At 41.4% G+C, this 60,948-nt stretch overlaps 2 protein-coding genes across 19 annotated transcripts in view; both read left to right on the top strand.

Moving 5' to 3' along the window:
- The first annotated feature begins 403 nt into the window (after positions 1–403).
- LOC136835280 (putative nuclease HARBI1) lies at positions 404–28,247 on the top strand. 18 transcript variants are annotated; one of them, XM_067098585.1, is made up of 11 exons: positions 404–452; positions 1,769–2,394; positions 3,598–5,515; positions 21,922–22,463; positions 22,708–22,838; positions 23,292–23,833; positions 24,077–24,209; positions 24,657–25,182; positions 25,438–25,570; positions 26,022–26,382; positions 27,562–28,247. In XM_067098585.1, the coding sequence occupies exons 2-3, from the start codon at positions 1,849–1,851 to the stop codon at positions 3,895–3,897; spliced, it is 846 nt and encodes a 281-aa protein (XP_066954686.1). In that variant the 5' UTR covers positions 404–452; positions 1,769–1,848; the 3' UTR covers positions 3,898–5,515; positions 21,922–22,463; positions 22,708–22,838; positions 23,292–23,833; positions 24,077–24,209; positions 24,657–25,182; positions 25,438–25,570; positions 26,022–26,382; positions 27,562–28,247. The 18 variants fall into 18 exon arrangements, 12 of the variants coding, with proteins under 12 accessions (XP_066954686.1, XP_066954680.1, XP_066954687.1 ...); XM_067098579.1 differs by lacking the exon at positions 3,598–5,515 and adding an exon at positions 9,519–10,112 and having other exon boundaries at positions 416–452; positions 24,657–25,194; XM_067098586.1 differs by having other exon boundaries at positions 423–478.
- A 6,245-nt stretch (positions 28,248–34,492) lies between these two features.
- Positions 34,493–60,948, top strand: part of FIG4 (polyphosphoinositide phosphatase FIG4) — a 147,008-nt gene continuing 120,552 nt past the window's right edge. Inside the window, 3 exon segments of the mRNA XM_067099669.1 lie at positions 34,493–34,636; positions 41,564–41,678; positions 47,609–47,755. Coding sequence (XP_066955770.1) covers positions 41,601–41,678; positions 47,609–47,755 — 225 coding nt within the window. The 5' untranslated portion in view covers positions 34,493–34,636; positions 41,564–41,600.

Below are 60,948 nucleotides of genomic sequence, written 5' to 3'. Positions count from 1 at the left end.
AATAAATGAAAGAATACTGGGGAGGATAAAGAAAGAGAAAATAAAGAAAAATAGAGTGAAAACTGAAAGGGGGAGGTCTACAGGGAACGGAAACTGAAATGAGATAGAAAAAGTGAAAAATTTTGAAATATGAGTTAACAACACTGAAAATTAATCAAGGTATTTGGCAACTTCTCCTCGTGTCGGAAGACGTTTGCGCGCTGCCAAGCTTAACTATAACGTCAACATTTAAAGCTCTTTCCGTAAGCCACGCAATCCCACGGTGGACTTTAAACGCCCAATTATCTTTTTGCTCTGTCTTATGGCTTTTATTCCATCTTCTTTGCGTTTTTTTGGCAATTTTATTAGTTTTATTTACGCATCATATATAAATCTGGCACATTGTATGATAAGCAGTCGGAGGCCGGCAGCCGGCTACCAGTAGCTGAGCAGCGGCGCTGCGGCAGCCAGAGGTTGAAGCGTTATAGCAGTTGTTTTGGTCTGGAAAACTACGTATACGTACATGTGTTGACCGCATTTATTGCTCTGTTTTCAAGCTTGTTCGTGCGTGTATTTTGTGTATTATTGATTCAATAGTATTCATAATGCCACGGAAAAAGGCTAGTTATTATAAGAGGCTGGAAGTCGCTGCAAAAGGGACACAGAGCTTTGTCGATACTTGTAAAAGACGACGAGATATTGAGGTTGGGCAACCACCTGTCGGTGTTGGCGAGTGTGTTGAAGTGGATCGTTCAAAAACACCCGCTGAAAAAAGAAAATCTACTTTCGAGAAACAAAAAATGTCAGTGAACGTAGACGTATCATTGTGTATGAGGATTCTATCCATAATTTAGTAAGTAAATTGATATGTAAAGAATGTTATAGTGATAAGGTGAATATAAAATTAGTTGGGCATCAAATTGCTGTATGTGATAAATGTGGTTATATATATAAAGAGGAAACACGTGTAAAAGAGAAGGGTTTGTAAGAGACCCGTCTCACCGACCGCCGTCGCTTTCGGAGCACACGTGTGTTCGTCATCCTTCGGAGGGAGACTCCGAGGGACCCAAACAAAGAGAAAAACAAAAGCATCCCATTTTCTCTCACTCAAGGAACGCAACTTCTAACTTAAAATATTTCCGTCTGTTTCTCCCTAACCATTGTTGTGTTGATATATGTACAATCACCACTACTTGCATTGCCATGCAAGCATTCTAATCATGTTCTCATAATGTTCCACCGAATCTTCTGTATCGAACTGTATGTATGTTTCTGTTTGTGAAGACGTCAAACGTCTCGCTATTTCACATATATTAGGCTACTGCATTGTATTCATTAATCTGTCTCGAATCTCGTGCAGTTGACCATATGTAGAATTTCCTGGCCTTTCCATTGATATATATATATATATATATATATATATATATATATATATATATATATATATATATATATATATATATATATATGTTTTATCACTGTACGTTTATTATGTCTCACAATCGCCATCTGTTTGTCTGCCGACAAACACAGATGCCCAAAACATTACCTCTGTTTTGCTGTCTGTGTAGATGCTACTTTTCAGGGGCCCATACACGTTCAAAAAAAGCGTCAAAATTTTGCATCAAAATTTTGATGCAAAATTTGAGTGTGTGTAGGACGTTTTGATGTCAAAAAAAAGATTTGAAGCAAAATTTTGATTGATCAAATCCGTTTGATATTTTTTGACGAGTTGTCAAATTTTTTATGGTGTGTGGGCTCCTGTCAAAATTTTGATCAAACTTTTTAGTTCGCAGGTGACTGACGAGGAGATAGGATCGCCATGTCTGTGAAGAAGGAGGCCGAAAAGAAATTTTTGATTGAAGTTTTATGCCTCTATTACACGTATCCGGTTTCCTACGGCCAACCTGGCCTACAGCGAGTTATTACACGTATTTGAACAGCCACCTGGCAAGTGGGTCAGTGTGGCACTGTTTGTGGTGGACGAGTGACATGTCTTCTCTCGACGACAATCTCGTTGCTATTGCTCTAGCGTGCTGTTTGAAGGTGAAAACAAGAAAAAGGAAGATTTGGTCCAAACAATGGCTGCTTAAACGACAAAAATACTCTCATGTTAACTTAATGAAGGAACTAGCAATAGAAAAAGATGACTGGTTTAACTACATGCGAATGGATCATGACACATATTTGGAACTCTTAAGTCAGGTATCACCTTTAATAGAAAAAAAGGACACTTGCATGAGAGAAGCAATTAGTCCACATGAGCGTCTTTCAGCCACTTTGAGATTTCTTGCTACAGGAAGAACATATAGCGATCTAAAGTTTACAACAATTATATCGCAGCCTTCTCTCAGTGCAATAATCCCAGAAACATGTGCAGCAATCTACAAATGTTTAGGCCCAAAATATCTGAAGGTAAGTTTTTTTTGCACAAATAACTATAGTTTCTCGTTTTAGTACGAAACATTCATACCAGGTTAATTGAAAAAAATAAAGAATTTTCAAACTTTATTCCAGAGTATCCAAGGTTCATAAATGTACATGTGTACCTACATTACATTTGGAGAATATCATATGTCTCATGATTGTAATCTGCACTTGGAGTGCTAGATAGAGATGGAGCTTGGTAATGACTTGGGCTTGGAGTAGGTACAGGAGTGCTAGATAGAGATGGAGCTTGGTAATGACTTGGGCTTAGAGTAGGTACAGGAGTGCTAGATAGAGATGGAGCTTGGTAATGACTTGGGCTTGGAGTAGGCTAGGTACAGGAGTGCTAGATAGAGATGGAGCTTGGTAATAACTTGGGCTTGGAGTAGGTACAGAAGTGCTAGATAGAGAAGGAGCATGGTTTTGGGCAGTTTGTGAATAGGCCGTCAATGTGCCCATTTCACCCTCGAAGATAGCGTCATTTATTAGCTTTTTAACAACCGGATACATCCCCAGGTTTGCTAAGTGCAAGCTTTGTAACCTTTTAGCCACATACATACCAAACACATCATATTCCGAATTTGGAGGTGCTTCCATCCTTTTTGCTACAAGGTCCAAAACGTGATCAGCTTTGCCTTGTACCGATCTGCGCCTTTTTGGTGGTGCCGGTAGGACTGATGTAGTATTCCCTGAAGGCAGTAGCGATGAATCATCCTCATGTTGGGTTTCCCTCTCTTCAGTAAGATCAGCCCTTTGTTGGCCGAACCGGTTGAGCTTCAGACTGTCACTCGATGGGCCGGAGTTCAATTCCCACAGCCGGCTGATGAAGAGTTAGAGGAATTTATTTCTGGTGATAGAAATTCATTTCTCGCTATAAAATTCCACAATAAGCTGTAAAGTAACCAATTGGTTCTTAGCCACGTAATATAAGTCTAAAGCCAGCCCTAGGAGAGCTGTTAATCAGCTCATAAAACTGTATACTTAACTTTCAGTAAGATCGTCTTCTTGAGATTGCTGAAAAAAAAACAAAATAATTAGTAACATAAACATGGAAAATCTGTTTTGAAAGAAAGAAATAGTAGTTCTAAAATTCTATAAGTAAAATAGGTATTTATTTAAATAACTTCCAGTTCATTCTACCATAGTCTATAAACCTTACATGTTAAATAATTCTCTATTACTATTTTTCAGTTTCCATCAACACAGCATGAGTGGGAAGAAATCGCAAAGGAGTTTGAGAGTCTGGAATTTTCCACACTGTGTGGAGCTGTGGATGGCAAACATGTCAAGATTGTGCCACCTCCAGAATCAGGATCATTCTACTACAATTACAAGGGTTTCCATAGTATGGTACTAATGGGCATTGCCAATGCAAAGTATGAATTTATTCTTTGTGATTTCGGCATCAATGGACGAATTTCAGACGGAGGGGTAATAAACAGGACCACTTTTATGACAAATTGTGCAAAAGGACATTTAAATCTTCCATAAGAAAATAAAATTGAAGGTTCTGAAAAAGTATTACCTTATGTGTTTATAGGCGATGAAGCTTTGCTATGAGAACTGACTTTTTAAGACCCTTTAGTCAAAAGGACTTATCATATGAGAGAAGGATCTTTAATTATCGCCTGAGCAGGGCTTGCAGAATTATCGAAAACGTGTTTGGAATTTTGGTTTTGCGCTTTCGTATCTTTCAAACTGCTATAAATTTATTGCCAAGAAATACTAAAAATGTAGTATTGGCTTTGTTGTGCACTTCATAATTTTTACGTGCAAAATGTATCGAGGTATTCTATCCCAGATGAGTCTGATGAACAAGCTGAAGATAATATGAGTCAAGTAGAGCAATCACTAGCAGGCTTGCAAAGAGGGACTATGAGAAATACCTCCAATGCTGCTAAGAAAGTGCGATATACATTCATGAATTACTTCAATAAAAAGGAAAAGTTGCATGGCAGGACAATGTATAATATTCTTAGTTTGCTTTTCTACTGAATGGTAATGAGTTATCCAAATATTTAAATAAAGAAATAGTGTGAATTATTCAACCGAATATTTGTAAGCTATCTTTTGTTTGTAAATAAAATGACATGATTATATATACATACCTCTTCATGGATTTCCTGTGTATTAAAGCTCATGTTTGAAATAGATTGTTCACATTCCACATTTTGGTCTTTGATGAAATGCATCAGATGAAAATATGAGAGTTTTGGCGTATAAATGGAGTCTGAACCGCTCCCCGAACTTTTAGATGCTTGCACTTTTTTAAGCTCATTATTGTATGAGCTCCTCAAGTTGTTTATTTTCTTAACGACGGTATCTTTATTAGCACTAGGATCAATTTCTTGAAGTTTATTTACTAATTTACCATATGCTGCATTTCTCACTTCTCTGTTTGAATAATCCTTAGATTTAATGAACCACAAACATGGCTCATTTCAATAAATTTCTATGAAGTCACTCAAGAAATCACTGGCGCAAGAGCTTGCCATGGTGGCGACTTTCCACTGTCAGGTGCAGCCACAGACTGATGTCATACCATACGGTGAGCAATTACACGCTACGTCCTCAGTCCTGACGTACGACGGCCGTACGGCCAACTTTAGTACTGGCGAAAGTTCATCCGGCCGGCCGTGGGTGAGCGTTCATACGGCCGATTTGCTATCACACGCTCTGGTTTGAACATATGCTAGTGTCGCGACTGACGGCGCCGTAGGAAACCGGATACGTGTAATAGGGGCTTTAGGAGTGTATCAGACCTTGCCAGCCTTGTGGAGAATTAAGTCGGATGATTATAGCAATCGTGCTAAGAAAGCCGAAGCCTATGACATTCTACTGCAGAAATATCGTGAGCATTTTACTTCCGCCACATTAGAAGATCTGAAGAAAAAAATAAATAATCTACAAACAAATTTTCGCAATGAACTTTGAAAAATGGACAAAAGTGGCAAATCAGGTGCCGGAACTGAAGACCTGTGCGAGGCATGGGCGTGGTTCATGGAGGCTATGATGTTCTTGAGAGACCAGGAGACTCCTGCCAAGTCGAGAAAGCACCTTGTCCAATAGCGATGAAACGACACAAAGCGATAAACAAGGAACAATTCAGGTTAGTTTTATGATATGTTTTTCTTTGACAATTAGGACTTATTCTGTAATATTGCAAACATTTACCAACACAAACATATTTTCTTCAATAAAATGATATCTTTTAGCCTAATTTTTTAGAGATGTCAAAGTTCATATTTGCCAATGCAGCTAATATCATGAAAGATATTATGTTAATTTATGCAAAATTTTACACTGTCACGTGAAGTAGTATAGATTATATGAAGCGTAAATATCCAATGTATAAATTTAGCAAATGCAATAATTTAACACAATATTGACTAGGCTATCGAGTGTGTTTATATTTGGGATGATAATTATTTTTAGTGTGGTAAAATCCCATTTTTACAGTTACCTTATCTTTTACACAATATTACACTGTTTGGAAAGGGAAAAACCACAATATATTTACACTATATTTAATAAAAGTATTGTTGATAAATCATGTGTTTAGACTATTTATATTTTTGCTAAGTTTAACTACTTACTAATCATCTTGATAACCGATACATCGATAAAGAAAACCCTTATTGTAGATAACCTATAATTATAATAGAAAAAACTATATTAAATAAATGCATACGGTCTGTTGGCGACTTCATTTGCGTTCCCGAATTTGTGAGAGTCCAGCGTATCAGGCACGCACTAGCTGGCCAGAGTCAGTCCTACAATTCTGTTTGCACGAAATCATTCACTAATTCTTGGCATCTTGCCAAGGAACACGCCCTTCTCTGCAGAAGTATTGGCGGTAAGAATCACACCAGCGTATTTCTTCTCCAATGTGTCTACTTCTACACATCTCCAGACCTTCCAGCTGATGTTGGCCTCCTCGCCAGTCCCCCGGTTGTACATTGTAATTTGCATCTTCCCAGTCCACATTTCCACCCCTCAAATAGCGTTTTGATTTCTTATGAGGAAATTGTGCATGCCAGCCGCTATCGTCGTGGCTTTTTCAGGTTCCAGCTGTATAGTGTTTGGTTACACCAAACCTGGCGGACAGTATCCCAAAAGCATTTTCTGATATGCGCCTCTCGCCCTGCCTCCGCGATAATTGAACACTCGCTGGTCATGATCTAACTTGCTCCGCATAGTTTCAGAAGATTTTCTGACATTGCAAAGGCATCATCAGACAAAAACGCAAGCATATTTCTTCCGTTATGAACGATGGGCTCTGGTTCTGGGAGGTTCAAAGCGGCTTCTTCAAGGCCGTCGAATTCAGTTACAGATATTACTCCTCCATCGGAAACGCCACATTTACGCCTAGAACGCCTGCCATAATGAATTCATAATTGGTATTGTGACACCCATGAGTGCGATGCTGAAGAACTTTTTTATAGTTGAAGTAGAATGATCCAGACTTGACTGGTTTTTATCGGGATGTGCTTTCCGTCTATAGCACCTAAACAGTTAGGAAAATGCCAGGCCGACTTGAAGGCGTCACTCGTCATAATCCATTCTTCTGGTGTTTCCAGCATCTGAAAAAGAAATTAAGGGTTGTTACTGAAAACTGACAATAATTGTGATTTCACTACCAAATGGCGTTTAACCCTTAAAGGCATTCGTTATTTTTAGCACCTTGCAAAGCATTTGATACGTCTGACAGACTCCTTTTTTGGAAAATTAAAAAAAAATGGTTGTAATACTTTTTAATGATTTTTATGGGCATGAACAGAATGGGCAGCTGCTCTACTTTCATTTTAAGCACTAACTTAAGTAATTTTGCAAAAAAGGAATAATAGTAAAATTGACCAGAGAAATTAACCAAAAACTGATTATTTTTTAATAAAACTTAAGAAAAAATTTATTATCATTCTACTAATAAGAATTAAGAAAAAATATTTTATGAGGCTCTTCTCTTGTCCCTTGGCCATGTTCTGTAGTTGCCACACTCTTCTGGCTCTGGCGGGTCACCTCTGGAAGACTGTGAAAAAGGGTAATTTTTATGTTACAAAAAACATGAATATACTCACTATGCAATTTTTTTTATGACTTTGTCAACTTTCTTTGACATTAAACTATGATTTTCAGGCCTTAATTATATGTAGTGACACTTTATGATAAAATTATGACTATAGTATGAGCCACGATGTTTAGTTTTCTATTACTTACCTACTTTGACTCACAATCAGGACACAGGGAGATAGCACTGGCTGAGACACACAGCGAGGTCACACTTGTGCAGTGGCGTGTCTTACATGCGTTTCTTTGCTGGGCACTTCTTACAATAGGATGGCGTAAAGCGGCTTTCTGCAATTACCACCTTTTGACTACGATCCTGAGTTATTTCGCAGACAGTATTCATGATGTTCCTTTGGGAGATTGGTAGAGTGGGAGCGCTTTGCCTTTGTTGTGCCCAGGGTTTTACGAATGCTTTTGCAACTGCTTGCATGATTTTTCTTCTGTTGAGAGAGGCAGTTGTGTTCTCAGAGTAAATGACCCATGCGTTGATGCCACCTATGTTTATCATGCCATAAAATATGCAGATTTGCCATCGCTGTGTACTTCTCCCACATGAATATATGGCACACATCTCATCCAGGGCGTCAACGCCACCTTTTGTTGAATTATAAAATTCAATAACCTCTGGTTTCCCCGAGTTCCCTAGTGATGGTAATGTGTGCATGGATGATAGCAGCAACACATTCTTCTTTTTCTTTTTTGATGATGTAGCCACGTAAGACACATGAATCATGTTGTCTGTGAATAGGAATGCACTTGACTCCTCTTCACGGCAAGAAACATCTTTCATTTCACCAGGCACTTCTTTCTTATTTGCCCTGACCGTCCCAACATAAGCCATCCCACAGTTCTGAAACAGGTCCTCCACGTAAATTAGTACAACTTGTATAAAATTAGTTACACTTGCATAGTATTTCATGCGTCTGATGGACTACTTATGCAAATTAGTACAAGTTGTATAGCATTTGATGTATCTGATACACTCCTCAATTATTTGCATAGCATTTCATGCCTCTAATGGACTGCATATGCGAATTAGTACAACTTGCATAGCATTTGATGCGTCTACTACACTCCTCAATTAGTTAGACTTGCATAGCATTTCATGCGTCTCATGGACTACCACGGCAAATAACACCGAGCCTGGGAAGAGGACCAGCTGCGCCATACCTTCCTTTACAAGACCCAGTGGTGCGCTGAGCATAGCTGGGTTGAAGAGCCTGTATAAGTATGTGGTCTCTGGCGCCGACATTTTTCCACTCCCACTGATCCTGTCAGGGGGTAGGTCTGCTTTTAAGGGTTAAGCAAATGAAACTAAATTTTAATAATTTTTGGGGGATACGTTGGGAATTAGGGATTTTGGGTGGGAGAGGTCAGTGATGGTCTCATGGGGGGGTTACCCCCAATGTCAGTCGGTCACAAATTTGGTAATCAGTCGGTCCAGAAATTCATAAAATTGCGCGTTTTTTAATAAATTATTTAATTTTTAAAAATAAAATTTATATTTTTTAAAAAAAGTGTAATATCAAAAAAATATTTTGACCAACTCCACAAATTTTTTGCCCAAGTTGGTCCAAAAATTCATGAAATCCTGCATTTTTTCCTAAAATCAAATAAGTTTCTTCAAAAAAAGTCCAATTTTTGGACCAACTATTATGAAATTTTGGACCAAGTGAGACTTGGTCAAAATATTTGTACTAGTTGGTCCTGCATGTATATCCTGAGTATGCACTTAATTATCACCCACGCCGACGATAGTCGTGGCTTGGATAATGTTTTTGTCGTCTCTGTATGTCTGGGTGTCTGTCTGGATGTCTGTTAAGCATAACTCAAGAAATATTAAGCCAATCAAGTTCAAACTTTACACAGTGGTAGGACTTGGGAAGTTCTGGAAATGTCTGTAAATTCAGGTCATGAGGCCAAAGGTCAAGGTCACAGAAGGACAAAGTGTAGAAAAACGTTATATGATAGGGTGGCTATGAGGTGTGGATTTGTACTCGCAAGAGTAATTTTTTCTATTTGAGTTTTTTTTTATTCTGTTCCAGGATGGAGATGACTCAGGAGACGGTACTAAAGAAAGAGAAAGCGAGAACTGTGAGGGGTCACTTCCAGCGATTACACGCCCACTGACCATGCCGAAGAAGCAGTCATCCTCCAGTCCGTCCGTATCTCTCGGCAGAAAATGCAAGCCAGTCACGGAGGCCGAGAAAGCGGAACTCCTGTCATTGGCAAAAGCACGGTTAAATGAGCCGGAGGACCAGTACCTGAGCCAAGCAAAGACATGGGCGCATGAACTGAAATGTTTGGATGCCACACAAGAGCTGTTTGCGAAGAAAGCCATAAACGACATATTGTTTGAAGCTCGATGCAGCACGCTGCACAGAAATTCGGTGCAAATCAATGGCAACACCACAACCCCATCCAGCAGTCGATGCAGTACCCCAAGTTCAGTCTGACTCTGCACCTTCTTTCATGAACAATTAACAGGGCGGACATTTCTCGCAAGTGGCAACTGAATCCCCTAATATCGGAAGCAACCTGTCCGAGTATTTTGGTAACTTCAGTCCTACCGATTGACGCTTACAAGTGTTGGACTGTCAAGATTGATATATCTTGTTCATGGACAAGTTTAACAGATAGTACGTGTTCTCAATTGATTTTCATTTTCATTGCTTTGGTATAATAATAAAGTTTCACAAACAGTACATGCTTTTAAGTTATTTACAACCTTTCTTACCTTTATAGTCTGCTGACGCTTCAGACAAAGGATGATGGACTCGCAGGTATCAATAACCAACTTTCCAATCGCTTGCGGAGATCTTGCTGTCAGAAATTTCAAGTCTTCAAAGGAATTTCCAGACGCCAGGTACCTGAGTGTGATGGACAAGCGTTCACTTGGTGATATGGATGAACGCATGACAGTGTTTTCTTTCCTTATCAATGGCTCGACAAGGCCGAGTAACTCATCGAACGATGGTGCATCCATTCGAAGGAAGTTACGGAAGTCCTCTGGTTCGTTAACACGTAATTCTTGGAGGAGCTTGACGTGTCCGTAGGTTTCCCGTTTTAAAAACCAGTCTTTTGACCATTTCCGACGTTTACCAGGAGGTTTATCAGAGTCCAATGGCAACACTAGTGCTATGGCCACTGATGCATCCATGTCGAAGATTTTGACGATACTGAATTTTGATGGGAAAAACGCCTAAACGTGTGTGGGCAATTATGCATCAAAATTTTGTATCAAAGTTACATGTCAAAATTTTGATGCAAAATTTTGACGCTCTTTTTGAACGTGTATGGCCACCTTTCGGCTCGCACAGGCCAATAACATCTTCGAAGATTCTGTACATTCATGCAGTAAGGAACTACCAATAAACCAGTCAAAACCCAGCCAGTATGTCACTGTATCCCGTCCTTACAGGTTTTCATCCATGTACGACTCTTATTGTGTGGTGTTTTATGCTTCTTGGCATTGGATATGATGGAGTCGAGAGAGTGATTTCTGCTTTGAACTTGAGGCACTTTACACATCCAACATACGTCAAGTATGCGAAATACATAACTAGGTGTGCCATTGAAAAAAAAAAAAAGAATTTTAGAGGAAAGTAGAGAGGCTGTGAGGAAACATTTTGGTAAAGAGCCAGGTGAAGTTGTTGAAGTAGATGTCATGTTTGACGGGTCATGGCATAGACGAGGCCATAGGTCAAACTATGGTATAGGAGCAGTGATAGAGGTGGACACTGGCCTTATTTTAGATTATCATACCCTTAGCAAATGTATAAAATGTAGCCAAAGGGAAAGAATGTTAGTGGAAAGGGAAATGACACAGTCAGTATATACAGTGGTTGGATAAACATTACTCCTCACCAGAGACTTGTAACATAAATTTTGAGGGGTCAGCCAGTGGTGCCATGGAGCCTGAAAGTGTTGTGACATTGTGGGGACGGTCAGAAGAACATTTGATGCAATACAGAACCTTCATTACTGACAGTGATAGCTCGGCATTCAAAGCAGTGTCTGAAATGAGAGACGGAAGAGGATCATATGGTGAAGGAAAACCAGTTGTTCCAGGACAGTCTTCCAGTTTTGGGCAATGTGCTTCGGCCTCTCCACAGCTCCTCAAGTTTTTATTCGAGTTCTCGCCCCCCAGGCAAAATGGTTACATCTAATGTGAATAAACGTCTCTCTCTACCTTGACAACTGGCTCCTATGCTCCCCCTCAAGATCTTGGTGCACGGAGGACCTTCAGAAGACACTTCGATTTGCTCAAGAACTAGGACTATTAATAAATTTCAAGAAGCCTCAGCTAGTCCCAACTCAGTCTATTCTATATTTGGGGATAGTGATAGATTCTCTGAGTTTTCGGGCTTTTCTGTCCCAACAAAGGATTCAGAATTGTATCAGAAAAGTCCAAGACTTCATATGTCGCCCTTCCTTCACAGCCAACGCATGGATGAGTCTTATGGGAACCCTCTCTTCCATTGAGAATTTTGTTCCGGCAATTCATTTAGCACTTCAGTACAGAATTTTGCAGCGCAGACTTTCAACAGGACAGTGGCGGTCCATTTGGACAGCATGACTGCCCTGGCCTACATCAATAACCAAGGAGGGACTCATTCTTTTTCGCTCTGCGAAGCAACCAAGGCTTTTCTTTTGTGGGCACTTAGCAACAAGACCCGAGTTGTGACCTGCTTTATCCAGGGGAAATTGAACTCCCTGGCAGACGAATTGAGTTGTGGCACACAGGTTCTACCGACAGAGTGGACACTCAATCCACAGGTGTGCACCAACTTGTGGAAGCTGTGGGGGAAGCCGTTGATAGATGTTTGCGACGTCAAGGAACCATCGTCTTCCTCCGTATTGTTCTCCTGCTCCGGATCCTCAGGCATGGGCGACGGATGCCATGCTGCTGGATTGGTCGGATCTCAACTACGCCTTCCTTCCCTTCAGCATGGCGAGGGAGGTATTGAAGACATTCAGCACTCAAAGCAACATGTTGATGACTCTAGTCGCTCCCTTTTGGCCACATAAGGAGTGGTTTCCAGATCTCCTAAACCTACTGACAGATTTCCCAAGACTACTTCCTCAGAAGAGAAATCTTCTCAAACAGCCGCATTTTCACAGATTCCATCTAGGGTTATCCACTCTTGCTCTGACAGGCTTCAGACTGTCAGGGAGCTTGTCAGAGCGAAAGGATTTTCAAGGAAGGCTGCAGAGGCTATTGCTAAGTGTAGGTGACAATCTGCTGCTACAGTCTACCAAGTCAAATGGACAGTTTCAGAAGTGGTGCCAAGAGCAGAATGTCTCCTCTTCTCAGACATCTATAGCCCAGATCGCAGATCTTCCGTTATATTTTAGAACCTCGAAGGGGTTAGCAACATATACCATCAAGGGTTAAAGGGCTATGTTGAATTCCGTATTCAAACAGAGAGGAGTGGACCTGTCTTCGAATCAAGATAACGACTTGAAAAAGTTTTCTAATACTAGTAAACAAGGAAAACATTCGGAAGTCACTCGGAAATTGGACATTGTTCTTAATTGGCTGTCAGGACTGCCGTTTGAACCTTTAGAATTATCCTCGCTTAGGAATCTGATGGAGAAGGCTCTATTTTTGATGGCCTTAGCTACAGCTAGGAGAGCGTGTGAGCTACATGCCATTGTTAAAATAGTAGGTTGTACTCAAAGTAACGCTGTATACTTGCTGAATTTGGGTTTCTTGGCCAAGAATGAGGACCTGACTAACCTTTGGCCACGTTCCTTTTCAATCAAGAGCATGTCTGAAGTTCTGGGTCCAACTGATCAAGAGAGTCCTCTGTCCTGTAAGGGCGTTACGAGTGTACCTAGAGAGAACCAAAAGTCTTAGAGGTTCCTCCTCAAACCTTTGGTGTTCCGTGAAAGACCCCAGTCGTAAATTATCCAAGAATGCATTGACATTCTCTTTAAAGTCCGTGATTTCAGAATCACATTCAGGGGTTCAGGACAATTTACTGCCCTTATGTAATGTCAAGGCGCATGAAATAAGAGTGGTGGCTACATCCTTGGCATTCAGACATAACCTGTCTCTTTCTCTTCAATCTTGCAATCAACATATTGGAGATGCAAGTCAGTGTTCGCTATGTTCTACCTATGGGATATTGAAGTGGTGTATGAAAAATCCAGTACTCTAGGTCCATTCTTTGCAGCTGGCATGGTATTGGGAAATGAAGGCTAGGAGGAATGCCTTCTTTTCCTCTGTCCACTCTCCTTGAATGAGGATAGGTGCACTTCTTGGTAAGTCTGGTGAGCACTGGGTTGTGAGTGTCACCAATCTATGTTTTCTAAGGGTTTGGTTAAAATTTTGTGTGTAGGTTAAGATTTTATCTGGTAATTTTTCTGCTGTACTGCATCCAGGGCAAGGGCATATACATATATTTATTTATGTTTTTTGGATTGTAAGCTTTGGTAACCTGCGATAGACTCCTACATTGCGAAGCACCCACTGGAGTAGGGGCAACTCTTGGCTCTACCACCATGGTTCTTGCAGGTCGAGAGGAGTTTCAACCAGAGACAGTGCCCGTCTGCTGTTCCTCCCGGTAGATCTAAGCTGGCATTCCGTGGCGAGCTAGACTATCGCAATTGATGTTTTTCTATAGAATTGTACCTGGTGAACAAGAATTAAAAGTCATCATATTTTTTTGCCCAGCTGTAATTTACCTTAGAACTGTAGCCGACAGTAAAGGGGACCTGTTGGGAATTGGGGTTTTGGGTGGGGTAAAACACTTTCGAGAATAGCTAACGGTAAGGGGGACCCGTTGGGAATTCGGGGTTGTTCCGACACGATATACAAACCGTCGGGCCTTTACATTAGGAATTACTTTCAGCGTAGGCTGGAAATGGCTGTTGAACTTTCGAGCAAGGTTGTTACACAGTTAACTACTGTCCGGGAGGCGGGAGTACTGCCTGCCTGGATGTAAACATTCCAATTTACTTTCGGCCTTCGTAGAATGCGGACGTTGTTCTTCACTCTCTGCCTGACTGCCTTTCAGCTTTCCCAGTGGGAACTTTCCTTGCTTTTCCTTAATGAATGTTGATAAGCCTTCTAAACCCTTCAATCCTGGGGTAGGAGGCAAGAGATGTAATACTTTTTGATGTAGCATTGACATGGACCCACACGGCCTCTGCCCCACTTGCAGGGGACGTGTGTGTTCGCGCAATGCTCCTTGTAGTGTGTGTTGTGCCTGGTCTCCCAAGCAATGGAGGAGGTTCGAAGGGAGGAGGTGCTACCGTCGGAAGCCCGCCAAGGAATTGTCCGAGGGTAACACACCCCCGACGACTCCAGTGGTGGCTAATCTGTCGGGATCGTTTCTCCCTCCCAGCGAACTTCCCCTGCTTGCTCCCTCTCCCCTTCCTCATTGGTTTCATCAGGTGTGGAGGGGCATGGGGGAGCGGTTGCTCAGGACATCCTCTCTGGGGCCTCTCCTCGCTCTGGATGCGAAATTTTCCCCTTGGAGCGAGTGGAGGCTTTCCATTTTAACGCAACTTTATCCTCAGGGTTGGGGGTGGAAGTGCCTTCTATGGACCAGGTATCTGACTTGTCCTTTGCCTGGCTACACCTGGGTCTACCTGGCGTTCCATCAATGGAGGGCTGGTGTCCCACTTGTCTGGCGCTCTAGTGACAACCCACTCGGCTGCCGCTTCCACCACCACAACTGGCACTGTGTCAGCGTTCAGGAAGCTGCCTGTGACGGTGGCTTCGCTTCTGGACACCCAAGTTTTGGCTGCCCCTGCCACACACCATCACGTGCCACTGCCCCCTGAGTTCCTGGCCCAGCTATCTCGCCCCGGTCCTTCTTACATGGTGACATCATCGGTGCCGTATGTAACAATACCTGCTCCAGTTGCTGACCCCAGCTCGTTTATGACCATGGTCCTGGTTCCTTGCTTCCCAGTCTCTCGGCCCAGCCTGCTTCTCACCTGGGCATTCCTGGCTGCCATCCGAGTTTATCTGCCCTGACAACCGCTGGCCCGAGCAGCGTCTCTGCTGCCCAGGTTGCTCCTGTATCTTCGGCTGCTCCTGTGTGGTTTGGGGACCTGACCTCGATCCTGATAAAGATGGCAAAGAAGAAGTCAAAGAAGAGATCACGAAAGGTGTTGTCGTCTTCATCTTCATCTTTGTCGTGGTCTTTGTCTGCTGCCTCTTCTTCCTCTTCTCATTCCAAGGCTCACCAGCCAAAGAAGAAGAAGCCTGCCTCTCTCTCTCTCTCTCCCCAAGAAGTCTAGTATCGAGACCTCTAAGGGACTGCCTCCTTCCACAGGGAAGGCAGTGGGATCTCTCGCTGGCTCTTCCGGATCCACGGATCAGGGAACCACTGCGCTGATCCCCGGGTCAGTCTTATCGGGAGCCAAGGGCGTGCAGACCATGATCCACACTCCCCCTGCTGTGCCGAAGAAGTCTGCTTCTAAGGCCAGCAGGTCCACGTCAGACGCTCGAGAGTCGCTCCGAGTACCCGTGTTTCCAAGGAGACCCGAACACCACAGTCTGGTACGGGAGAAACCTCTCTCTGTACAGACTCGGGCGTGGGGCTTGCTTGCTTGTCTCCAGGCTTGGTCTGTGAACTGGTTTTGCTCCGGTAATGGGAGAGTTTCTCCACCCTGCTCTTCTTCGGGAGGTTATGCGAGGGAACCTACAGTGATCCCAAGCTAAAGATGTTTGTCTCTTCAGACCATGCATGAGCCAAGTGGTCTCCTTTGGCCTCTTCCACTTCTCTTGTGTGCAATTCATTGCTCAGGTCAGAGGGATGGTGTGAGAGCCTGTTCTTCCTCTGTCTTCTATCTCAGAGGGTACTAGGTTTTGAAGCAGGGGGGTGACACTGTCTTGAGTCAGAACAGAGTTCTGACACTGATTTTTGCCTTTTCTCCAGTGAGAGGCTCATTTAGTTCAGTAAGGACTGGGAACACCTTATGGAGCAGTGTTCTTGTGTGACTCCTCAGGCTGAGGAAGGAGCAGTTCTGTGGTGTGTGGATTATGGACATGTTATGCCATTAAAAGAAAGAAAAAAATCCTAAAACTTGCTTTATTAATAATATAAACATACATACAAGCACATAATCAAATAACTTGAATAGTACTACAGTATAACTAATACTTAAGTACTAAGGATTACATTGTTGTATTCTTATACAGTGCTTTCTAACTAATACTTAAAGAGTTTACACTAAACAGTAGCCTTATACTAAATGTTTACAAATGGTAGTTTATTAGCTTACAAAAAAGTCAGTTTCTAGTCATATAAAAAGTAATCACATAGTAACCGTAAATCACATGAATGAATAGTCTGACCACAAATAACTTGAACAATATCTTTCTTTTCTTTTAGCACACACACACGCACGCACACTTATCTTTCAGAGCAACATCCAGAAAAAATGGTGTTTTAAGTAGGGAGGGCACAAATTTCTTTGTTCATAAAAGGCTTATCTGTCTTAGCACTCCATATCCTCCTCAGAGGTACACAAGGAGTGATAGAAGAGAAAGTGCACTTAGCAGCATAACAAGTTGGCCTTCCTCTTTGAGGTGTCACTGCCAACTCTCAGTCCTCCATTTCTAAACTAAAACATAACGAGGGTACAGCCACGTTGTTAATCAATCATTCACAAATCTTTAAAAAAAAATTATATATATATATATTTTTTTTTCAGCGTTAAGGGACAAACTTTAAAATAATTATTTCAAACATTGAAAATTTAAGAAATAGGTTTCATATACAAACTTCACTACCACAGCGGCTCATGTTCTTTGGGATGTGATGGGACTGGACAGTCCCCCTTTTCTGGAACCTCTGCAAGCCAGGTTGGAGCAGCACATTATGGAGATTATTTTACTCATTCGTGAGTAGAATAACTTGGAGGAGGCAGTTGCAGATTCTACCAGCTGCCCACCCTCATCTATGGAGTTGATCTTAAGGAACACTTGGGAGGGATGGCCATCTGTCCAGTTGCTGTGTCCACATTGAGAGTGTGGTGTTTTGGAGGAGATGAATACCCCTGTCTCCAGCAGAACACTAAAACTCCTTTCCCTGCCACTTTCACGTCGGAGGAGATGCTACATGCCTTAGGGTGCAGAGGCCTTATTGGCACTGGAAGCATCAATGTAACTGATGAAAGGCCTATTGGAGAGGCTTTGTCAGGGAGGTGTTTAGTTCACTGCAGCAGAGGTTGCTGCTTTGGAGATGTCCCACCAGACTGTTTTGTGGGGTGACCTTGTTTAGAATTGAGAAGGCCGTTTTCAGGAGATTGTTGGTGTCAACAAATATGACTGTGAGCTTCCTGGCACACCATAGCACCAACCAGTGGGTGGTGAACGGGGTGATTGATTTCGTCTTCTTGAGGCAAGAAGAGATCAGTGTGGGCTCCACATTACTCTTCCCCAGAAGTAGTGTGAATGTCAGTGCATTGGAGTGTCACAAGTTGGGGAGTCTTGCATCACCCACGCTGCCTTTTTTTAAACCTTTGGGTTCAAAGGCAGCTTCCACCAAACTTGTTGTTTGGCAAAGCTCTCTACATTTGGATCTCAGAGAAGCCTGCTCTTTAAATACCCTTACAAGTAGCCCAGTCTTCTTCCTGTAATAAGGAAGAAGAGTTCTCAGCCCTTTAGTCATCCTCCCTCAGGCAGTGCTAAGAAGGGAATAAGGAGGAAGAAGAAGGGATGGGGTCACTGAAGGTGGCAATCCTCCCCTCTATTGCTGGGAGTTGGGGGTTTCCTGTTCCACCATTGGACTATGTAGCAGGAGCAAGGAGCAGAGCCTTGGTTCATACCAGTTCTTCCGGATGGTTACAGGCTTCTGGTCAAGGACATTTGTCCTTTCCTGTCTGAGACACTATAAAGGTTCCACTTCTGTCTTCCAGAGTTGTGTATGTCTGACCTGTAGGTAGAGGAGGATGCAGTGATGGAGAAGAATGCCATAGACGTTGAGCACCGGTCCTCAGGTCTCTCCATTTGCTGAGTAGAGAAGGCAACTGGGGGTTGAAGACCAGTGATCAACCCCTCTCCCTAGAATGGGTGTATTATTACAGACTTATTACAAGATGGAAGCAGTGTGGACTGTATTGGAATCCATCAGAGAAGGGAACTCCATGCTTTTGATAGATCTGAAAGATGCGTTTTTTCTTGGTCACGGTACCTAGTCGATTGATTAGTCCTGGTGGCCATGGAGGCGTGACTCCTGGACAGAGGTCACCTTCTGACCTTGTGTCATAAGCTGCAGATTGTGACCAATTGGGAGAAGTCCAATTTCATTCCCAAGCAGCAGTCAAAGTATCTGGCATGACAGATTCAGGTAGACTTTCATGTGAGCCCCTCAGGGAGGTAGTTGTGCAGTTGCTGTCATGGCAGGTAGTCCTAGGCTATCTGTTGTTATTAGGGAAGCTTGTGCCCCACGGGCAGAGCCACTTGTTATCGCTTTAGTGCAATTTCAGCAGCACTGGATTGCCTTTTGGGATTCTCCTTTCAACTTGTTCTTTAGAATCAGGAGGTAAGGAGAACTTACATGGTGGATAGACAACAGAAACCTAAAAAGTTTGTGAATCACCCCACTTCCAGTAATGCTTCAGTTTTCAAACACATTGAGGTAGGGTGGGTACACCTAAGAGGAAAGTTTGTTTCAGGTGTTTGGCTGAAGGGTTTGTCTCTTGCATATTAGTGTCCTCAAGATGCAGTCATTGTGGCTAGCATTGCAAGTTAAGGAGTACTTCAAAGATCACTCCGTAGCATTGATGAACAACACCACCACCACCACCATCATGGCTTATGCCAGCAAGCCAAAGGAGACAAATGTCTTGCACTCCAGTTGATAGTGCAAATGCATGATTGGCCGGTTTGTCAGGCACTCAAGTTGACTGCAAGATATCGCACTGACAGACAGAACGTTATTGCAGATCAACTCAATCATCATGGTCAGATCATGGAGACAGAATGGTCCTACACCCTAAAGTTGTGGAGAATTTGCTCGAGTTTGTGTGCTCTGTCTGTATGTGGCCTCTCCAGTACTGTACCAGACCTCTGGCAAGTGATGAAAGATGTGATTCATATTCCTTGGATAACCTGGGTATGTATGCTTTTCCACCTTTCAAACTTCCCTGCATGACTTGTTGGTCTCTTGCCGAGTGGTCTCCCAATCCTTCTGTCGCTCCTGATCGAGACGCCTAGAGAATGGCCCTCTTGGCCCACCCTCTAGTGTCGTCCTCACATTCACCCATACCATCAGGCACTGCACTCCCCACGTAAAATAAGTCTAATCCTTCGGGCCAGCCCTAGGAGAGCTGTTAATCAGCTCAGTGGTCTGGTAAAACTAAGGTATACTTAACTTTAACTGCACTCCCTACAGCTTCAAGCTTGGAGGTATCCAGCAGCTTTTCTCACAGAGCTATAAAGATGATGTTAGGGTACCTTAGACATTCCTCAGTGTAAGTAGGCTATCTTCTGTGACCGTTGTAATAGAAGGGGTATCTCTTTGCTTGGTGCAGCTGTTCTGCACATTGCAGACTTCCTCATCTCTCTTCAGGAAGACAATCTCCTTTTAATCTGCAGAAAAAGGCTGTTGCTCAGTCCCTGCTAAGGTTTTCAAACTGAAGGGAAAAGACTCTTTTTCAGTGGAATTATCTATACTAGGGAAGTTTCATATAGTCTTATTCCCTTCTTGAACTTTGGTTCTCTGAGCGAGATGTATCTATAGTACTTCGGAGTCATACTATGGGTGCCTTTCAAGCCTCTGTCTCCGGCTATGGACAGAAAGAGACCTTACACTTACGACTGTTTTCCTTGTGGCCTTGCCTCAGTAAAAAGGGTTGGGGAGTTACATGGCCTTTCATATCCCATTTAGCATTCGGAAGGCTAGGGATCTTTCTCATTTTCCTTCATTCGTGAGTTTTCAGGAAAAACTCGTTATCCATATATAACAGGCAAGGGATTAGAGAGTTACTTGATCCCCTCCAAGGCTTTGTAGGTGGAGATCTGGGTGAGATGCTGCTTTGCCCAACTCTGGTTGTTATGTAGTGTTTGTAGTGTTTGAAAAGAACCACTCCCAGAGGCCTTCGGTGAAGCGATAAGATGTGCCTACACCTCCTTTTAGTAGGAGGGTTGTCTCCTCTCCCATGTGAGGACTCATTAAGTCGGTTGTGGGTCTGTCCCTTGCTTTTTTGGAAGAAACTTCTTGGTTTTCCAGATGATAAGGGCAGGTTTTTGGTGTACATAGACTACCTTTACCTCATTCCACCTGAAGATGTTACCCACAGGTTCCTAGAAACATTGACTTTGGGACCTGTGGTCGCTGCTCAACAAGTTGTGTAGTCACCCAAGCTCTGTTTTGGTCAGGGCATTTCATTTCTACACAATGTAGAATTATTGTTGCAAGAAAGAATTGGCCATAAGTGGAGAAAACAACCATATCTTTATTAAAGAAAATAGCTGTTTAAGTTTTGTTTTTACTAAAAGGCTTATTGTGAGTACTTTGGGAGGAAAAGCAGTGTATCAGTGTTAAGTAAGTTAAACTTAGAATTATCATTCACTATGAAATAAAGGCCATGGCAGGTATGTGGATTCCAACACAGTACTGCACCTTGTAATTCTTGCTCTTGACAGTTGAGTACAGAATTGTTTACCAAATGATATATTTCTGATGTAAATTTGATGTGTAACAGTTAATATTTAAAGTACTACATCAATGCAGTGGATGAAAATTTTTATTATGGAACAGTACAGTATTCAGTTAATACATTAAAGTATATCAATGCAGTGGTTGAATTGTTAGTTTAGAATTGAATTGAATTTTCCCATACTTTCACAGATGTGTAATATAGGATGGGTCATCTTGATTATAATGTTCCTCTATTAGAGAGAATATTTTCTTCCGTTAGAAGGGAATAATTTTATGGAGTAGATGGTCTTCATTGAAAAATTATGTTGTGTTCCACAAACATATAAAGGTAAAAAGAAGTGTATGGAGAGAAACCTACATACTATTTTTCTGGAAACAAAAGTTGTTAAAGAACTGGAAATAGCTAAATTTTTAATTGGCTTTTTTTTATTATTATTATTATTATTAAGAATATGTGCACTGAAGGACCTTATTGGTCTCAGTGCTTGGCCTTTGGTCTAAATTCTATATTCAGCTCAACTACTTGACATTTATACATTACGGGTATTTAGAATTTGTACCTCTGAGCGTTTGTAGAATTTTTACCAGATTCTTTTCTTGCCAGTAGTTTAGCAGCTTTAAGGAGTAACTTAAATTTTCAAAGTATGTTTGATGCCATAATTTTATAATTTATTGACTTGTTATGATGTATCACCCAAGTGAATGAATTCCGTGAATTATAAATTACTTCGTCACTACCTCTGAACATAATGCATTTACTTTCTACTTTATTTTATTTCATTTGTGTACTGTAAATTGATGGTCATTGTTTTTTCAGATCCATTGTCGAAAAATCCTCCACTGCTCGGGAGGCCAAGAGCGACATTTAGAACAGGGATTAGTAATATTACAAACATTAGATCAGCATCTGCTGCAAGTAGAATGTGGATCAGTTTCAAAGAAAGCCCAAAAACGAAAGCAATGGTAACCACTGACTGCAGGACATTTTCTCTGAGCCTCAGTACTGGGAGGCTGAGATGAGTCATGGGTTTGCATGATCAAACACAAAACAAATAAGCACTAATGCACAAACACACAGAATAGCCCTAATTCACACACAAAAGGCAAGCCAAAGAAGGTAAATGGGCAAGGAAAACACCGGCCTCTGGAAGGAAGGGGAGCAGCATGTCCATCTAGCAAGGCGGTAAGGAAGAAACTGGATATGTCATGGCACTCATGGGTTAAGGGAGGTCAGCTGATGCCTCCTCTCTCATCTGGTTGGCTGAACCCCATTGCCACCAATACCTTGTTCTACAAATTTGTGTTTTTTACTGGTTTCCAGCTGGCGCTAGAAGATTCATCCTTACGTTAAGACCATAGGTTTGTTAGCTATCAAAATACAAATTAATGAAAAATTTGTCTTTTTTGGAATGTGTTAAGCTATAAGTTAGCCCATCAATGTTGGGAGATCTTGAAAGAAAAGTATTATAGTTTCAATACAATGCAGTGGATGAAAATTTTGATTATAGAGCAGTACAGCATTCAGTTAATATATTGAAATATATCAATGCAGTGGGTGAATTATTAGTTTAGAATTGAATTTAATTTTCCCCCACGTTTACAGATGTGTAATATAGGATGGATCATCATGTTTATAATGTTCCTGTTAGAAAGAATAATTTTCTTCAGAGGGGAATAATTTTATGGAGTAGATGGCCTTTGAAAAATCATGTCGTGTTCCACAAGCATATAAAGGTAAAAAGAAGTGTATTGAGAGAAACCTACATAGGCTACTAGTTTTCTGGAAACAAAGCTGTTAAAGTACTGGAAATAGCTAAATTTTTTATTTATATATTTTTTTTTATTAAGAATACATGGGCTGAATGACCTTATTCTATATTCAACTCAACTACTTAACATTTATACATTATGGTTATTTAGAATTTGTACCTCTGTGGGTGTTTAGAATTTTTACCAGATTCTTTTCTTGCCAGTAGTTTAGCAGCTTTAAGGAGTAACTTAAATTTTCAAAGTATGTTTGATGCCATAATTTTATAATTTATTGACTTGTTATGATGTATCACCCAAGTGAATGAATTCCGTGAATTATAAATTACTTCGTCACTACCTCTGAACATAATGCATTTACTTTCTACTTTTATTTTATTTCATTTGTGTACTGTAAATTGATGGTCATTGTTTTTTCAGATCCATTGTCAAAAAATCCTCCACTGCTCGGGAGGCCAAGAGCGACATTTAGAACAGGGATTAGTAATATTACAAACATTAGATCAGCATCTGCTGCAAGTAGAATGTGGATCAGTTTCAAAGAAAACCCTAAAACGAAAGCAATGGTAACCACTGACTGCAGGACATTTTCTCTGAGCCTCAGTACTGGGAGGCTGAGATGAGTCATGGGTTTGCATGATCAAACACAAAACAAATAAGCACTAATGCACAAACACACAGAATAGCCCTAATTCACACACAAAAGGCAAACCAAAGAAGGTAAATGGGCAAGGAAAACACTGGCCTCTGGAAGGAAGGGGAGCAGCATGTCCATCTAGCAAGGCGGTAAGGAAGAAACTGGATGCATCATGGCACTCATGGGTTAAGGGAGGTCAGCTGATGCCTCCTCTCTCATCTGGTTGGCTGAACCCCATTGCCACCAATACCTTGTTCTACAAATTTGTGTTTTTTACTGGTTTCCAGCTGGCGCTAGAAGATTCATCCTTACGTTAAGACCATAGGTTTGTTAGCTATCAAAATACAAATTAATGAAAAATTTGTCTTTTTGGAATGTGTTAAGCTATAAGTTAGCCCATCAATGTTGGGAGATCTTGAAAGAAAAGTATTATAGTTTCAATACAATGCAGTGGATGAAAATTTTGATTATAGAGCGGTACAGCATTCAGTTAATATATTGAAGTATATCAATGCAGTGGGTGAATTATTAGTTTAGAATTGAATTTAATTTTCCCCCACTTTTACAGATGTGTAATATAGGATGGATCATCATGTTTATAATGTTCCTCTGTTAGAAAGAATAATTTTCTTCAGAGGGGAATAATTTTATGGAGTAGATGGCCTTTAAAAAATCATGTCGTGTTCCACAAGCATATAAAGGTAAAAAGAAGTGTATTGAGAGAAACCTACATACTAGTTTTCTGGAAACAAAGCTGTTAAAGTACTGGAAATAGCTAAATTTTTTATTTATATTTTTTTTTTTATTAAGAATACATGGGCTGAATGACCTTATTCTATATTCAACTCAACTGCTTGACATTTATGCATTATGGGTATTTAGAATTTGTACCTCTGTGGGTGTTTAGAATTTTTACCAGATTCTTTTCTTGCCAGTAGTTTAGCAGCTTTAAGGAGTAACTTTAAATTTTCAAAGTATGTTTATTGCCATAATTTTTTAATCTATTGACTTGTTATGATGTATCACCCAAGTGAATGAATTCCGTGAATTATAAATTACTTCGTCACTACCTCTGAACATAATGCATTTAATTTCTACTGTATTTAGATCATTTGTGTATTGTTAATTGACGGTCATTGTTTTTTCAGATGCATTGTTGAAAAATCCTCCACTGCTCAGGAGGCCAAGAATGACGTTCAGAACAGGGATTAGTAATATTATAAACAATAGATCAGCATCTGCAGCAAGTAGAATGGATCAGTCTCAAGAAAGCCAGAAAACGAAAGCAATGGTAACCACCAACTCCAGGACATTTTCTCTGATGCTTAATACTGGAAGGCTGAGATGAGTTATGGGTTTGCATGATCAAACGCAAAACAAATAAACGCTGATGCACAAACACACAGAATAGCACTAATTCATGACAAAAGGCAAACCAAAGAAGGTAAACGGGCCAGGAGAATACTGGTTTCAGGAAGGAAGGGGAGTAGCATGTCCTTCTAGCAAGGCGATAAGGAAGAAACTGAATGCGTCATGGCACTCTTGGGTTAAGGGAGGTCAGCTGATGCCTCCTCTCTCATCTGATTGGCTGAACCCCGTTGCCACCAATACCTTGTTCTACAATTTTGTGTTTTTTACCGGTTTCCAGCTGGCGCTAGAAGATTCATCCTTACGGTAAGACCTTAGGTTTGTCAGCTATCAAAATTACAAATTAATGAAAAATTTGTCTTTTTGGAATGTGTTAACTATAAGTTAGCCCATCAATGTTGGGAGATCTTGAAAGAAAAGTATTATAGTTTCATTATAATGCAGTGGATGAAAATTTTGATTATAGAGCGGTACAGCATTCAGTTAATATATTGAAATATATCAATGCAGTGGGTGAATTATTAGTTTAGAATTGAATTTAATTTTCCCCCACTTTTACAGATGTGTAATATAGGATGGATCATCATGTTTATAATGTTCCTCTGTTAGAAAGAATAATTTTCTTCAGAGGGGAATAATTTCATGGAGTAGATGGCCTTTGAAAAATCATGTCGTGTTCCACAAGCATATAAAGGTAAAAAGAAGTGTATTGAGATAAACCTACATACTAGTTTTCTGGAAACAAAGCTGTTAAAGTACTGGAAATAGCTAAATTTTTTATTTATATATTTTTTTTTTTTTATTAAGAATACATGGGCTGAATGACCTTATTCTATATTCAACTCAGTTACTTAACATTTATACATTATGGTTATTTAGAATTTGTACCTCCGTGGGTGTTTAGAATTTTTACCAGATTCTTTTGTTGCCAGTAGTTTAGCAGCTTTAAGGAGTAACTTTAAGTTTTCAAAGTATGTTTATTGCCATAATTTTTTAATCTATTGACTTGTTATGATGTATCACCCAAGTGAATGAATTCCGTGAATTATAAATTACTTCGTCACTACCTCTGAACATAATGCATTTAATTTCTACTGTATTTAGATCATTTGTGTATTGTTAATTGACGGTCATTGTTTTTTCAGATCCATTGTTGAAAATTCCTCCACTGCTCAGGAGACTAAGAACGACGTTCAGAGAGGGATTAGTAATATTATAAACATTAGATCAGCATCTGCAGCAAGTAGAATGGATCAGTCTCAAGAAAGCCAGAAAACAAAAGCAATGGCAACCACCAACTCCAGGACATTTTCTCTGAGGCTTAATACTGGAAGGCTGAGATGAGTTATTGGTTTGCATGGTCAAACACAAAACAAATAAGCACTGATGCACAAACACACAGAATAGCACTAATTCATGACAAAAGGCAAACCAAAGAAGGTAAAGGGGCCAGGAGAATACTGGCTTCAGGAAGGAAGGGGAGCAGCATGTCCATCTAGCAAGGCGGTAAGGAAGAAACTGGATGCGTCATGGCACTCTTGGGTTAAGGAAGGTCAGCTGATGCCTCCTCTCTCATTCGATTGGCTGAACCCCGTTGCCACAAATGCCTTGTTCTACAATTTTATGAATTTTACCAGTTTCCAGCTGGCGCTAGAAGATTTATCCTTACGTTAAGACCATAGGTTTATTAGCTATGAAAAATATAAATTAATGAAAAATTTGTCTTTTTGGAATTGTTAAGCTATAAGTTAGCCCATTGATGTTGGGAGATCTTGAAAGAAAAGTATTATGGTTTCATTACAATGCAGTGGATGAAAATTTTGATTATAGAGCGGTGCAGTATTCAGTTAATATATTAAAGTATATGAATGCAGTGGGTGAATTATTAGTTTAGGATTGAATTTAATTTTCAACCACTTACAGATGTGTAGTATAGGATGGATTACCTTGCTTATAATGTTCCTCTGTTAGAGAGAATATTTTTCTTCAGTAAAAAGGGAATATTTTCATAAAGTAGATGGTCTTCTTTGAGAAATCGTGTGTTCCACAGGCATATACAGTCAACCCCCGGTATTCGCGGGAATGTGTACCACAACCCCCCATGGATAGCTAAAATCTGCAAATACTTAAAACCCCTCTAAAAATGCTTAGAACTGCCTATTTTGATCAAACAAAAAAAAAAAACTTTAAAAATGCTTATACCCAAGTATTGTGATAGTTTTATCACAAAGAGTGCATTTAATCATGAAAATATAGTAATTAGTGAATAATTATCAATGAAGAATACCACAAATAGGCGAATTATCCGCTAATAATGTGTGTATATATGTTCCGTAGAGAAATCCACAAGTAGGCAGGGTTCAACTGTAAAGATAAAAAGAGTGTATCATGAGACAAACCTACTTACTAGTTTTCTGAAAACAAAGCTGTTAAAGTACTGGAAGTAGCTAACTTTTTATTCTACAGTAATTTTTTTTTTTTAGTAGCTTTAAGGAGTAACTTGAAGTTTCAAAGTATGTTTACTGTCATAATCTTTTTAATTTATTGACCTATGATGCATCACCCAAGTGAATGAATTCCGTGAATTATAAATTACTTCGTCACTACCTCTGAACATAATGCATTTACTTTCTACTGTATTTAGATCATTTGTGTATTGTAAATTGATGGTCCTTATTTTTTCAGATCCATTGTTGAAAAATCCTCCACTGCTCATGAGGCCAAGAATGACATTCAGAAGAGGGATTAGTAATATTACAAACATTAGATCAGCATCTGGTGCAAGTAGAATGGATCAGTCTCAAGGAAGCCAGAAAACGAAAGCAGTGGTAACCACCGACCCCAGGACATTTTCTCTGAGGTTTAGTACTGGAAGACTGAGATGAAGTTATGGGTTTGCGTGATCAAACACAAAACAAATAAGCACTAATGCACAAACACACAGAAAAGCCCTAATTCCCACACAAAAGGCAAACCAAAGAAGGTAAATGGGCAAGGAAAACACCAGCTTCTGGAAGGAAGGGGAGCAGCATGTCCTTCTAGCAAGGTGGTAAGGAAGAAACTGAATGCGTCACGGCACTCTTGGGTTAAGGGAGGATGGCTGATGCCTCCTCTCTCATCTGATTGGCTGAACCCCGTTGCCACCAATACCTTGTTCTACAATTTTATATGTTTTTTACCGGTTTCTAGCTGGTGCTAGGAGATTTATCCTTATGTTAAGACCATAGGTTTTTTAGCTATGAAAAATACAAATTAATTTAAAATTTGTCATTTTGGAAAGTGTTAAGCTACAAATTAGCCCATCAATGTTGGGAGATCTTGAAAGAAAAGTATTATAGCTTTATTACAAAAATATAAAGAGGCATGCCTAATCTCCTGCGTTTCTATTCCCCCTATCCCTCTACCTCTATTTCAGGCAAACTCCATTCACACTGGTTGTCAATTATTGGTTTTACACAATTACAAAAGACTAGACATACAGCCAATGTTTATATGAAAACAATACAGAAATCACTTGAACATGATTAGAAATAAAATAGTAAGGACAGTCTTTTTAAGATTAATTGTACAAAGTGGCACCACCTAAATAGTGACAAGTAAGGAGAATGACCGTGCCCTAGGTTTCCTTCCATTTATGGCTAATTCCTGTATTTTCTGGATGTATCATTTTGGGGGGGATGTAGGTAACACACATGGAAAGAGTTGACTATGTCATTAGATTTCGTTTTCCCGTAGGGGCATAATGCTGTCAGGGCACCTCATGGGGCACACTGTAGGCATTACTAAAAGTTCTTGCAGCGTCCCTTTGGCCCTAGCTGCAACCCCATTCATTGCGTTTACTGTACCTCCATTCTTTTTATCTTTCTTCTATCTTGCTATCCACCCTTTCCTAACAATTATCTCTAATGCAGCTGCAAGATTTTCCTCCTGTTACACCTTTCAACCCTACCTACTGCTTCCTTTCCAGCGCTGAATGACCTCATAGGTCTCAGTGCTTGGCCTTTGTCCTAAACTCTATATTCCATTCCATTCTATTCCATTCCATTCCATTAGATTTCATTTGCAGTTTGCAACTCATTAAGCGTCAATGTTACCAAACATGTCCTCAACACTTGCAAGTGTTTACTCACCAAAAAGTGACTACATCATCAGTATACTGTATATGTTGTCAGTGCTGTGTGGTACCACTGGGTATGGTGATGATCTGTATGTATGAGACCATGCAGACCCTCAGGCTGTGCCTGGTTTGTCCAAAACTCTCCAAGTGCACAAGCATACAAAAGGTTCATTTGCAAAAGGTTGCTCTAGTACAATAGCTCTGAGTAATGTGGCAAGACATGTGCACATGATTGTGCTACACACTGTTTGTCTGTTCCTAATGTGTGCATAAGCATTCAGCCAGTCATACGATGCCTATTTTTTTCATCAGTTTGCTGACTACTAGGAGTCAGTTGCCATGGCTTCCTTCCTGGCAGCATCAAGGTTCAGCAGTGAGTGGGCAAAGTTAGTTGTGGTTGCATGTAAGTAGGAATGGTGGTGACTTTTTCTTTAACAAGTGCTACCTATGGGCAAGCTTTGTCCTGAGACAACTCTGTCTCTGCTCCTGTCATGACAAGTTTAGGCTGAGAGTGTTCTTACTCAGCAGAACAGATCGGCCATGAGCTCTTTATGCTGTTTTGGTAGCCGGGAAAACTTGTTCCACCATCCAGTCTGTAAGCTCTCTTATACCTCGAAGGGTACTGCAGTCAAACCTATGGGGATGGCCATACCTTTAATGTCTGGTATCAGGAGGGTTCAGACCTTTAAACTGTGGGAAGGAACCAGAATTCTTCCCGTCTATTTTGCTAGTCCCCTCCAACCCCAGCCTGAGGGAGGCAAAGGGGAACACTAAGATACACTGCTTTTTTTTCACACTGCCACCAGTAGGGATATTCTTTGGTCCTTCAGTACAGTTTAAAAGACTGTTTTCAAGAGCTACCAATCTCCCCTCTCCCTCTCTGAAGCACCAATTCAGTTTCCAGCCTACCCTCCTGGCTCTTCCAGGCTTTGTCTTTGTTGGCAGAGATAAGTTTGATGCTGGAAGATGTGCTAGAATTTGTAGACATGTCCCTAACCATTTACAGTGGCATTCTACAGTAGGTAAAAAGTCGGGTAAGGTTTGGTCATCAGCCTGTCTGTTAGGTTTAGTGCTACAGTCTCATTTCAGTTGGAAACAACTCATCCATGTTGGATTCCATCAGAGAGAACAATTTGTCTTCTGTGGGGTTGTCTAGTAGTTCAAAACTCATGCTTTGGACTGGCATCAGTCTCACCGATATTCATGGGACTTGAGCCCATGCACATGGGATATGTAGGCTGCATTTACATCAAGCAAATTGACTCTATTCAAATCAACATGATTCATGTTTTGTGCTACAGTCTCGATTCAGGTGGAAACAAATTCCATCAGAGAGGGCAACTTGTCTTTGATGGGGTTGTCTACCAGTTCAAAGCTTGTGCTTTGAACTGGCATCAGTCCCACTGGTGTTCATTGTAGTGTTTTAGTTTAAGGCCACACACATGGGATATGTATGCTACGTTTACACCAAGCAAATTGACTCTACTCAAATCAACATGATTCATAATTTACCTCAATTTGCCACAGTAACTAATGGAACTGTCACACCAGGTGAATTGAGTTAATCCAGATTGCACTGATCTAATTGATTTAGTTCACTGATTTGGATGGACCAATTTTTTATCATTCAAGGAGAGTCCATGGAGGTGCAAACACCATGCTACTAGTCAACCTGATCAATTCATTACAAGATTGATGTGCTGTATAAGATCAGGATGCAATAGCTACCTTTTGGAAGGAGATCGCTACATACACTAGGCATATGTAATAGTGGATCATTCTGTCCTGCCACTCAACAGCTCTACCTGTGGATACAAAATATTCTCTCAGTTTCATGAAGTGACATAGTTTCTGTGGGAGGCCTTGTGCTTCTTGGTGTCAAGCTCATGTCTGAACAGTAGAAATCATCAACTGTATTGCCAAAGTCACCAAGAGAACTAAATTTGTTTTCATTTTGAATGAGATGAAGTGCACAGACACTTGTAACTTGCTTTAGGTACCTCTAAAGTTTTTTCCATTTCCATTTTAAGTGCACCAAACTTCATACCTAACATTCCAAAAGCATTTTCTACTGTTTGCCTGGCTCTGCTCAACTGTGGTTGAATATCTTTTTGAAGTAATCTGGTTCCTTTTAAAGGTAAGACCTCATTAGGTCAGGCTTCAGTGGGAAAGCTTCATCTCCAATGAAACAGAATGGTACTTTTATTTGAGTCATTGAAAACCACTATCACTGTTTTGGGTATATGCCCCTGTATGAATCAGAGTGAAAAAATGCACTGTATTAGCAGTAGCCTTTAGTGTGAGAGTGATACCCTTAATTAAGGAAAAGCGAGCATGCACAAGGTGAGTATTTCACCTTGCAATACTTGCCATTATCACTTCTATTTGGAACATAAGGTATTGAATACTGTGGCTTAGTGCTTCCCATAAAGCATTACTTGTTCCTTTGATAAAATTATTAAAATACTCAGGTAGTGCTCAAGTTACGATAATTCGATTTTGCAATGGGGTAAGCAATTAATACCAATACGACAATATTTATAAAAAATATTTTTAAGTTTCGCGCGGGCGCAGACAGCGAGAGAGACCAAATTACAGTCGACCAACTTCATTTCCTCCATCTCTTTATCCCATCTTCTAGTTACAAAAGTAAAAGAGAATGATAAAAGTATTGTTAGTAACGTTATACTCTTGCGTAAATGCGTACAGCCATAATCAACCAACCGAGAAACTGTTGTTTTGCTTTTTACCAAATCTGATAATAACAGCCGTTTTGCTTGTACAGTATTTCAACCATCGTACGGTAAAACACAATTACCCTAGTTATGGTACAAATGAAGTTAAGTAGAATAGGACTGATATATTTTTACATTACAACCTTATTCGGTATGGATAAAAGATCGGCAAGGAAATATACTGCTAAATTTAAGCTGCAAGTTGTAGCTGAAGCTGAGAAAACAATGTTCAAGCTGATAATGACTATAAATTATCGTGCATCGGCAACATGGATGAAACTCGACCGTAATTAAAATTTGGAGAGAAAGTATTTTAATCAAAACTACTGGGCATGAAAGAATATATTACAACTATTTTTACACCGATAAATAGATAAACCTCGTATTATGATGAAATCAAGCGAAAATTTCGAACGGAATCTTGATTTTTTTACACAAAATAATGCCTCCAAATGGCCAACGTCATGTATTAACGAAAAAAAAACAGCTAAGTTATATTTCGACTTATAAACACTTCGTATAACGAAAAATAACCTTGCCCATACAAATAAAGTATCTAGAGATTCATTTACTCTAACTGGAAGCAAGAAAAGTGCTCTGAACCAAGTTAAATACCGAAATACACTTACCGCGTAATCGATTTCCAAACCAAAACATTGATTGCTATGATCGCAATTTATAATACAAAAGCAATATAAGAATATATACAATATTAATGGATACAGTGAATTAAGGCATAACATTTTAAAAGATCCGTGGAAAAGATGCATATTCATTATGTTGATGTTTGTATAATATGTGAATAGAGTAAAGTATAATTTAGGCTAGGCTACTGTATCTGTATACGGTATACCGTAGTGTAGGCTAAGCTAATTCTTGTTTGTTATTCAATTTATCTTTTTATTAAATTACCATAAGTCATTCTGCATGAACCTCCAGAATTAGCTGATAATAATTACCATACCGTGTATGTGTAGAGTATACTTTATAGTGTAGGGTAGGGTACCATATATGTATACATGGTACCAAATACCCTAGTGTAGGCTAGGCTATATGCGAGATAATTTTTTTCCAGCAAACGATGGGTTTTTTTGGAACCTAACCCCATCGTAAGTAGGATAATACCTGTATAAGCATATTTAGCTCTTTTTTTGCGTGTTTGAACTATCAAAATAGGCAGTTCTAAGTGTTTTTAGAAGGGTTCTAAGTATTCGCGAGGGGTACGGTATGCATCTCCCGCAAATACGGGGTTTTTACTGTGTGTGTGTGTATATATATATATTATATATATATATATATATATATATATATATATATATATATATATATATATATATATATATATATATATATATATATATATATATATATATATATATTGTAGAATCTGCTGGTCGCTATTTACCACAATGCCCTCTTAACTTCTCGAATTCTTCACGCTTTTTTTGGATACACTTGTCACTACAAAGCCTTAAGATCCAAGTGCAAGAAATATGAAGATCTTGTGATGTCCGGTAGCTGGAAACAAGGAGACTAAATGTAGGTACTTGGAGTGTTACAAGCCTGAACACAACCAAAATCTGTATTCCTGTTAAGAATAAAGCAAAGCAGACACAGACTGAAAAATTGAATTTATGTGCTGTAGGCTTTGTGTCATGTAGCCAAAAATGGTATATTATTACGAGTAAGGACCAGCAGAAGTTCAAGCAAAAGGCAGCCATTGCTATGGTAGTGAAGAAACTGAAGGAAGTGACTGCCTACTTCGCAGAGACTGCGGGTACAAAGATTTACAGGTGACCTGAGGTCAAACTAATTCTCTACAAAACAGGACAGGGTCATACAGAAAACATGGTGATCAATAATGTCAGATGCATAACATAAATACTTCGTTACATGTACATTAAAGCATGATCATTTGGAAAGACAATAAATATACAGTTTACAATTATGGTGATAAACATATGGTTCTGGTCGACCCCAGGTCGATGTGAAGGCACCGCAGAAAATGGGATGTTCACTATAGAGAACACGTTGAGGGGCGACTTTACAAACCTAACGAGAGCTATTCCTGTACGGTATAGGGATAAAGCTAAACTGATAGCTATCATCTCACTATTCGCAGGTCTTTCGAAAGAAGAAATTAAAAAAAGAAAGAAATTTATCAAAATATCTGGTGCTACAGCGGTAATGTACTTCCACAACCACAAGCAAAAGAGAAATAGAACGAGAAAGGGAGCTGTTTCAAAGACGTCTCGTCTACTTATACTACTAATAGTTCTGCTGCTGCTGCTGCTTTGACAGAAACGAATGACAAGACAACCTTAAAAATCCACAGAAAACATAAAAGAAGTCTGGTATGATAACAGGAAAAACAATGCTAACCAGTAGGGTCGGACTAGGCACTCTAGAATTAAACGATGGGAATAGGCTAAGAGGGGAAGATACCAAATGTTTATGCTGTGAGAAAAAAACTGAAAACTTAGAACATTTCTTACTATGGTGCCCATCATAATATAGTGACATCAGAAATAGATATAGATTTGTGTAGCAGCCATATCAAGAAAATAAAGAAGAATTGATAGCTAATATACTTTTATTTACAGATCTGCCGAAAGAAGAAATTGAAAATATGAAAGAATTTATAAAAGATTTATGTTATTGCGTTATTGCATTTACAGATATAAATAAAAACTTAAACACACACACACACGCACACACAAGGGAATCAAGAATAAAACGAGGTAGGGAGCCGTTTCAAAGGTAAATCTCGCCTTCTACTACTACTGCTACTTCGGTAGGCGTACCCATCCCTACCCATCTTGTGTCAGATTCATCAGTATGTGAATTGGGTTTAGGCCTAAAATCGTGTGGAGTAAGTGACGGACCCGTCATGATTATGAATATTTAGGTAAGCAGATCAATGAAGATTGAAACACCTCACGTATGCTGGTTAATGTAATGAGGCCTAGCGTAGATAGCTGAGGCTAAGTAATTGCTTAGGCTAACATGAATTTTGGGCACCTCTTCAGGACGAGAGGTTGCAGAAGCTTAAAACTAAGCGTAGTTTGGGAGCGAGTATAGAACAACGGGAATAGGTTCAGCAGACGAAAACAAACCTAACCTTTCCTAGAATGCCATGTCATGACCAGACCTGACCTTACCTTCCTAACCTCATTTAGACCGCTGTTCCCTGACGTAGGGGTGTGTGGCTTCGCCCCCCTTCTGATCCCCCCCCCCACAAGTAACTCTTAAACATTAGAGACAATGGACAGAGCTTCCGTTAGGAGGTAGTATTAGAGCCAGATCCTGTTGTTCTGCAAACTACCCCATGGCAAAATCGGTAAAATTTTATAAGTTGCCAATAAGACTCCAGCCAGCCATTTTTGCAAGGAAAACCATTTTGGGTTTTTCAAGCAAAAATGGCTAGGAAATGATAGGGCACTAAAAGAACCTAAAAATACCAACCTAACATAACTTAGGGGTGTTTACTGGTTACAATTTTGGGTAGAACTACATAGTAGCTCCACGGTGGTGACTGCCTTCTAACTTAGCTTTTTCTACAGTTTTTTGGTTGCTGATTATGAATTTACCTTTAATATTTGGCGCTCGAGTGTAATTAACCCCTGAAGTCCATCAGCAAGGGGTTTCCATACTCGATCTTCACAAGACAGAGCACGGGTACGTCTGTTTCGAACGGTTCATATCCCGTCTGGCAAGTGAAATAACTTGTTAACGTATGGGTACCCAACTCCCCTGGGCCAGTACTAAACATGGCGAAGGGACATTCCATTTGGCCAACAACAAACAGATGCACCGCCAGTATCAGAATCCCTAAAAGTGTAGAAAAAAACAGTTGAAAAGGTAAAAACAGGCATGGAGCTAATATATAGAATTACCCAATTTTGCCACATTAGCTATGGAGGGTAGTGGCCGGTATTGTCTTACCTTATAAGTTGTAATTGTTCATACACAGTATACAAGCCATCGGTCCTTTACATTAGGAATTACCTTCTGCAAAGCTGGAAACGGCCGTTAAACTCTGGAACAAGGTGGTTAGGCAGTAACCACTGTCCGGGAGATGGGAGGCCCGCCTCCCCAAATGTAAACATTTCAATTTGCTTTCGGCCGTCGTGCAGTGCAGACCTGTGATCGTGCTCTCTGCCCTGACTGCCTTTTTTCAACTTTTTATCCTGGTGGTATCTCTCTTGTTTATTACCTAGTGTTTATATTTGTGTGTTTGATATTATTTAACATTTTACAAACCCACGAATCATTTTTCCCCTGTTAGAAGGCCACCACCCCCGCCATCTATGCCCTGTAGTTGGCGGCAAGGGTTTTACCCGCTACCAGTCACCCTTTGATGTTGTTCTCGTGCCTTTTGCACTTCTGGGTTGGGCATGACTATAATTCATCCGTACCGAGTTTTGTTCTTGGTCACCTGTGCTGTGTAATGGGGGAACGGTTTTGGGGGAGTTGCCGGGACATTGTCAGTAGGATATACGTCTCCGACGGCGCTCTTGCTTCCAGTCCTTCCTCCTTCATTCTCCCCCTTGTGAATTTCCCCTTGCTATCCCTCAGGAGAGTTCACCCCTTCGTCGTCTTTGCCCCCTTCACCCCTTCGTCGTCTTCGCCCACTTCATCAGGTGAAGATCATTGGCAGGGGGGTCGCTTTCGAGACATCCTTCTCTCAGGGGTCTCCTCTTGCTTGGAAGGGCAATCTTCCCTTGCAGCGAGAGGAGTCTCCCTCTACTAATTTTCTCTGCTTTTTTCTTCAGGTTGACAACAAGCATTGTAAAGGCACAGTGGCAGTAATGTCTGAACATCTTTCTCCATTGGTGTTGGATATCCTTACTTCTGTGGAGTTCCTTGTGGGGACTCATACAGTGATCATTTTGATGACAACCTCAGTTATGTTGATGGCAATTGCGAAGGTCCCCATGCAGGTGTTAATGTTCTTTAACCCTGTGACTCCAACAAGGTGGGCCAACCGCTGTTCTTCTGGCTCTCCTGCATGCTGTCATACTCTTGGTCCATCTGCTCCTGCTGTGCCTCCTGCTTTAATTGCTCCTGATGCCCTGGTAGCTCCTGCTTCTCCTGAAGTCAGGCTGCTCCTGTCGTGCTTCCTGCTCCAGTTACCTTGGTTGCTCGTGTCTCTGCTTCTGACATTCCTGAAGCTCCTGCCGCCTGGGCCACTCCTGTTGTGCCTCCTGCCCCAGCTGTCCTGGTTGTTCCTGTTCCTGCTTCTGGTGTTTCTGCTGCCAGGACCACTCCTGCCATGCTTCCTGCCTGAGCTGCCCTGGCAGTTCCTGTGGTTCCTGCACCTTTTGGTGGGGGACCTGTTCACCATCCTGTAGAAGTGTCGAAGGAGATCGAAGAACGCAAGTGTCATTGTCCTCCTCTTTGTCTTTGTCTTCATCTTCATCTTAGTCTCCTGCCTCCTCGCCTTCTTCTGAGGCTCTTCAGCCGAAGAAGAGGGAGGCTGGTCCTCCTTCCTCCTAAGGATCCTGCAAGGAATTTCTAGGGGCTGCCTCCTTCCGAGAAGGCAGTGGGTTCTCATGCTGGCTCTTACAGACCTTCAGGTTTGGGAACCGACTTGCATTCCCCATCGGGGTCTTGCATTTTGGGAGCAGTGGGCGTGCAGACTTCGGTTTGCGCTCCTGTCGCCAGTTCTAAGAAGTTCATTTCTGAGACTGGTACTGTGTTGGGTGCTTGTTCGCAAGTCACACCGAGTGCTTGAGATTCTACGAAATCTCAGGGATCCTGAACCGGTGCGGGAGAGACCTCTCACCATCCCTGTTCAGGCACAGGGTGAGAGAAAGTGCCAAGACATGCAGGTGTCTTGACGCTTCTTGCTGGCACTTCACCGATTGCTCACCAGGTTCCCAACCGATGTCTCGGTCCTGATGGTCTGAGCACCTGGAGAAGCAGGGATGAGGTTCCCTTTACAAGTCCTCCTGGGAGTTCTAAGGGACTTCCTCTCTCTGGGGAGACAGTGGGTTCTCTCATTGGCTCTTCCCGTCCCTTGGGGTGGGAATTGATTCGCATTCCCCCTGGGGTCATGTTTCTAGGGCCACGCTCTTGTTTCAGATTCTGCGTCTAAGACTGGTTCTGTGCCTGTCCCTCCTCAGTTTTCTTTGGGAACCAAGAAGGGACCAAGCCCAATGATTGTTCTTATGATAATCAGGAGTCTACGGTGCTTGGCGGCGACTGTTTAACAGCCATTTCCAGCTTCACTGAAGGTAATTCCTAATGTAAAGGACCTCAGGTTTGTATAGTTAGGAAAAATACAATTTACTTTTAAAAATTGTAATTTTGATAAATTTTTTTATTTATCATTTGTGCATAGTGTGTACTCGGTTCAAAATAACGAGAATGAAGAGCTCTTTTTAAAATTATAGGTTACAATTTCATATTGAGTGTTGGCAATTTATAAAATAATACTGCAAAATCCACCACTCTTTGCAGCTTCGCCCCGCCTACTGCTTATGTCACAACCATTCCTTGAAGTTGATTGATTGGCAGTGGTTTTGAAAGTTGTTTAATTTGTGGTTCTGTTCATCTTCATTAGGTTCTTTTCATCTTCATTACTTTAGCAACAGTTGTTTTACCATACTAAAATAAGTTCTGCTGATTATCAAAAGGAAACATTAAGTTAACCCCTGAAATAAAATCATAATACACATCTCCCTAAAAATAGTAAAAAAATAGGGAAATGTGAATGAAGTCAGGATTGCTCCATGATGCTGCAATGTTGTTTTCTGTAAATGAGGTTCACCTGACCATGGAGGTGACACAGGCAATGTCTGCGTTCGAATCGGTGCACTTAAATTGCAGGACAATGATAATTACCGTCTGATATTGTCAAGAGTGTTCACCATCTTAAATTTAAACACAAAGACTGTCTCAGAGCTATGCAGACTGGTGTTTCATATTAATTTTAGGAAATTTTAGAACATTTTAATAGTCATAAAACCTATTTCATTGCAATCACTTACACATTTGGTGAGATGACAAGCAGTGACTGCACTCTAAAAAACCAGTATATGCTTATTTTTAACTTAAAGTTACAGTATGATAGGCTACTGTATATGAGTCATACTGGATATAATTTGCTGAGAATTTTCTTTTGGACATTATCTCCTTTCAAAATAACAGGATCATAAAAAGTGATGTAGACCTATAATGTCCTAAGCCTTTTTGTCGGTTTATGCAGCATATGATGTTGGATTGTAGACCTTTCTTATATTCTGCCATTTTATTGCGGGTCTTGTTGTGGTTATTCTTGTTTTTGTTGCTGCTGTTATGGTGCTTGTAGTGTCTTCAAAAATGTTTTGTATGGTAACCTAACATTACAGAATACAGTATACATAGACGTATTCATAAAATACTAGCATAAAGAATTATCTGCCTAATATTGTTAGTTGAAATTTAGTCATTTGTTTTAATTAAGAGTGATCGAGATTTTTATGAATATAGTCTATGCTAGAATATTCTCTTAACAACAGAGAGAGAGAGAGAGAGAGAGAGAGCTCACAGACTGGTTTGGATCAACTCATTTATAACTTTTACAGCTATCATTTCTTTTTTTCTCATTTTGTTATGTATCTTATGATGCCTTTCTACCATAGCCATCATTTTCATAGAAATGCTACAACAGCCATGTATTTACTTAACACAGTAATATCATTTGTTTTCCCTTTTGTAAATACATATTTTCAATATAATATCATTTAGAGCAGTTTGATAGTTGTGTGTAAGGCTGAGACAGCCCTATGATTGGTCTGTTTGTGCCTTCGGCTACATGCCCACAAATTTTACTTATATTTTCTGTGGTATAAGTGACTCTACTATGGCCATCAATGCACATACACCTGTTTGTGTATATGCATGTGCTTTACTGTATGTGTACATTTCACCATATACATATGCATTATATACTGTGGGGTTGGAGCTGATATATTAATTAAATGCTACTATTTCCAACAGATACAGATAGAAAACTATTTACAATAGGAGACTGATGTGTGTGGGCCTAACCTTATTGTCTCAAAATATAAGAAATTGACATGTAGGCCTATGCTCTGTCATTGCCTCAAAACATAAGAAATTTATGTGTAGCCCTGTCATTGCCTCAAAATATAAGAAATTGATGTGTATGCCTATTCCCTGTCATTGCCTCAAAATATAAGAAATTGACATGTAGGCCTATGCCCTGTCATTGCCTCAAAATATAAGAAATTGACATGTAGGCCTATGCCTTGTCATTGCCTCAAAATGTGAGTTTGTCATGTAGGCCTAATCTCACAATGATATTAACATTTGACATGCAGGATTGCTTATGTAGGCCAACACGAATTTAAAAGAAAAAAAGCAAGATGCTTGTGTATTTAGGCTGCACATAAAGAAAAAGATGCACAGACAGAATAATCCAAGCTCCTCATAATGATATATTACTGTAACAGCAATGTAATTACTTGGTAAGTATATATATTATAAAACTTTATTTTATTATAAAAATGTAATTTTTCTTTATTGTTGCTTTAGCTAATTGCCCTTTCCATTTTTCTTCTTTTTCTTTATTTTCTTTTTTAAATCTTCAAATAATTGCCCTTTCCATTTTTCTTCTTTTTGTTTACGTATTTTCTTGTTTAAATCTTCAAATAATTGCCCTTTCCATTTTCTTTTTTTCTTTTAATTCTTGTGGCAGCATAATTTCTTTCTCTCTCTCTTCAATCTCTTGTGCGTTGTATTTGGATGAATTTGGGATGGTTGTTTGTGAACTTCCCTCAGATAGTACTGTGATGAACTATCTTGTCGAAGAATTTAACATTTTTTATTTTCATTTTAGTGGTCATTAAGCAATTTTGTTTGGTTTATTCTTGATGTTATCACCAGTTAATGTTTTTTTTCTTTTTTTCCTACTGTCACTGCTTATCTCACGGCACTACCAACTACTTTTTATCCCAGTTGAACTGCCAACATTTTAATCCTACGTTTCATGCCACCAGTTTAATTACTATATGTATATAGATTGAGTAATTATTAAGGTAATGCTGGTGGCAGCCATTGGGTTTTACTGTATATTTAATTTAGGAACTGAGTTTGTTTCTTCTTAAGAAAAATCAATTCTTCAAAAAGGAAATTATTCTCAGTTGTGGTTTCCTTCATTTATTGTCCCCGTTCTTTGTACAGTTCCACCAAACTATATATCTTGCTTCTCAGGAGTCAAAACTGGGTTTTGAGACAAAATTAACTAAGTCTGAACTTGGTCCTTAGCAATAAAGTCATATTTCACTTTCTCATACTGGGAACAGAGTATGAAAATTTCTCTCTCTCTCTCTCTCTCTCTCTCTCTCCTTCCTTATACAGGTATAGAACTTTTGGAGAAAATATATGACTTCATGACCGCATCATAGTTAACATGATGTCCTAACTACAATATACTTCACTATTACTGCTGTAATCACATTGGTGTTTCTTTCATATTGAGTCCACATCAGGTCTCAATCTAAACTGAGGTAATTTTCTTGCTACTCTTCTTTTAGAGAACACAGTTGTGGATGCAACAGCCCTGGAGAGAACCGGCTGTTTTATCTTTTATGCCTCCTTTTAGTCAACATTCCCGATTAGCCACTACTAATGCGTGTATGTGTGTGTGTGTTCAATTTGCTATCCCTGATTCCACTGTATAAGTGAGAGATACATTGTGGTACAGCAGCATTAGCAGCATTATTTTGCTTGTACAGATTTTTTTTTTTTTTTCATATTTTGTCTACATCATCTCCCATATCTCATTTTCTCAGCATCTTTCATTGTGGAAATTTTATTCTTGCAGTCCTTTGGAGAATTATTGTCTTCAGATTCATGTTATCATGGCATCCAGCACGCAGATCCAGTTTCTCCCAATTATCAATGGACTTCAGAAAATGGCCTTATACGAGACAAAAGCTGTAAGTTTTATTTAATGTTTATGCTAAATGTAACCCATACAGCACTTTATAAAAATTATTTGTTTTTTCACCAAAAACCCATCACTTTATCATTGCCTTTAGGTGTGAGAGCTCCCTTCCCAGACATTAAAAAAGAATCCTGCCTGCCACCACACCTGGGCTCTCAAGTCCCTCTGTTGGAAGAAAATTATAATTTCAAGTGTTTCTGCTAGTTAGTACAGGAATGTTTACTTTGCTCCCCAGGACCTAACCAATTCTGGCATTTCCTCTGTTGATTTTAGCCCTGTTTCTTAACCTATATTACCTGCTTTTTCAACCTATACATGTATTACCGGTACTTTTTGTTTCTTCTTTTTGATGATGGTTTTTCTTAAAAGGTTTTTGGACTTAAAATTTTTTATTTGTTCCTATGTAAATCCAAACCATCACCTTTTTTTATAGGAGACTTACTCCTTAGGTGGGAGGTAGTTCTTGCAACTAAGTGGAGTTGAATACCACCCAAAAGGGCCATGCTCCCATTTCATGTGTAAGTAGGGGATGTCATGACTCCTGTGACCAGTAACAGTCATATAAGCCTCATGCCACCCTCTCAGGAAATCTTAGGCTAGCAATCTTTCCCATCCCAGTTCTACTCTCATCCTTTTGTTTGAGCAGAGGAGGTAGAAGATCTCTCCATAAATCTCCCAATGGTTGTTGCTGATGGAGATAAAACTTTGGACCACCAGCATTCAGATATGCATCTGGTGGGCTGGAACAGTTGGTGGGGATAGGAACAGACCTGTGGATATTTGAAACCTTGAAACAAGGTTATTGGTTGCCCTTTATTGAGGCAAGCCCTCAGTGGATATCAGAGTCTGTCTGCTTTGTGACTTATGCAAGGAATTCAGAGAAGGTTCTTGCCCTCAAAAAGGTGAGATCAGTTATGGTGTCAAGGGGGTGGATTGGGAAGACGTTTAGAGGTTTATAAATCAGATACTTTCTCAAAATATATATTAACTAATAATATATACACATATATATACAACCATACACAATCATACAACCAATACTTATACAAATAATTATACTTTACAGTATACTGAGAATTATTTCCAAATAATATTATGCTTACTATATGACCCTTATACATACCAAGATCTCATTAACACTAAGATAGCTTCAGAGAACTTTGCTTGTTTTCCAATAAAGTGCAGACTCTTCTTTACTTGCATCTGAAGAAACACAAACTTGAGAAGAGTCAAGGTCAGTCCCTTCTTAAGAAGGTGTGCAGGTGACTAGGAGTGAATGAGTATTGAGCATGAATGGACCCATGCAGTTACGATTGATTATGATTGGCCTTGTGGAATGATCACTCTCAACGGAAGAGCAGTAGCTGTGAGAAGTTTTCCCGGTCTCCTGGGCTTTTTCTTATGCCTCTGTTGATCCGGAGATGAGGAAAATGAAGGTAGGGAGAAGGAGGTTGAAGAGGAAACAAAGCAAGTTGTTACTTTTTTGACTGCCGTCAGCTTTTTTGACTGCCGTCAGCTCTGGGTTTCTGTGTCCTTTCCCATGTCCACCTAAGAAAAAACCATGGCAGATATTCCTGAATGGAAAGGAGGAACTGCCAGAGCAGCAGGAACAGTGAAAAGAGCAGGAATATCCATGACTATAGTGGATTTGGGTTCAACAGGGGCAGGAATCCAAGGTCAGAGTGAAGGGATCTGCTGACTGATCAGTGCTGGGAACTTTTGACCGAAGCCAAATATTCCAGGAAGACACAATGCCTTCTGCAACTCATTCCTTACCTGGGAATGTCTCTGAGTAGTAATACTATCAGAGGCTGGTGAGGCAGGTGGGAATGCAAGTGGTACTGGTAGGAATGATAGGTGCATCAGTAACCAGCACCAGGCATAGGGAGAGCCAGTTAGTTGTCTTGTCTACACATAACCTTTTTGGACTCAGCAAAGGGAGAATTGGCAGACACCATCCCAACAGAAGTAACAGGGTTCAAGGCAAGCACAGAATAGGGAAAGGGTGATATTGGTGGTGTATTACCCTTGGGAAACTGACAGACCCTTCCTTGCCTTCTTCCTCCTTGATCCATAGAGACACATTCAACACAGTTGAATGATGGCCTGCATTGCTGACCTCTGTAGGCCACGCATAAGCATATGTAACATGAGCCTAGCACACATTTGTTCAAGTCCAGGACATCTTTGCTGATCACTCTTTCTAGAAGAGATTGTAGGGATCATCATTCCACCACAATCACAGTAATCATAAACCATAAAAAAGCCAAAATTGTTAACCAGTCAACCAGAGAATTAGTTGAGAAATAAGCAACAACAGTATTCATAGTATTCCAGTATATCTGCACAGATGGCTGGCTGATAGAGTGATGCTGCTTACTGAGTGATGGGTGTGTTCAACACTGCCTCGGTCATTTATTGCTATTCATCTAGCTTGTTACCAGGCTTCAGTGACTTGACCAGCTTATTCCATATAAAAGATAAAGGTTTGTATTCTCATAGAAAAAAAGTATGCTTAATGTAATTTCTTGTTCTCAAAAATATTATTTTAAGCTTGAAACATGCTCTTTTACCATGAATAGTTTCTCACTAACCCATTAGCCTACCTGGGTTACTCCAAAAATGTAGTTTGTTCCTACACGTATACAAACCCTTGGTCTATACATAGGGGATCTACGTTCAGCGCAAGCTGGAGCTGGCCTTTTAACTTAAAACAATGTGGATATTGGTAGTTGCTCCCAATGGACAGGGAAGAATCCTCTCCATCCAGTTGGTATGCATTCACTTTACTTTTTTGCCACTTCTGAGACAGACGTGTCTTTTGCTTCCTGCTGTTCAAGTTAATTCTTTATTATTCTTTTCGTCCAAGACCTCTGCTTGCCCTCCAGCATGGATCCCCCTCTCTCTTGACACGAGGAAGAAGCAGAGGTTGATGTTGCAAGACTGTTAGACTGAGTTTCCGATTTCGACAAGTTGTCTCCAAGACCAGGAGCTGTTCTGTTTACGGTTCCTGTCTACGGTTCTTGCTCCGTCTCGGGGTGGGGGGAGTCAGGCTTTTCTATGCTCCCTCCCCTCCTGTCATTCCTATTTTGAAGGATGAGAAGTCCTGGAAAGCTTTCCTTGATGGAGTTCCTTTGCCTTCCTCACTCTTTTCATCGTTGTATGCTGTATCGCAGTTTCTCTGTCTTCTTACCCTTCTAGAAATGTTGGGTGGAAGAATACATTGTGACTGGAAGAAGATGACTCACAATCGGAGCTGCAGCCAGTGAGCCGCGTTCAGCCAGTTGTTTTGGTTCAGGTGTGTGTGCTTCATTGCTATGTGTCATAGCTTCAAGAGGTACTTCATCCCCCCCTGCTTTTGACATTGAATTTGCAGAAGTCGATCCTTCTCCTTTGTCTTTGCTATAGGCCACAACTGTGTTTCCCCACCTTGTGTCTGCCATCAGTGCTGCTCCCGCCCAGATTGTTGTCTTTCCCCATCCTTCCGTTGTCCTTTGGGACATGGATGAGCATTTCCTCAGTGCCAGAGTAATTCCTAATGTACTAGGACTTCTCATCCCCACATTTTCCTTCAAGAACAGTTCCTGGTTTCCATTTTCAGCGATGCCGCTGCAGTTTTATGGACGTCTAAGCTGAAGATACTCTCTCCAAGGAAGGAAGAATTCACGGCCATACAATGTTGCACGACTTTGTTTTTGCTTTACGTTGTACGAGGAAGAAGAGAGAGGCCCAGGGTAGGCAGTTGTAGCCTTGCCCTTGCCACAGTGTTGCATGGCCATGACTTTTTTTGACGTTACTGGAGTTTTCCAATTGTTTTTAGCCAAAGATTTGCTCTGCGAAGATGAAAATGCATGTCCGTGGCTGGTGTCCTATCATCTCCTCAGTTGACGGTGTGTGCAAGGGTTTGCAGTAGCACACTCAGCGTAGCAGTCAACCAGACACAGTCCAGGGAAGATGGATGTATAACAGACAGGTTCAGTCACTATGGTTGATGTTAGTGACAATTGGTCTTGGCACCTCGACGTTATGAAGAATTATTTGACCTAGAAAGACAGTCAGGTCAGTTTTTCAGTCTCAACACACCGTAGCTGTTACTGTTTAGCTCTGTCTTTACGGACTGTAGACATAACAGCCATCGACCATATCACATTGAAAACATCGCTTCTTGTCCGGTCAGTGAAGTTTGGCAACGACTGGGTCTGGTCAGTACTCAGATAGGTGACCTCCTGGGACACTGAATGCTGTTGATGTCTAGGAGATGTCTTTCACATCTATGGTTAGAAACATTGAGGCTAGTCAGTACTTGGATAAGTGACCTAGGAACTCCATATGTTGTTGGTGTCCAGGAGACGTCTTCTGCAACCATGATTCAAGTCTTGAGCTTACGACTTCCCATCGTTCTGCCTGATTCATTGGATGATCAACAGTTTATGAGCATTCCGTTTCTAAGGACCCTAAAGGCTACCAAGTGCCCAAAAGCCTTTTTTGCGTTACCACTTAAGACTTCACCTTGAACTAAGTGCTGACAACTTGTTTTTGTTTCCGGCTCAGCCAAAAAGTGTTGTCTAGGAGCTCCATTTCGTTTGACTTTATGTATGATCAAACAGATGTACTGCACAGCTGACATGATAGACAACAATATGTTCCATGCGAGATTTCATAAGGTTGGGCATTGGTCTGCCCCTAGCATTTAGGAAGAACCTGTCAGACAGGTATTAAGTACGGGAATGTGGCCACAACAGACCGCATTTGCCTCCTTTTTACCTTTGGGGCATTGCCCATAAATCCTCAGACTCTTTTTCCTTGGGTTCTGTGGTGGCTGCTCAGCAGTCATGTAGATCACCCAGTTTTTGAGGATAGGTAGCATCTCACCTAAGGAGTATGGCTGCAAAAGAGTGTGAGTGTGTGTGTGTGTGTGTGGCCCCCTACCTTCTCTTTATACCCTTCTAAGGAGTGGTTAGCAAACTGTTACGTGCTGGACTTGTGTGCATGTAGGTGTCCTAGATGACTGGGTATCCTGTCTATAATTTAGCTCTTTTTGGATTAATAGATGCAACTCCTACCCTCTCTTTAGCAAGGGGAGAGAGGGACTGACAGTGAACAGACCCGTTGGTTATCTTCATCTTTTATGTCCCTGACAATATGGGTTCATCCAAGCCTATCTTCAATTCAGTGACGTCACCTTCTATTTATTAGAAGGTCCAGAAGTCTGGCAGTTGAACATCACACATGTTCAACATATCAGAGGAATGGGTCTCCTTCCTTTGATCATACATGACCAGGAAAGAGGCCCCAGGTGAGGCAGTCAGTTCAGAGATTTGCTCAGAATCCTCCCACTAAGGAGTAAGTCTCCCCTATGGAAAGACCGAGGGTTTGTGTACATGTAGGAAGAAATAACAAATTTTTAAAGTAATTTGTATTTTTCATAACATACAAACCTGAGGTCTTCACATAAATGGCCCACCTCTAGCCACCCCTCATTCTGCTTCCTAGGTCAAAAGGTAAAGTGAATGCATACCAACTGGATGGAGGGGATTCCTCCCCTTCCATCAGTAGCCAACTGCCAACCTCCACCTTGTTTTAAGTTAAACTTCCAGCTCCCCTAGTAAAGACCTCAGGTGTGTATGTTAGAAAAAATGTAAATTACTTTTAAAATATGTCATATCTTGCAAACATCCATGAAAATAATGCACAGTCATAAGTTAGTGCTCTTACTTCTTTGGACATGCAGAAATCTTCAAAATTTATATCTAATAAGTAAAAATTGTTACTAAGTTTTGATATAATTTTTATTGTTCTTGGATTATTGTAAAATTATATAAGACCAAAATAAGCTGATAAGCTATATAAAAGTATTTACATACCCATACTTATTCCCAGTGTGATTTGACTTCATATTCAGTTTTTCTCCATGTTTTTCAGAGACTCTATCTTATTGGCTCAAACAACACCCAGACCAAGTTTCGTGTGCTGAAGATAGATCGTACTGAACCTCATGCCCTTAGTATTACTGATGATAAGGTACCACTTCATTTTGTAGTTTGCAGGTGTTCTTTTGTATTAAACCCAGTTGATTCATATAAATTATAAACCGTCCTTTTAAGTATGCCTATGCATCTTGATAAGTGGAACAAAGTGGCTGCTAAGTAATGACGTCACTTAACTTTTTCACTGCCAGCCTTTTATCGCCACTAGTGATGAGATCAGTGTCCTGCTAATTGTGTAACTGACTAATTTTCTCACTTTTATATTTGTACTTGATTCTTTGTTATATACATTACTGCTATAATAGTACACTTTACTATTATGTTATGTTTGATCATAGTAGTACGTAGAGTGATAAAATATGCAAATGATATATAGACAATTATTCAGATACTAAATTATGTCACTCTTACTGGTGATTCATATCAGTGTGATACCTCACAAAGCATGGAATAACATAATACCATTTTTGTTATTCAGTTTGAAAATATTTATTACAAACTCTGAATGCTTGCTCTTGGCCAAAAGTTTCATCTGGAAAACCTTACAAAAAAATAAAAAATAGACTTGGCATTCTGTAGAAAATGTGAATTTATTATGCCCAATAAAAGTTTCAGAGCACCGATCTTTTATGAACTGAATCTGTAATGGTCTTCCATTCAAAAATTTTATCACATTTTCTTTGTCTACTCACACTGCCTCCAGTGCTTGACAAATCTGCTTCCTTCTCTGTCACTTCTCTGATCCATGCTCATTGCTGATAAAACCTGAAGTCAAAATATTATCTAAGGTAGGTTTGTCTATAACTATTATATATTAAACATCACCATATTCAATACTGTCACTATCAGAACTATCTGATAGTTCAGGTTTACTACTATTATTGTCATTTCCAAATAAAAGCCTTTGTACTACTTCATCATCAGGAGAAACCTTCTCCCTCTATAGCATTTTGATGATTACTGAAGGTCAAGCCCTTGTCCTGAGATTATCCTGTAAGTTGGGTATCAAATGTTGCCATTTGTTGCTAGAATATAGACAGAAGCTCCTTAAAATGATGAGTGAAGTGCATTACCTACTACGAGCTGCCTAACTAGAACCAAAATAATGATGACTGAGGAGATCAGTTCCATGTCATGGATGAGATATTTTGATGACTGAGGAGGTCAGCCCCATGCAGCAAAACGGTTAAATAACTCTGGTATGTCTTTGATAACCATAGTGTGTACCATGTAGTCAGTGCTTGGTTCATCTACACTTACTGATTGTGAACCCCCTCATCATCTTTCGTCCATTCAAGCACTTCTCCCTCTTTGTGGTGAAAGGCTAACTTCCTTGAACCAGGCCTTCTGACCAAAGGGCATAGATCTCTTGGTTGTGACTAATCTGTCTATGCCAGTAAGAAGCCTTGGTAAATGTTGGCCTTCCAGGCCTGTGGCCTCCTAACTTAGGCTCCCTATAAGCCTTGGAGACAAGCCTTGGATTGAAACCTGACTCGCATGATTTTCATTCCATGGCAAAGCATATGAGCAAGTATCACAGCCTCCTTGTCTGGTACTCGGATGGTTGGAATCACTCTCATGTTCATATTTCCTGGGGTTATGGTAAGAATTCAGGAATCATCAGTCTAATGAGAGACTCAAACGCTTTTGTTTCATCTCTCTGGGACCATACTGTTGTTTCAATGAGATGCTTCTGTGCCTCACTGCGAGCCATATATGCTACCAAAGTAAGACTTCACCTCTTACATCAGCATGTCTGTGCCTCTTATTAGTATCAGTAAATTTAAGAATTATGTGCAGAATGATGTGGCTTTTTTCCTCTTAGGGACAGCTTATGATGAGTTCATAGAGAAGTCTAGCGGAAGAGCAGTATACCATGTCAGCAGTTTTGGGGAGTAAAATCGAACAGTCACTACTTAACCTATAGAGATATTTACTACAAGTTTTATTTGCAAAAGAAATTCTGTACATACAGGTTGTTAACTTTCAGTTCCTAGAAACAACATTTGTGAACAACCCTGCCTAATCAGTAACTAAGCTTTTTAAATACCTAGTCAGTCTACAACCCATTCCAGTCTTTCTCTTTTATTTCAGTTCCTTCTGATAATTTCAGTGATAAATGTATGTGAATCACTTTATGAGGTCCCAGCAGACAAGTGTGATAAGGGTCATAATTGTCTTTAGCTACCAAGATGAAGTACTGGACACTACTGTATCACAGGCACAGAAAGAAAAGTTCATTGGTCATGAAACCAGGGTGGTATATACATCACTGATCTTCAATGTATTAGTAATAATATGTACTGATACTTTTGATTAATTCTTTGTGACAGATCTAATTAGTAATGGCCCTATCATAGCTGCTAGCCAGTTGTTTCTTCCTCTCAAGGCTGATGTGAGTTCCTATGTATTGATTCATTTATTGAATTATTTTTTCTTTTGTCATTGATCTCCTCTCTGTAGTTCCCATTACCTTCTTGTTACTTCTTTTCAAATGAAAACCCCAATTTTGTACATGAAACTTACCCGTCAGATATATACTTAGCTATAGTCTCCGAATGCCCCGACAGAATTTCAAAACCTGCGGCACATGACAGGTGAGGTGATCAAACCATACCCGCCGCTGGGTGGTGGGAATAGAACCATTCCCTGCTTTTTAATCAGATTTTCTCTGTCGCTGGTTCGGCATCTGTTGTTGGTTCTGCTTTGATTTTCATTTTCTCGCTTTGCTGAGGATCTTTTTAATTGATTTTGGTGACGTGTTGGATCTTTGGTTTGGCATACGCCATTGTGGACTGTTTTTGGATTTGCTTTTGGATTGTATTTTAAGATGTCTGATCAGAGCAAGCTTTAGCCTGTGTTCCGTGTGTGTGCTAGGCAAGAATGTATGGTGAGTTGCAAAGCTTTCGCAGACCCTCACTTGTATGTATGAAGTGTAGGGGAATGATTGTTCTTGGACAATAGGTGCAAGGAGTGAGAAATTGTCTGATCAGGAATGGAAGGTTTTGTCTTCTTATCTGGAAGAAGCTTGAAAAGGATAGAGTTAGGAAGGCTTCCTCCAGAAGCTCGAGTAGGTCTCTTCTGAGGAGCATGATTTAAAATTAACATTAGACTCTCCTAAATCCTTTGGTTTCAGCCCCCTTCTCCTTCATCAACCTGTGGATTGGGCCCTCTGAAATGGCTGCGGCGAAAGCGAACTTCTTAGGGCTGAAATGCGCAACTGAAGCGATGAAGGAAGGTAAGGCGTGATAGTGATATGTAGTGTCCCCAGTGTGTGGAGGGGCCCAGTGATCGGCCCGATTGCTCCTAGGCCTAGACCTCTTCCAAAACTCCCAGGACCAGTGGAGGAGGAATGTCGGCCGCAGGAGGATGTAGAGCATCCCCAACGATCAGGCGCCGCCGGCAGATCCTGTTGTTCGTCCCCCCAGGCTGCCTTAGATCGCCAGAGAAAAGGCATCCTGAAAGTGTTTCGTTGCTGCTTCTTCTCCGAGACGGGCTGGAGTTCGCTGAGGAGTCGCCCTTTGAAGAGATCTTGGAAGGCTCCTGAGTGCGGCCGTTTGGACTCTAGCCCTGAGCGCTTCCCGGAAGGTTCTCCTATTGTCAGGAAGAAGAGGACTCGAAGATCTTCCTCCTCCTCTCCATCGGTGAAGATTCGGACCAAGAAGATTTTGATCGGCCTCCAGGAGCAGTTATCGAGCGCTTGCTGGATCTCTTGCTAAAGAGCCTCTTCGTAGGAAGGATGACTTTCTTCCCAAGTCAAGAGACTTCCCAGGAAGTCCCGGGCTTCAACTCGTGGCTCTTCTCCTGCCAAGCTTCCTTCGTCCAGCAAGTTTTCTTCGGTCAGAGGCTCTTGCTGAACAGGCGCCTGCAGTCTCCAGCAGGCGCCTTCTTCCAGGGCGCCCACATCGGAGGGCGCGCCTCGCCTTCCTGGTAGGCACGCCTCGCGCTCACTGTACTCTCCTTTGGCGCAGGCGCCACGCCGCCTTCCAAGCTCCTCCTCCGGGCAGGCGCCTGCTCTCCTACCAAGCCCTAGTTCCTCCAGCCCTCCTCTCTCCGGAAGGCTCTCATCAGTGAACGGACCCCCTCTCTGACAGGCGCCAGTCAGAGTCAGAAGCATTCTCCGGATCATCTCTTCCAGTGGACAAAGTGCTTCTCCTTCCAGGCGCGCTTCTCTGATAAATGCCCTCTTCTCTTAGCCTTCCTCCGCCTTCTGGCTGGAGGAAGTTTCAGAAGAGGATTCTCCTAAGATCACAAGCTTCTGATTACAAGAGGTTGACAGGTTTTAATTCAGGAGTTTGGAGATTCTCTTTTGTCATGCTGCCCCTCCTTCTCCGGGATCTTTGTGGGACAGCACCAAGGCTTCTGAAGACCACTCTTAAGTTTTGTCAAAATGCGTCCTACGATTTCCAAGAAGAAAGACTAAAGGAGTAAGAGAGTGGATGCAGTCTAAGAAAGGATGCAGGCAAGACTGTTTTCTCTTTCCCTCCTTTGGCTTTTTCAGGAAAATCAGAATGTGGTATGAGACCAAGGCCTATGGGTTGGCACTCCCCACATCTGCTGGCTCAGATTTTTCTAATCTGGTAGACTCTTCCAGGAGACTTTCCCTTAATTCGCCAAGGCTTCGGGGACTTGTGAACACCATTTCAAGGGCCTTTTCTCGAGTTGTGAAGTCTTTAACTTTGGACTGTCTCTGGAGCTTTGTGGCCAACAGGTTTCGGGAGGATTCCTGTGTTTGGAGGGTCTCAGCAGTGTGTTTGTCTTGCCTGGACAAAGCGGTGAAGGACGGTTCAGCGGAAGTCGCCTCTGTTCGGACTGGCTATTAAGAAGAGGTCAGTGATAAAGCTCTTTCCTCTCTAAATCGGTCTCTCTTCAGAGATCCTCTCTGTCTGTTTGCCTCACTTTCTCACCTTTTCCCTCAAACTTGGTGAAGGAGATTTCTGCTTTATCTGAAAGGCGACACAAGACCTTTGGCCCAGTCTTGAGAGGTCAGACCTGCCGCCCCTTCGCCAGAAGGAGAAGGCCCCTCTCAGGAGCCCTTTCAGAGGTGGTCTCATCCAGACCCTCCTTCAGGAGCAAAAGACCAGAGGAGAGGAAGGTCTTCCTCTGACTTCTATCCAGAAGGACCAAATGAAGAACGAGTACTTGAGACGACAGTGGGTGCCAGACTGCTCCACAGTCAGAGGTCTGGGCACAGAGAGGGCTGACGACTGGTCCCTCTCCATTTTGAGAAGGGGCACCTTATCCCCTTCAGGGAAAGTCCTCCTTTACCATCAACCCGAGGGAGTTATCCCAGCTACAGGGATCCCATCAAGAACCAGGCTCTTTTCTAGCAGTGGAACAAATGTTAGAAAAAGTCTGCACAGAACTGGTTCAAGACCTCCATTCCCCGGTTTTACAACCGTCTTTTCTGGTTTCCAGAAACCTCGAGGTTGGAGACCGGTTCTGGATGGCGCTGAATTCTTCATACGTGAAGAATTCAAAATGGAGACAATTTCCTCAGTTCTTGCAGCTCTTCGTCCAGGGGATTGGATGGTGTCCCCTGGACCTTCAGGATGCTTACTTCACGTTCCCATCCATCCCTCCGTCAAGAAAGTTCCTGAGGTTAGTGATTAGGAAACGATTTTTCAATTCAGGTCCCTGTGCTCGGTCTTCGACGCCCCTAAGTTCACGACCATTCTTGGGAATGTGGCACGCTGGCTTCACTTAGAGGGAGTGGAGGGATATCAGTAACTCGACGATTGGCTGATTCGGTCCAATCAAAGGACAGTTGTCTGAGTACCTTTCTGGACCCTAAACCTGACACAGTCCCTTGGGCTTCTTAGTAAAACCACGAGAAATCCCAGGTTGTTCCTCAGCAGAGCATTGTTTACCTGGGGATTCTGATGGATTCTCGGGATTTTCTAGCCCCTTCCATCCCAAGAGAGAATAGATCGCTGCACATAGAAAAGGTGACAGTTTTTCTAAGGAGAAACATTGTTCAGCGAAGGGAGTGGATGAGTCTGCCAGGACCATTTCCGCTGGAACAGTTAAGTCTCTGGGAAATCAACCTGAGACCCTTCAGTTTTTCCTGAAGGAATCTCGGATCGAAATCCTCAGGACTTAGCGGATTTTGTTCCAAAATCATCTCTGGTACACATAAGCAGATCTCAACTGGTGTTAGACCTAAAAAATTATGCCAAGGACTGTCTCTTCAGTTACTGAGCCCTACCCTAGTGTTGTTTCTCAGACCCCCGGAGTCGGGATTGGGGGCAACACTAGGGCTCGAGAAGCAGTCAGGCACCTGGGAGGGAGACCAGAAGGCTGGCACATCAACAAGAAAGAGCTATCAGCAGTTCATTTGGCTCTCATCCAGATTGAGTTCCTTGGCTTGTAGGGACAATAGTCCAAGTGAACTCTCGACAACACTACCGCCCTGGCTTATATAAGGAAATAAGGAGAGAACACATTCCTTCTCCCCTTACATTGCAGCAAAACGTTGTGTTGGGGCAGGAGAGAAACATCAGACTCCTCACCAGATTTGTACAGGAGAGAGAGGAATGTGAGGGCGGACCTTCTCAGCAGGAAGGATCAAGTCCTTCCCACAGAGTGGTCCTCATTCAGAAGGTCTCATGAAGACTGTGGAACCTGTGGGGAAGGCCGAATATCGACCTTTTGCAACCCATTGGAATGCAAGAGCTTGAAAACTACTGCTCCTCCGATATCGACCCCAGAGCAGTTGCATGACAGTCTTCTCCTAGATTGGACAGGATTGACGGATATGCCTTTCCCATTCAAGATCCTAGGGAAGTGGTCAGGAAGTTTGCATCATCGAGAGGGCGCGAGATCGACACTGGTAGTCCGTTTGGCCAGCTCAAGACTGTTCAGGAGGTACTGAATGGATAGTTTTTCAAGATCGCTTCCACACAGGAACGATCTTTCTCAAACAGCCCCACTTCAACAGATTCCACAAGAATCTTCCTGCTCTCAGTCTAACTGCCTTCAGACTATGTCGAAGGTCTGGCCAGAGAGCGAAGGGTTTTTCGCACAAGCTGCGGCTTGCAAGAGCCAGGAGATCCTCAACCTTCAAATCTACCAGTCGGAAGTGGGAGGTCTTTAGAAGATGGTGTGCAGGACCAATAAGATATCCTCTTCCAGAAAATGTGTGACAAACATTGCTGATTTCTTATCTTCCTGAGGAACATTGCAACCTCGCTGTATCCACAATTAAGGGATACAGGAGTATGTTATCTTCGGTTTTCAGACACAGAGATCTGAATATCTCGAAAACAGAGACCTCATGACCTTATAAGGCCTTTGAAACGCCAAAATTCAGGACTTCAAACCTCCCAGCTGGAATCTAGACATAGTTTGAAATTTTAATGTCTAAAAATTGGAACCTCCTCATCAAGCTTCCTTCAGGGACCTCACCAGGAAGTCACTTTTCCCTTTGCCCTTGCCTCAGCTAAGAGAATAAGTGAAATACAAGCCTTAGACGGCAAAGTTGGTTTTAAGGGAGGTTTATTTGCCATATGCTCCTTTAAACCATTCTTTCTAGCGTAAGAATGAGAATCCTTCTAAACCGTGGCCAAGAACCTTGAATTAAAAGGTTCTTCTTCTGTGACGGACATGAGTTGGAGAGGACTCTATGCCCTGTCAGGAGCCTTAAATTTACTTAGAAAAGAAGAAATCTCTGGGAGGATCGGTTGAAAGTGCTGGTGCTCTGTCAGAATCTCACTTCACGGCGATCTCAAAGAATGCGCTGTCCTTTTATTAAGGACATCAAAAAAAAAAAAGCTTTTCTATATCTCATGAGGATGAGCACTTTAGCTCTTAGAGTGAAAGCACACTAAGTGAGAGCCGTTACTACTTCCTCTGCTTTCCACAAGACTCTTGGTCCCTCCAGTCTATTTTAGAGGCAACATACTGGAGTGTAATTCAACGTCGTGATCTCATTATTTGAGTAGATGTTAAGTGTGACTTATGATAAGTGCTTCTCTCTAGAGCGCATTTATCAGCGGATTTCGGTGCTGGGTCAGAGCTGAAGCAACTTACGAAATTTAGTTAATTTAGTTTTTTTAGGCTTGGTGGTGTGTGTTTTTATGGTTGGTTGAAAAAGGGTGATGGAATTATGCCCTTTTTCATCTCATATTACTAACAAGGTTAGGATTGGTCAGGTGGTCGGGATTGGCTGTCATGTTCCTGTGTTTTATTACACCTCTCTGTCATGTAAGAGGATGGCCCTCATTGATACGATTCAGGTAGTAGGCTCTGTCTTGTAAGTGGGTTAATCCCTTGACACGATCCATAACAGGCTCGGCCATGTTAGTGGGTTTTCCCATTGGCACGATCCAGAAGGGCTGTCAGTCACAGGTCACATCCTCGCGCTGAAGCTCTTAGAGGCATGCAGACTCATAGACAGTATCCATAAAGTCTTCTGCCCAATCAGGTAAGAACCATGGTTTTTTGTTTATCCTACAACATATGTTGTTTTTCGCGTTTTAGTTATTTTCTGTCTCTTTTGCCCTCCTCCAGGGTGCCATTCAGCTAAGTATATCTATCTGACGGGTAAGTTTCATGTACAAAAATATTTTTTATGATAAAATAAAGTTTTGTACATACTTGCCCGGCAGATATATACAAATTAATGGCCCGCCCAGCCTCCCCTCAGGAGACAGGTGAAGAGAAAATCTGATTATGAAAGCAGGAATGGTTCCTATTCCCGCCACCCAGCGGGGCGGGAATGGTTGATCACCTGACCTACCTGTCGTGTGCCATGAATTTTGAAATTCTGTCGGGAACAATAGAGACTATAGCTAAGTATATATCTGCCGGGTAGCATGTACAAAACTTTATTTTATCATAAAATATCATTTTTCTCTGACTGACATCAGAGCACTGGCCAGACTCTGTCAACTTTCAGTCATCTCTCGGATTTTCGAGGTTTTCTGCCAAGAATCTATGCTTCATACGGTCCACAAAGTTTTGCCCTCCTTCCCTTCGTGCCTAGCATATTAAGAGTGAGCTTACTCTAGCTCTGGCGTCCAAGTCATTGGCCGTGGTTGGACAGACCTAATAGGTTTTGGCAATGTGTCCTCCAATTTTCCTTCAGTTCCAAGTTTCAGCTGAAGACTGAATGCAGTAAGCTCTTTGGCTCTTCACTCCACTGAAGATTTACATGTTGACAGTTGCTGTTTCCTTCCTGTCAACAGTTAAAGCCCTACTTATCATGGTCTTCTTGCAGTGTTCTTTGTTGAACGCTTTCTTGTAAGGTGCGATTCCTGTTTTTTAAGCAGTTATAAGCTTTTTCAGAATTTTCTGCATACAGTTCTGCATGTCTTTGTTCTGTGCTTCTTTGAGTGGTGACTTTCTCTTTGGAGTGTTATTTGACTGGCGTTGGTCTCTCCACTCCGGGATGCTAAAGAAGAATTAGGAGGGAATTTATTTCTGGTGATAGAAATTCATTTCAAATCATAATGTGGTTCGGATTCCACAATAAGTTGTAGGTCCGTTAACTAGGTAACCAGTGGGGTTCTAGCCACGTAAAAATAAGTCTATCCTCTCGGCTAAATTCCTTAGGAGAGCTGTTAACCAGCTCAGTGGTCTGGTTAAACTAAGATATACTTAATTTTAATTTTTGTTCTGTACAAGGATATCGCTCGTCTGAGTCCACGCTTGGCGTTATCAGTTCGGTTTTTGTTGAATCTGCACGGATACCGACGCTTTTCACAGTCATAAAGTCCGCAGAGCTGGCATCTAGGGATCGCGTGATTGTCCTGCGATTCTGCATGTCCTTCTGCTAGTTTGCTCTCTTGGCTGCAGTCTACATGATCATCAATGTGAGTCATGCCCACGTGTGGATAGACGTAAACAGACAGCCTCTTCCTTCAATCTTCATGGCTGAACGGGATTTTGAGTCAGGAAGCACCTTCCTTGTCCTTGCCAGATGTCAGCCTCCTGACAGCACAAGTTTCCACTGAGTGCTTGTCTCTCATCTATTTAAATACTTATAGTTATCCTAACGCAGTCTTTGGAAAGGAAGTTCTTCTATTCATGAACTAGTCACTGGATTCTTTTCATGCTTAGTTTACAGGTTGGGGAGCCTTCTTAGGGAACCATGGGCTTACGGAGCATGATCCCTGGAAAGATGCATCCTTCATTTCTTTCTCATAGAGCTGGAAGTTTCTTCACACAATTTTAATGCTTTTTGGACTCTTATGCACTTCCCTAGACTGTGGTAACCCATTCAGACTAACCATAGTTCTAATGTTTTATGTGTTAAAGACTCTACCCCACGTCTCCCCATCTCTAGGAAAGTGGTTTTGTGGGCAGATCAACTGGTCTTCTAGTCACTTGATCAGTTCATAGAACTAAAGTCCTATCGACATACTGAGAGGTCAGAAGGGATCGTCGATCCCCGGCTGCTGGGGATCTGTGGAATCCAGGGGTGACCTGTCTTGGACCCTGTTTGCCCCTTCAAGGAATCTTTGTTTCTCCTTCCTTGTGGTCCATACCATCCCTAGTATGTGCAACAGACCCCATGCTATAGACAGATCCAAGCCAGACCATCTCTCTACATGCCCGTCCATCACGGTCAAGGAGGAGACACAATCTTCAGGTTAACTCCAAGTTATGTTGGCCTTAAATGTATTCTGGCCCGTATCATCCCTGAAACTGCATGGTTGTGGGCGGATCTCTACAGATCCTCCCTCACTGTGCTCTTCTCGGGGACAACCTGCGTCAGAGATCTACCAAGGTAGTCGGATCTTTCCCCCGACAGACTCCATACTGCTGTCCAGAGGATTGTCAATTGACCTTTTTAGGTGGGTTGCAGAGACCATTGTAAGGCGGGAAATCAATTTTTCTCTTTTCTTCCAGATGTGGAATCGACTTTCCAAAGCTGAGTATATATCAGGCCATACGCTCCTCTGCAAGACGTCCGTGTTCATTTTGCAATTACCCAGCTAAGGGTATCGAACTATGCATATCTCATGCGTAAGCATGGAGACCTAGTTTGTTGGCATCCTTATACATAGCGTCCATCTCCCTGCTTCTCTTCGATCTCACTCTTCCGAAAGTGCCCATCTCCTTTCAGTAGTATGTCGTCACTTCAGCACCTCCTTGGCTTCTTCCAACCTGCAGCACCAACTTCAGTGCTCGGGCGCCAGCTGCTGAGCACTGGCGCTAACCTCGCCTTTCGCACCCATATTCGTAGGGAGGATTCTTCCTTGGCCTCACTTCGTTGTCAGCTGGAAGATATTATGGGTTTTAAAAAGAGCTTGCCGTCTTCAAAGAGCAAGGATCCGTCTTTGTCTCCTGTTTTGTCAGATGAGGAGGAAACAGAGCACCTAATCCACCCATTCATTGGCTTCCTCAGTTTTTCCTGGAAGTTCTTCCTGGCAAACTTTCCTGACTTTTTGACCCTGCTTCTTCTGCTTCGCGTCTACCTTCCTCACAAGAAAATGCTCATTGGATGCTGCTTGTCTCCCCCAAGTTAGTTCTTTTCCTCCCCTTCAAGAAATTCCTTTAAGATATGGGGATGAGTGGTTGACCTAGAAGAGGGAGCAAAATAAAGCTTCACTTGCCTTCCTCCCTCTAAGCCTTTTTGAAGAAGAAATACCGCTATGCCAATCGAGGTGCCTAATTGGAGTCTCTGCCTTCTCCCAAGGGACTTCTCCAGTCTGGTTGATACGCACTGAGCTGCGTTAAGCCTTGGCCAAGATTATGTTTCTTCTCTCGATCTTCCATCTCATCAAGAACTTTTTTAAAGTTTTGAGATCTTCAGTTTTCTGGACAGGACTGTGGGAGTTTTGAAGAGAACAAAAATTTGAAGACTGCCCAGACCTTGCCAAGATTTCACTTGTGACTAGCTAGGTGTTTTATTGTGCTCCAACAAAGCTGTCAGGATGGTTTCTGAAGCTGCTTCTCTTTTCTCAGTGGACATCCTCAAGAAATGGAAGTTGTGGTGTTCATGCCACAAAGGGAGTAACTACTGCAGAAGTCGGGCGCTCTTGTTTTCTTCCCTTAGACAAGACCCATCTCTTCCTTCAGGGAACCAGTTAGCTAAGTGTTGGGCAAACCTGCAGAAGAAATCCACTGTGGACCTTTAGCCCAGTCTTCCAAGTGCCCAAACGAAACTCTGTTTCCAAGTATTTTTGCACCTGCAACCGAGCCTTTTCGTGGAGTAAGACTCAAGACCTCAACCCAGACCTCGAGCTAACCTGCATCCTCCTGAAGGTCCATCAAGAAGTTTACTTTCAAGCCCACCGCTGAGAAATGAAGTTATTGTCCTTCATGCAACCGTTGGAGGCGAGCGTGGTCTCTTTGGGAGGAATGGAGTCTCACAGGAGCAGACCCCTGAGTGGTTCAAGTACTGAGAAGTGGCCACTCCATTCCTCTCACAGATAGGTCTCCCTTGTCCGGTTGCCGATCATCTTGACGACTTACTCAGTAGGGTCCAAGAAGTTTTTGGCTCTTGCTTGAGAGGCAGAGTCCTCTGAAGGGGCAGTAGAGGAGCACTAGATCGTTCATCATCAGAGGTTTTACAAACAGACTCTTCTAGTCCCCCAAATCATCAGCTGGAGGCCCATCCTGACGTCAGTGCCCTGAACTTGTTCATAGTAAAGGCAAAATTTTTGCAGGGAGACTCTCCGCTCTGTCATGTCTTCTCATCGAGGCAACTGGTGAGACCACTGATGGTCTCCGGACATGAAGGGAAGGGGCCTACTTCCATGTTCCCCTCCATCCGCCTCAGCAAATTTCTGAGATTTGCGTGAGAGAAGCAAAGTCTCCCAATTCGGGCCCTGCTTTCAGTCTGTTCACGGCCCTCAAATTTTTTCACCAGGACTCTCACTCCTCTTGAGAATGGCTTCATCCTCTAGAGATCAGTGTATCCTCTACTGTACTTGGATGATTGGCTCTTCCACTCCAAGTCAGAGAGTGCAGTGTGCAGAGGACTTGAAGAAGACTCGCCCTAACGCATGAGTTAGAAGACTCTTTGCCTAACAGCATGAGTTAAGCATTTTGATAAACCCTCAGAAGTCACAGTTGATTCTGACACAGAAGATTTCCTGTTTAGGTGATTCTGACTCTCAAGATATTCGTTTTTTCTATCTCCAAAAGGATCGAGTCTTCCCTACAGACTGTTCGAAGTTCCTCCCTCTCTGCTTGGTATGCTCCAGCAGTCCAGTGGATGAGTCGACGAGACACATTGGCCTCAAAGAACAATTTGTAAAGTTGAACAGGCTTCATGAAGGCCCTACCACTTCTTGAAAACAAGCTGGTGCTGAAATCCAGCCA

Source organism: Macrobrachium rosenbergii, chromosome 55, assembly GCF_040412425.1.
Source record: "Macrobrachium rosenbergii isolate ZJJX-2024 chromosome 55, ASM4041242v1, whole genome shotgun sequence".
Lineage (NCBI taxonomy): Eukaryota > Metazoa > Arthropoda > Malacostraca > Decapoda > Palaemonidae > Macrobrachium > Macrobrachium rosenbergii.
Note: the sequence above shows the minus strand (reverse complement) of the source record. Positions and strands in the feature narration are given on the sequence as shown.

What these genes read in the sequence shown, in the direction of transcription:
- LOC136835280 (XM_067098579.1), top strand. Translation starts at nt 1,849, where the DNA reads ATGCCTCTATTACACGTATCCGGTTTCCTACGGCCAACCTGGCCTACA. An exon ending in TAGGCCCAAAATATCTGAAG is followed by an intron (nt 2,395 to 9,518) that starts GTAAGTTTTTTT and finishes ATTCTGTTCCAG; the next exon opens with GATGGAGATGACTCAGGAGA.